The sequence below is a fragment of the Pseudochaenichthys georgianus genome, chromosome 5 (genome assembly GCF_902827115.2).
Source record: "Pseudochaenichthys georgianus chromosome 5, fPseGeo1.2, whole genome shotgun sequence".
NCBI classification, from domain to species: Eukaryota; Metazoa; Chordata; class Actinopteri; order Perciformes; family Channichthyidae; genus Pseudochaenichthys; species Pseudochaenichthys georgianus.
Genome location: NC_047507.1, coordinates 1,777,874 through 1,849,962, shown reverse-complemented (window position 1 = coordinate 1,849,962; position 72,089 = coordinate 1,777,874). Strand labels below are relative to the sequence as shown.

The 72,089-nt window shown below is 41.4% G+C and overlaps 2 protein-coding genes across 4 annotated transcripts; both read left to right on the top strand.

The window, feature by feature from the left end:
* Positions 1 to 37,206: 37,206 nt before the first annotated feature.
* Positions 37,207 to 65,132, top strand: LOC117446475 (butyrophilin-like protein 10). 3 transcript variants are annotated; one of them, XM_034082660.2, is made up of 8 exons: positions 37,207 to 37,419; positions 42,177 to 42,512; positions 44,830 to 45,111; positions 47,231 to 47,506; positions 48,923 to 48,946; positions 50,264 to 50,365; positions 50,526 to 50,625; positions 65,063 to 65,132. In XM_034082660.2, exons 1-7 carry the CDS (start codon positions 37,332 to 37,334, stop codon positions 50,621 to 50,623), a joined length of 1,206 nt encoding a protein of 401 aa, XP_033938551.1. In that variant the 5' UTR covers positions 37,207 to 37,331; the 3' UTR covers positions 50,624 to 50,625; positions 65,063 to 65,132. The 3 variants fall into 3 exon arrangements, with proteins under 3 accessions (XP_033938551.1, XP_033938550.1, XP_033938552.1); XM_034082659.2 differs by lacking the exon at positions 65,063 to 65,132 and having other exon boundaries at positions 50,526 to 52,696; XM_034082661.2 differs by lacking the exons at positions 48,923 to 48,946; positions 65,063 to 65,132 and having other exon boundaries at positions 50,526 to 52,696.
* A 91-nt stretch (positions 65,133 to 65,223) lies between these two features.
* Positions 65,224 to 69,652, top strand: LOC117446474 (nuclear factor 7, brain-like). The gene is made up of 2 exons (XM_034082658.2): positions 65,224 to 65,309; positions 68,054 to 69,652. Exon 2 carries the CDS (start codon positions 68,071 to 68,073, stop codon positions 69,454 to 69,456), a length of 1,386 nt encoding a protein of 461 aa, XP_033938549.1. The 5' UTR covers positions 65,224 to 65,309; positions 68,054 to 68,070; the 3' UTR covers positions 69,457 to 69,652.
* The last annotated feature ends 2,437 nt before the right edge of the window (positions 69,653 to 72,089 follow it).

Genomic DNA, 72,089 nt, shown 5'->3' with positions numbered 1-72,089 from the left:
CTAAAACCAACAATGTACTCATTAGCTGTTAGCTGTTAGCCACTCACATGATCCAAAATTCTTAAAACTGAAGCGATTGGTTAACTGTGCCATGAGTCAGCAGTCAAGTTTAAGGCTGATTCAGTTCCCAAAATGTGCAGGATGAAAGATGTTAAGCGTAGGACGTCTGGATCTGAAGTTATCGGAGAAGAAGCCGAGCTAACGTTAGCTTTTAACTTGTAGCTACTCGGTCCAGTTTATAATAGAGAAACAGATTTTTTTTGTTTGTCAGATTTTAATAAGTTTGTTTTGGAGAGGAGGTGACTTATTACTTATAGGATAGTTCAGCCTCCAGTAAAATGGTCATACTTGTCAGGGTGTTAACTTAACAGAGACACAAGCTAAGCTAACGTTAGCGGCAGCTGTTCAGCATGCAGCGAGAAACTGATTTATAACCTCAAACTTGTTTATTTAGTATTGTGACCGGTTTATATCAGGGCATAAAAGAACATGCTTAATACATCCTGAACCAGGGACACTGAATACATCCTAAGCAGGAGAAGCCAAAGACTACAACTCCCATGATCCCACGCAAAAAAATATGATTGAAAGTTTAATATCGTACATTTAAGCCTTTTGTCTAAGACATTTATATTTAGTATATAAGTCTTAAGTGTAGTGTTGTCTCCAGCCTTTACTTCACTCTCCTTTTTAATATGTGCTAATCTTCCATTCTTCTTTCTCTTTTGACCTGTCTGCATTTTCTCATATTTCCTCTCTTTCTTCGCCCGCTGCCTGTCCATCAGGCTGATGTTGAGGCGATGACATACAGGAAGAGGATTGTGGTGAGCAGAGCAGGTTTTTGGACAGTAGGCTCCTTTATCCCACTGTAATACACAAAGAGAGCCACAGAGACAGGGGCCCCTCGACCACACTGTGAGGGATGTGAGGCCCCCGGTGTAATAATACTGCTCCCGTTCACTCACGCTCACATGTGTTTTCCCCGTGACGACTCTGAAACTTAATTCCCATTCTCTTTCATCAAACAGAGAATTAAGCTTTTTATTTACGTTTACACTCAACTTAATCCTGACCTTCCGCCTCTTATCCAAACTCCAGCTGCAGGAGGACTCAAGATGATTTCCTCTAACTGTTTATTATCAGTAAAATAACATTTTCATCAATTGGCATTATGAAAAGCAGCCCAAAAACAACCAAAAAACGAAGGCCTTGAAATGTGGTTCATACATTAATTCTCAGAAGTGAACGAAGCACTCAGACTTCCTATTTCAGTAAAATAAGCAATACTACAATGTAAAAGTACTCTGTTACAGGTAAAAGCCCTGCATTTAAAATACACAAAAGTTCAAAATACAAGCTTCAAAATGTACTTAAAGTATCAAAAGTAAAAGTACTCATCAAGGACATTTATGCTATGTCTCTAAACATCGCTGCACTCAAAGTATCTGGCTATTTCAAACCATCAATCCTCTGCTAAATCTAAATGCCAAATATATTCATTAAATTGACAATATACAGAAATACAAATCGAGTTGTATTGTTTACAGTGTTTAGGCAAAATGCTACTTGATACAAACTGTGAGATGTTGTAGACAGAATGTAAAGTAAGAGTAGATAACCTGATCACACAATGAATGGATGGGCATCTGAACAGCTGTTACAGAAACATTAGAAATGTCAGAAATGTTTAATTAATTGGAAATCCATATTAAAACAAAGCGTGACAAACCTGCAAAGACACAGATTTCAACCCTTAATTTACACCACACTTAAGTTTGTGGATGTTAAGTAGGTGGAAGAGTTTGGTTAACAAATAAACACTATTTTTAACTATTATATAGCGTAAAGAATGGTTCAAACAAACACTGATTGAATGCTGAAAATTACAGATTCTCACTTTGAGGCCTGATGCAAAGTGGAGGAAAACAGTGAAATGCCCTTATGCTACGGAGGCTTTAAAGTCATTGAACTCTTTCTGTAACGGCGTGGAGGAGGTGGAGGGCTCGCCTGAAGAATGAAGGTGTGTTCCTGCAGATGAGAGCCTAAGAATGGGCCCTTTCATACAGAGCCTCATTCATCAGAAGGGATGAAGGATGGAGGGAAAACGTGGCGGCGTCAGTGTTTTGGGCACGTGAATCTCTCACGTGAAGTTTCTGCCACATGATAGAGATTAGGAGCCCAAAGGTCTGGTGTTTTCTCCCCGTCTCCTTCCTCCTCCTCTCTCACACATGTTTGTGTTGCTAATGACGAGGAAGAGGAGGAGGAGGCGGAGGAGAGGAAGGGAGGATGAGAGACACATACCGTTCAGTTCCCAGCAGAATATCAGAGGGAAACCGGAGGCCTGTCGGGGAAGTTCTGATATTTAGGGTTTTATGAAATGTACTCTTTAGGAAAAGGTGAGATTTCAGATGAAATGCAACTCCGATGGCGATTACGTTTGGGTGTCTGGGGTTGACAGGAAGTAGATCTGCAAGGGATTACAATAAAGTACCTCTTAGTACACTTACAATGTGGTTGATCTGCATCTCTGTTGCTAGCTTCCTCTGCTTCATAAATCTCAGCTAAAAACTCACCTCTTTCCACTGGCTTGTAATACCAGTTGAACATAACATTTTGACATTTGTGTTATTATATATTTCTAGTTATTGTGCTTTTATCTTGTTTTTACTTATTGTTTTATTATCTTACTCCTATTGTGTTATTGTATATTGTATGTGTGACCTGTACAGCACTTTGGTCAACTGAGGTGGTTTAAAATGTGCCATATAAATAAAGATTGAGATTGATTGGTTTTGCGTCGAAAGGTCAGAGTTAGGGTCAACGTTGACAGCTCACAGCCACACAGCATTTGTACCGTGTTTATATGAATACAACTGTCGTCATGATGCACGCATGAGGAGTACAAGTTTGTCTATCACCAATGTTGTGTACGTTTAAAGAAGGGTTTTGTTTTCACGAGTTAGCTGGTTTGTCTCTTATTTTCATAATGCTGTGATGGATTGATGTTAGCACTTTTTTAACCAGTGCCCTTTGGAAACAATTTGGGGTTTTACAAGGACACTTTGGCTAGGGGTCGAACCGTTGACCTTAGGATTGGTGGACAACACACCATAGTATGTCCACACACACACACACACACACACACACACACACACACACACACACACACACACCACACACACACACACACACACACACACACACACACAAACACACACACCATGTATACATCACTTCAGGGGACATTACATCGACTTATATGCATTTCCTGGAGACTTACCCTAACCTTAACCATAACCAACACATGCCCTTACCTTTACCCTAACCCTAACCCTAATCCTAAACCTAACCAAGTCTTCACCCTAAAATTAATGATCCCCCTTATGGGGACCTCCATTTTGTCCCCATAAGGGAGGCGAGTCCCCACACGTGACTATGTAAACAGTTTTAGGTCCCCACAAGGATAATAATGCTAGGCCACACACACACACACACACACACACACACACAACACACACACACACACACACACACACACACACACACACACACACACACACACACACACACACACACACACACACACACACACACACACACACACACACACACACATACATACATATACACAATGCCAGTGTAAAGACAGTCCTATGAAGGTTACTCGCCAAGCAAATACATCTTTAAGTTTCACCCTTTTTCTTTAAAAAGTAACACACACACACACACACACACACACACACACACACACACACACACACGGATACACAGGATTGTTGCCAAGTTCGTCTCAGGTCATTAACTTCATGTCTGTCTGCGGTTCTCAGTATTTACTAAAGAGTAAAGTGAACACTGTCATGTCAACAGAAACATCTTCTAATGAAGCAGCGTCACTACATCTACCTGATGCTATCCTGTGTGATGAGTTGTATCTACTCTGAAAATGGAGAAAGGACTTCCTCACACACACTCTCTGAGCTGATGAGAAACCATGTGAAGAATGAGAAGTATGCGAGGGATGAAGAGAGAAAATGAAACTTGGCTTTTCTATCGAGCACATGGGAGGTCTTGTCATGCTTGTGTGATTATCTCCCGCTTCACTTGTGTGGAACAAAAGAGCTTTTTGGTTGCACAAACTAATGAATCACAAGTTAACTTCCAAAAGATCAAAGGAACAGTAGGAACAACGTGTACAACAGAGGGGCGGTGTGTCGGGTTTATTGGTTTGTTGAGTTTCTCTGCGGCCAGACACTTTAATTAATTGGATTCATATAAAAAAGGATAAGGGACTTAAGGGGACAAAGGGACAAAATGTGAGGCAGGCGTGGCCAAGTTCAGCTGATGTCTTCCTTTCTTCATTGTTGTCAGCAGTCTATAGTTATCAAATCTAGTTTCTTAATAAAATAATACCCTCTTACTTTGTGATCCCCTGTCCTTACCTTGGTGCCACCATGAAGTCAAACATTTCCATTTCTCAAAGACTTTGATATTCAATCAAATACCTGCAAGACTGAATTACTAATTAGACACAAATAAAAGATAGCAGCTGCCGCTAACAGTAGCTTAGCTTGTTTTTCCGTTAACTTAACACCCTGACATGTAGGAAGATTTTACTGGAGGCTGAAATATCCTCAGAAGTTGCCTCATTTTGTAAACAAACACACCCCCTATAAAAACCTGTAAGAAAAACCTGAATGTATCAGTTTCACATTAGAAATCAGAGCTTATCCAGTGGACTGAAGGGCTACGAGCTAAAGGCTAACGCTAGCTCAGCTTGTTTCTCATTTAAAGGTCTCCTATCATGCAAAATGCACTTTTTGACGTCTTTTCTACATGAACATGTGTCCCCGGTGTGTCAGGGAACTCACGCAGCATCAGAAAACAAAACCCTCTCTCTTTTCCTCCGTACCCAAATCTCTAAAAACGGGGCTACAACGGAGCTGATCCAGATGTGCTGATCCCTATCAGAAGGTCGCTATCAGAGACAATGACCGACTGTTTTGGACGTAATATGGTCGGTGTTTACATTAGCATCGCTAACACTCAGAGCTAACTAGGGTTGGGTACCGAGAACCGGTTCCGGTTCGGAACCGGTTCCAACATTTCGATTCCAACGGTATCATTTAGAAATGTGAATTTCGGTTCCGCTTTTCGATTCCTGAGGAACTGTTTCTCGCAGCTCTCCGTAGCCTGCTGCATGACTGCAGCGGGGCGGGAAATGTAGCGTTGTATCTACATTTCCTACAGTGTAACCTGAGACCAGGGCCGGCCCGTCGCACTGGCATTATAAATGTTCGCCTAGGGCGCCAGATCTGTGGCGGCGCTGCGCTGACAGCTCTGGGAGAAAAAATAAATGTTTTGACCGTTGGGGCTCATCCTAATTTTCGACCTTGATGTAACAACATTCATAATTAAGTAAATGTAACACCCTTTTCACCCCGGCTACACTTTTCATTTGCCCTGTACGATGGGCGCTGCAAGGGATGAAAATGGGGGATGTTGGCTTATCTGGCAACCGCAGCTCACAGCCAAAGTGCGCGTGAGCGAGGGAGAAAGGGAGGGTGCACTGGAACCGGCGCTGTTGTTATTAGCATCTGGTGCAAGCTGCTCTTACAGAAGAAGAAGATGTTTCTTCAATGATGTGGAGGGAGAGTCCTCTCCAGTCTGACTGAGAGGCTGATAACTACAGCTCAGTGAGGTAAAGGACTCTGAGTGTTTAGATAGTTCACTTTAGTCTAAGTTATCTCAGTGGGTCTCAAACGTTTTGATCACAATTATGTAAACACATATTTCCAAGGCTCTCCTTTATAATTATTGGGATAAAACAGGTTTGAAATCATTCCAATGTATACTATAGGACAGTAAACCAGACATATCGTTTTAAACTGGAGAGATAAAAAGATATGCATAAATAAAATAGTAAAATAAGATATGAATGAACAACAAAAATAAAATGCATTACATGTAGGCTATTTGTTATTTAATTATTAAAATGTAAACTGATCTTTTTCATATGGGTGTTTAGAGTTGTACCCCCTAGATCTAGTCTCTAGTAATTCTGCGTGTGCACCAGATTGAAGCATTTTACTTCAAAATGTTCAAACATTTCTTCCCGGTATGCCTGAGAGGCAGATATGCTTGTTTTTTCTCAACAAGAACTGTTTTTAAAAGTTGGACTGTTGCAGCTTCAGTGGTTCTCAGGTTAAAGTTACATAGCAGTGAATATAAACAGACTGATTAATGTGAATATTACTTTAAACTAACCTGTGTAAAAGTTTCTCAAATAAATGTAATTTTTTTGGTGGAAGAAGCATGTATCATTTTTTTACCCTGCCCCTCAAAGAATCGGAATCGAGAACCGTTAAGAACCGGAATCGAAAAGTAGAATCGGAATCGGAATCGGAATCGTGGAAATTCAAACGATACCCAACCCTAGAGCTAACCTGTGCTGGAAAGCATGTGTGTGAAGAAGCAGGAAGTAGAAAGGAACTCACCTTGTGGTATAACCGGCAAGAGAGAAAGCCTTTGAGCTCCAGACTGTTTCAGAGAGGATCCTTGATGATCCATGATATGGCGTTTCATCACGGCAGCATTTAGTTTAGACGGTAGCTGCCGGGTCCCGCATGAGCTCAGACCCCTCCTAAAGCTTTATACCCAAAATCAGCACTTTTGAACAGGAAGTGAAATAGAGGGGATATGAGGCATGGCTAGAATGGTGTGATATGTTTGGTATTTTGAGCAAAACACTAATAGACATGTTTTTTTATATATATTTGTGTATTGCCTAAAAATAGCATGATAGGTCCACTTTAACATAAGATCCTGAGGCGGAATTATCCACAAAAGTCACCTCCTCTCTAACACAAAAGGACTTGATGAATTAATATTGTAAAAACACTGAATAAAGATGTTTCATGTTAAAAAAATCTGAGTTTTCCCAGTGGAGAACTTGACCAAGGGGCTGAAAGCTAAAGGCTAACGTTAGCACAACTTAAAATACAGACGTCCCAGGACTAAATTCTTCCTGTTAAACTATAGCAGTAAAACGGACCAATATTTAAAAAGCCTATGGTAAGAATGTGGCTTAAAAACTGGATTATACTGTAAATATACAACGAAAGTAGTAGTTTTTAGACCCATCAGTGAGTAAATGCTAAATATTATACCTTTACAGAAAGAAGAATAACAGACAAAAGTTGTTTCCAAAGAAAAATGGCAGATAAAGTTGAGTGGAAACAACACATGAGACTTTCTTTCGAGCCGTAGATGATTTTCTTCTCCACTAACGTCTTCTTTAGTTGACAGCTGTTGGTCTGCTGGTGGTGACAGCAGCTCTCAGCGAGGACTCCTCCTGTCAAAGAGCTGGGTGAAATATGAGCAGAATGCTAATTGTCAGAAGCTAACAGAGCATGGGAAATATGGGAGGGAATGCTAATGATGGATAATGGAGATAAAAACCCAGGTGGTAAAGGTTGTTTGTGTCCGGGAACAAAGCGGGATTCCGGGAAGTCGATGGAAGGATTGTGTTATCATAGAGTAGCTGCTTTTTCTCAGAAGTGATTCTGTGTCTTTAACTTCTTCTTTACCTGCAGCTGCTCTCAGATCACCTGTCTTTGTGAACACGTGTACGGTAAAGATAGGCTGAATGTTTTAGAAGACAACTATATTGTAAAGGTTAAGGGACCAGTTATTCTTTCTTTTTTGGTCGTTCTTTTTTGGGAAATTTGCAGAAAGCAGGATGGCAAATGATGAGGTCCTACTTTTCTCTTTTAGCGTTGTTTTTGGTCTGTACAATTTCTTCAATGTAATCCTCTAGTTTCTAACTGTCTTTGTCGATTATTTGGCGCTGAGCAGGTGTACAGTGTGTTGTTTTAATGGAGGTAAATACGTCTTAATATTTGTTGTGTTGATAGATTGTCAATCTGTGTGTGGATGTTTCATTCGTGCATGTAAAATACTTTCCGCAATGCAAAAACGATTTGTAAACTCAAAAGACAATGTGCAAATACAAAACTGATTTGCACACGTTTCCCTTTCCTGTAGTGTGTTCTATAGGTTTTAGTGCATGTAAATGGTCTGCAACGACTAAAATGCCTGTGTTCCCTCCAGAAGGAGTTTCTCTCACACACCTGAACCTGAGCATGATATGTCGTCTTTAATGCTAAATGTTTGGTGATTATCAACGCACCTACAGCAACAAGCAACAGTAACCAGGGGTGTGTGGGTGTGTGTGTGTGTGTGTGTTGTGTGTGTGGTGTGTGTGTGTGTGTGTGTGTGTGTGTGTGTTGTGTGTGTGTTGTGTGTGTGTGTGTGTGTGTGTGTGTGTGTGTGTGTGTGTGTGTGTGTGTGTGTGTGTGTGTGTCATGTCCTCCCTCTTTCAGACACGTTGTCCATCCGGCCTGTTCCATCCAACATACAAACAAACCTGCAGTCCAGTCCTGACAAGAACACATACAGATGGACATTCCTCCTGTTCACTGCCACATGGGGGATATCTGAGTGTGTGTGTGTGTGTGTGTGTGTGTGTGTGTGTGTGTGTGTGCTGTGTGTGTGTGTGGTGTGTGTGTGTGTGTGTGTGTGTGTGTGTGTGTGTGTGTGTGTGTGTGTGTTGTGTGTGTGTGTGTTGTGTGTGTGTGTGCGCGCGTGTGGATGTTCTCTGTTTTATAATGAAAGGGTTTCCAACTACTTTCTGACCCATTTTGTTGTGGTATGTGTGTGTTTGGTCTAACAGCTGCATCAGCGGATGCTAAGTGGTAACTAATTATATTTACAAAATGATGTACCCCCCCCTGTATTAATTTGACATGTCACTAGTTGTCATAAATTAAAGATATTTGAATACAAAACACACTGAAATATTATGAAATATGTAGTATGTGTGGGTGTGTGTGTGTGTGTGTGTGGTGTGTGTGTGTGTGTGTGTGTGTGTGTGTTGTGTGTGTGTGTGTGTGTGTGTGTGTGTGTGTGGTGTGTGTGTGTGTGTGTGTGTGTGTGTGTGTGTGTGTGTGTGTGTGTGTGGCACATTGGAGGAAGTTCCTCTCAGAGAATCAGGGGTCACATGTCGAGCAGGAAGACTTTACGAGGCTCTGCATGAAACGCTTCGTATGTCGGTGCGACAAAGTGTTTTACGATCTAACAGCGAAAATAATCCATCAACATTGTGTAGTCAAACACGCTTCAAACAGCCTTCATTCTGAAAATCACCCAAAGCGTATGACTGAGTCCACAGGTTTCTGCCATCGTTATGTAATATTTCAGTTTCAGGTTTATGATGTTACTTAGTGCATCAGAGAGCATTAAGTAACATCTGTGTTCAGAAACTCCAGCTGTAAGGATTTACGGCTGCGTGCGCTACCTAAATAATTATTGTGGCGTTTGTGAGGTGAAAATTCACCAAATTTGGTGGTGTCAAGTATAGGGCTTGGACATTTTTTAAATATCTTATATCACAATTATTTTGTACTTAATATTGTAGTAGGTTTAATTCATGTGGCCATATTTAATGTTTTATATGGCACGTTATTAAAGAATGCCATACATTGCCGAGGTAGTCAAATGTATTTCCAATTGCAGTTCATTTGTACCCCATTCGAGGACCACATTTTATATTTCCATGTGTTGAAATGGAAATGGTCATTAGGAAATATCCAATCGTGGAAAAGGTCCAAAAAAGATATATATTAAGTACAATTTTGGTGTAATAAGTCATTACACGGGTAAATCTTGTTCATCACTTTAAAATGGAGTTCTTTCACTTCTGGTAGAACAGGGTTGAACCGAAGCAGGAAAAGACAACAGGTTTTTAATCAATAACATGACACATACAAGGTACACTTCCTGTGATTGATTTAGAGGAAAACGCACCCAGAAAGTATGGAGGAAACTGAAAGTACCCCAGTTTGATGGACTTTCTTCTGCTCTGTAAATCCGCTGCACACAGCCGGATGTTTTCTCTGCAGAAGTACCGGTTTAGTTTTTCTATCATGTCGTCTGGCGCACAGATGTTTCTCAGGAGAGGCTTTGTATTATTTTAATATGAAACCGTGTGCTGGTCAGGTTGGGTTTGCATAACATGATGACGTATTGTATGGGTGCATTTAATTAAAGATGTGTATCTCATTCTGGATAGATTTCTGTTTTCAAATGGTATAACGTTTTATTTACTTTGATTATGGGAGACCTATGAGACACATGGAGGAGTCTCCACTGCCCGTCACTCCACCCCCCGGTCAACGCCTTTGAGGATACTCCGTTCACCCTTTCACCCTCGCCCACCCTCCTGGAGATTCGTTGAACACATGAAGGAGATATAGAGGGTTGGCACCGATTGCTGTATAGATTTCAAAGACCAAACTAAGGCGATACGCAGGGTTGGCAGCATGTCCTTAACACCCGCTCCTCAACGACGCCCACCAAAATCACCGCAGAGACGCGCACCATATCCCCCGTCTTCATCACCGTGCCTACGTCAACCACCTCCCCCCCCTGGCAGCATGTCCTTTACCCCCGCACCATCTCCCCCGTCTCCATCACCGTGCCTACATCAACCACCTCCCCTCCCTTCAAGAAAGCATCTGCAGTCTCCGAAGCCTGATAAGAATGTGTGTGTACAAAATGCAGCAAACTCTGATATGTGCTGGGTCCAGGCTCAAGGCCGTATGGCACTCTCAACTCTTTCCAGGACATGCCGGGGCCCTGCCTGCCAGTAGCTTTGCCGATATCTGTGTTGATAGGTAATAGATTAAGAGCGGTGAATCATTTTAGACACAGGAAGCGCTCAAAAGTGTGTGTGAGTTTATCTAATTTAGCAGTGATTCCATGTCAGCCACAGCTTGTCACAAAAAACCTGACTGATAGTGTATTTCACAAACTTAAACTAGCTTTATTAAATGTCAGGTCTTTGGCAGGAAAAACATTTGTAATCAATGATTTTATCACTGAGCACAATCTCGATTTATGTTTTTAACAGAAACTTGGATTGAACAAAATAACAGTGCAGCTGTTCTTATCGAATCAACCCCTCCCAACTTTAGTTTTATGAGTCAGGAAAGAATGCATAAGAGAGGAGGTGGAGTTGCTATTCTGTTCAATGATTCCCTTCAATGCAGGAAGACATCGTATGGAAACTTTGATTCTTTTGAATATGTGGCCCTTCAGCTGAAACGCTCCTCTCGAGCTCTGTTCCTAAATATCTATAGACCACCCAAATACTGTGCAAGCTTTTTTGAGGACTTTACTGAACTGCTGTCTATAGTGTGTATTGACTTTGACCGTCTAGTCATTGTTGGTGATTTTAACATCCATGTTGACAACCCCCAGGACAGAGGGGCTAAAGAACTGTTTTGTGTTCTTGATAACTATGGACTGACTCAGCATGTGACGGAGCCCACGCACAATAAGGGGCACACTCTGGACTTAATTATCTCAAAGGGTCTGAATATCTCTGAGGTTGTGGTGACTGATGTTGCACTGTCTGACCATTCCTGTGTTTTCTTTGAGAGCTCTATTTCTGTTCACAAACATTTTCAAAAAGAGGTAACCACAAAGCGATATTTAACTGAAAATACTAGGGAAATGTTTACTCAGGCCCTGAAAACTGCGGTCATTAAACCGCTCTTAAAAAAGAATAATCTAGATGCTTCAGTAATGAACAATTACAGGCCCATATCAAACCTCCCATTTATAGGTAAAATCATTGAAAAAGTTGTTTTCAACAGTTGAGTAATTTCTTGCATTTAAATAACTGTTTCGATGTGTTCCAGTCAGGCTTTCGTCCAAACCACAGCACTGAGACTGCTCTTGTAAAGGTCTTTAATGACATCCACTTAAACACAGACAGTGGCAATAACTTCAGTGTTAGTATTATTAGATCTCAGTGCTGCGTTTGACACTGTTGACCACAGCATATTACTCGACCGACTAGAAAACTGGGTGGGACTTTCGGAAACAGTTCTAAATTGGTTTGAATCCTACTTAAAGGACAGAACCAACTTTGTTTATATAGGTAAATACACATCTGAGTTGATAAATATGACATGTGGGGTACCTCAAGGCTCCATCTTGGGGCCTCTTCTCTTTAACATCTACATGCTACCACTGGCTCAGATAATGAAGAACAACAAAATAAGTTTCCATAGCTATGCGGATGACACACACATTTACGTAACAATTTCACCAGGAGACTATGCTCCAATTCAAACACTGAGTAAGTGCATTGAACAAATAAATGACTGGATGTGTCAGAACTTTCTCCAATTAAACAAAGATAAAACTGAGGTAATGGTTTTTGGAGCCAAGGCAGAACGTTTAAAAGTTAGCGCTGAGCTTCAGTCTGCAATGTTCAAAACAACAGATAAAGCCAGAAATCTAGGTGTAGTCATGGACTCTGACCCTGAGTTTCAACAGTCACATTAAAACAGTTACTAAATCAGCCTACTATCACCTAAAGAACATATCTAGGATTGAAAGACTAATGTCACAGCAGGATCTGGAGAAACTTGTCCATGCTTTTATCTTCAGTAGACTGGACTACTGTCAATGGTGTCTTCACAGGTCTCACTAAAACATCTATTAGGAAGCTGCAGCTGATTCAGAACGCGCTGCTCGAGTCCTCACTAACACTAAGAAGTGGACCACATCACTCCTGTTCTGAAGTCTTACACTGGCTTCCTGTGTGTCAAAGAATAGATTTCTAAATACTGCTGCTGGTTGTATAAGCACTGAATGGTTTAGTCCCAAAATACATTTCTGACCTCCTGCTAAATTATGAACCATCCAGATCTCTCAGGTCTTCAGGGACTGGTCAGCTTTCTGTCCCCAGAGTCAGAACTAAACCTGGAGAAGCAGCGTTCAGTTATTATGCTCCAGATATCTGGAACAAAACTCCCAGAACCTGCAGGTCCGCTGCAACTCTGACTACTTTCCAAATCCAGGCTGAAGACTTTTCTTTTGTCGCTGCTTTTAATTGAACTTTCATATCTTAGACTGCACTGTAACTTTTATCCATGTATTTTTTTCTTTATTGTTTATTTTATTAGCTTTTCTTTTTAATGACTTATTTTTAAATGCCTTTTTTCTTAATGTCTTTCATTTTTGTAAAGCACTTTGAATTGCCTTGTGTTGAAAAGTGCTATATAAATAAACTTGCCTTGCCTTGCCTTGCCTTAATTTCCCCAGTATTTAGTGCCAAACACTCACCATGAGCTTTTAATCTGTCATCCTCCGCACTGTATATCCCCGTGTTATACAAATAATTGAGCGTGCGCTCCTATTTACAACATGCAGATTTCCCCCGTACAATGTCAATGTCATGCCAGAAACAATATTTCTGTTTGTCAAAAACTGTATAATAACTCATTAAATATAAAATTGGTGTCAATAAGCGTTGTTGTTTACGTCCACATCTTGTATAACGGGCGTCATGTTCTCGCCAGATTGATATAATTCTTATAAACAAGATCAGCGCCACAGTATCACCTCATCCTATATATTTCTAGAGACACCTCTGGATGTATTAAAAAAATGTATAAGCAATGATTTTTGTGAAAGCTTGGTCACTTGGAAAGAGTGAAAGAAGGGGTGTGACTCGACATACATTTGGTTGATCGATAGATATCATTAATAATTATTTACAAAAAGTCAGCGCACATCAAAATAAATTGATCCATTTCATTATAAAATGCATTGAATATATTTAAAATGTTGGCAAATCTTTGTGGTAGCATGTCAGACAAACAGACTCGGCCCAAGCCTCTCAACAAATGTTATTTTATTTCCTAAAGTTACTACTAAAATAATAATTATAGTAAAGTTTAAATTTAAACCCAGAATACAGAAAAACGCAGCTGTTGACAGTATTCATGATGTCATCTGTTGTGGTTGTAAAACATTTGGAATATACCGACCAGAGGAAAAATAGGTATGTGAATCTCTCTGTGTGTGTGTGTGTGTGTGTGTGTGTGTGTGTGTGTGTGTGTGTGTGGTGTGTGTGTGTGTGTGCGTGCGTGTGTGTGTATGTGTGTGTGTGTGTGTGTGTGTGTGTGTGTGTGTGTGTGTGTGTGTGTGTGTGTGTGTGGTGTGTGTGTGTGTGTGTGTGTGTGTGTGGTTTGTTTGTGTGTGTGTCCTCTCAGGGGTCCTGTGGCAGTCAGTTCACAGGTCGCAGGAGGATGTGAAGGTCAGGAAGCTCCACTCCAGAGGCCTGTACTACAAAGCCGGATTTTCGCTTAGCGAGCTAACTTCAGGGAAAATTCTGGGTTTACGGTCCTACGACGCTGGTTCTCTTTCTTACCGGGGTAAATCTCCTGCCGCCACTGCGTCAGGCTGTTGTGTCCTTGGGCAACACACTTCACCCGGATTTGCTCCTGTGGGTATTGTCCACAGTACATGTATAATATCAATGTGTACTTGTAAAAGCGCCTCGATGACCTCGAGGCGTGAAGATGGACGGTGTGGTGCAGTTGCGCTGTGCAATGATCATCAGTACAAGGGGTGAAACCCGCCGCTGCTGCGTCTGTAAAGCCGTTGTGTCCCTTGGGAAAGACACTTCACCTGAACTTGCTCCTGTGGGTATTGTCCACAGTACATGACCATTGCCATGTATAAAAAATATGTGTGTAATGTGTATCTGTAAAGCGCTTTGAGCACTGGAAAAGCGCTATAATAAATGCAAGGAATTATTATTATTATTATCTCCATGGTAACTTATGCTGAACGGCTAGCCTAGTCCGGAGCAGGTTAGGTTTCCAGGATAAGAGATCAATCAGTGAAAGCACTGCCTGCTGACCAATCAGAGCTCCGTGTGCGGAGTTTAAAGCTATCAAGTCATATTATAGGAGAAAAAACTGTACAGAAAAACTGCCGTTGCAGGAAAGAACGGCCGGCAAAAAATCAACTGACTGTGTGAAACTTGAACATTGATGGTTTGGAAAGTGACGCTGTACCTTAATAATATAAAGGCTTGTATTTGCGTGCATTTCCTGTTCTGAAGGGGCGCTGTACTGAGAGTGGAGGTGTCCTGAGATTAGCGCCTGCATGGACCTGTCAGCTCCGGAGAGCGCAAAATGCGTATATGAAGCGTTACTTCATGATGCAAGAAATCATACAAGCTTGTAAATGAATGTTGACTTGAGGAGATTCCCATTAGATCACCATGTACCAAGGCTGGTCTCATAAAGGCAAAACAAAACCTGTCTCTTTATTAAACACACATTGTCTTCAGCAGCAGCTTTAAAAGCTTCAACAGGGTGTAGTCATTATAACAATGGTTGCTTTCAGTCAGCCTGGATAGGGCCACACGATGACCGGTGGTCGATGTCAGACCCAAGCTTCTACGAACCGGGGGAGATCGAGTCCATACCATGGGGGAGTTATCAACCAGACAACTGGCCATTGACCTAATGCATACTTTGTATCATGGAACATGCTATAATTATGATTGTAATGAATATTAAACACATTTAAAATCACATTTTAAGCTTCTGAAATGCAATGCATTGGTCTATATCCAAACTAGCTGTTCCCAACCTTTGTTCTTTGTGACTTTTACAACAACCTGTGAATCCTTGTCATGATTCAGATGTCTAGGATTTTGTTAGCATTTCCACTAAAGATATTTCCCTTTTAACACAAGTTCTCACATGGTTTCATTTAAAAAGATAATGTAAAAGGAAATTGGTAATACATCATTTTTTGCAAACTTGTTTTAGAATTGTAGGTACGTTTTACATCTTATACATCTGTGCTAAACAGAATAATAATAATATGGAATCAATATAATTTGAATGAAGCTTTAACCTGTAACAGAGTATATTCACATCGTTGCCCTCCTGATTTTACTAAAATATCTGAATATTCCACCACTGATACGACTAAAGTTTCTTTCCAACATTCATGTGTTGAAAAACCCCAGAACTACAAAATGACAAAGTACAATATGTGGGATTTAAATGTAATCTTTTACATTATAAAGGCATCAATACCACCAGAGATGAGTGATTGATGTCAGGCTGCATGTTGTGGTGCCTCTACTCAGCGTCTCGGTGGTCCATTTTCAGGGCCGAATGCTAAATGTGTCCATTGACAGCGTAATGACATGGACTGAGGCCCGAGCTACTGCAGAGAACACCACATAGACCTACACCAGACCTGGCCAGTGTGAGAAACCTGACAGAGAACCAGCAGATTGTGAGCTGTTACCTGGAGGGGATAAGCATTGGATCGGCCTTTACAGAGACTCCTGGAAGTGGTCCGATGGAAGCAACTCCTCCTTCAAGAACTGGAAAGAAAAATACCTACATAGGTCTCAAAGTTTGTGTGGCTGCAGCTTTCGACAACTCTGGAAAATGGGAGGACTTGGACTGTGGAGTGAGAAACCATTCATTGCTACGGACGAGAGTAACATTCACAGCTACGTCAAAGCAAGTGATGAGTCTGTTGAAAAAGAAGCACCATAAACGTTGTGACTGATAATTTTGTTTGTGTTTTAGCTGTGCCTGTTTCAATGCAAGTGATAAAGGTGAGGGTGGAGAAACCAAACGGTGTGGATCTGAACGACCCCGCTTTTCTGGCTGCGATGTTGGTGGAGGTAAATCATGTTTTCTACTTTGATGTAAAAACATCAATCACAGAAAGGAAATTCACATGACATGAGAACAAGAGACGAAAGAGGTAGGAAACAAATAATATCTATTAAAGAATAATTAATTAACAAAAAAATGTAGTAATGAATTTCAATACGAATGAAATGGACCAATGAACATGAATGAAATTCTATACCAATTATACATTCAATACTTTGGCCACAAATAACAGGACCCAAGCATTTGTAAGAAGACGTGTAAATATGTGCAGAAGTAAAGAGCAGAAACTTAGCCACATGCCACCAAATGCATTAGGAAATGAACGAACTATTCCATAACCTGAGGTAAGCCTTTACACTGGAAGCAATAAGGGGGAAAACTACCATTTCAGATGAACTAAAGATAAATCATCCGTTTTATGGATAATGAGTTTTTGTGTCTCGGGCGAAAAAGAACCTAAGGGCCCTAGTCAAATGTATTTCCAATTGCAGTTCATTTGTACCCCATTCGAGGACCACATTTTATATTTCCATGTGTTGAAATGGAAATGGTCATTAGGAAATATCCAATCGTGGAAAAGGTCCAAAAAAGATATATATTAAGTACAATTTTGGTGTAATAAGTCATTACACGGGTAAATCTTGTTCATCACTTTAAAATGGAGTTCTTTCACTTCTGGTAGAACAGGGTTGAACCGAAGCAGGAAAAGACAACAGGTTTTTAATCAATAACATGACACATACAAGGTACACTTCCTGTGATTGATTTAGAGGAAAACGCACCCAGAAAGTATGGAGGAAACTGAAAGTACCCCAGTTTGATGGACTTTCTTCTGCTCGTAAATCCGCTGCACACAGCCGGATGTTTTCTCTGCAGAAGTACCGGTTTAGTTTTCTATCATGTCGTCTGGCGCACAGATGTTTCTCAGGAGAGGCTTTGTATTATTTTAATATGAAACCGTGTGCTGGTCAGGTTGGGTTTGCATAACATGATGACGTATTGTATGGGTGCATTTAATTAAAGATGTGTATCTCATTCTGGATAGATTTGTTTTCAAATGGTATAACGTTTTATTTACTTTGATTATGGGAGACCTATGAGACACATGGAGGAGTCTCCACTGCCCGTCACTCCACCCCCCGGTCAACGCCTTTGAGGATACTCCGTTCACCCTTTCACCCTCGCCCACCCTCCTGGAGATCGTTGAACACATGAAGGAGATATAGAGGGTTGGCACCGATTGCTGTATAGATTTCAAAGACCAAACTAAGGCGATACGCAGGGTTGGCAGCATGTCCTTAACACCCGCTCCTCAACGACGCCCACCAAAATCACCGCAGAGACGCGCACCATATCCCCCGTCTTCATCACCGTGCCTACGTCAACCACCTCCCCCCCCTGGCAGCATGTCCTTTACCCCCGCACCATCTCCCCCGTCTCCATCACCGTGCCTACATCAACCACCTCCCCTCCCTTCAAGAAAGCATCTGCAGTCTCCGAAGCCTGATAAGAATGTGTGTGTACAAAATGCAGCAAACTCTGATATGTGCTGGGTCCAGGCTCAAGGCCGTATGGCACTCTCAACTCTTTCCAGGACATGCCGGGGCCCTGCCTGCCAGTAGCTTTGCCGATATCTGTGTTGATAGGTAATAGATTAAGAGCGGTGAATCATTTTAGACACAGGAAGCGCTCAAAAGTGTGTGTGAGTTTATCTAATTTAGCAGTGATTCCATGTCAGCCACAGCTTGTCACAAAAAACCTGACTGATAGTGTATTTCACAAACTTAAACTAGCTTTATTAAATGTCAGGTCTTTGGCAGGAAAAACATTTGTAATCAATGATTTTATCACTGAGCACAATCTCGATTTTATGTTTTTAACAGAAACTTGGATTGAACAAAATAACAGTGCAGCTGTTCTTATCGAATCAACCCCTCCCAACTTTAGTTTTATGAGTCAGGAAAGAATGCATAAGAGAGGAGGTGGAGTTGCTATTCTGTTCAATGATTCCCTTCAATGCAGGAAGACATCGTATGGAAACTTTGATTCTTTTGAATATGTGGCCCTTCAGCTGAAACGCTCCTCTCGAGCTCTGTTCCTAAATATCTATAGACCACCCAAATACTGTGCAAGCTTTTTTGAGGACTTTACTGAACTGCTGTCTATAGTGTGTATTGACTTTGACCGTCTAGTCATTGTTGGTGATTTTAACATCCATGTTGACAACCCCCAGGACAGAGGGGCTAAAGAACTGTTTTGTGTTCTTGATAACTATGGACTGACTCAGCATGTGACGGAGCCCACGCACAATAAGGGGCACACTGGACTTAATTATCTCAAAGGGTCTGAATATCTCTGAGGTTGTGGTGACTGATGTCTGTCTGACCATTCCTGTGTTTTCTTTGAGAGCTCTATTTCTGTTCACAAACATTTTCAAAAAGAGGTAACCACAAAGCGATATTTAACTGAAAATACTAGGGAAATGTTTACTCAGGCCCTGAAAACTGCGGTCATTAAACCGCTCTTAAAAAAGAATAATCTAGATGCTTCAGTAATGAACAATTACAGGCCCATATCAAACCTCCCATTTATAGGTAAAATCATTGAAAAAGTTGTTTTTCAACAGTTGAGTAATTTCTTGCATTTAAATAACTGTTTCGATGTGTTCCAGTCAGGCTTTCGTCCAAACCACAGCACTGAGACTGCTCTTGTAAAGGTCTTTAATGACATCCACTTAAACACAGACAGTGGCAGAACTTCAGTGTTAGTATTATTAGATCTCAGTGCTGCGTTTGACACTGTTGACCACAGCATATTACTCGACCGACTAGAAAACTGGGTGGGACTTTCGGAAACAGTTTTAAATTGGTTTGAATCCTACTTAAAGGACAGAACCAACTTTGTTTATATAGGTAAATACACATCTGAGTTGACAAATATGACATGTGGGGTACCTCAAGGCTCCATCTTGGGGCCTCTTCTCTTTAACATCTACATGCTACCACTGGCTCAGATAATGAAGAACAACAAAATAAGTTTCCATAGCTATGCGGATGACACACACATTTACGTAACAATTTCACCAGGAGACTATGCTCCAATTCAAACACTGAGTAAGTGCATTGAACAAATCAATGACTGGATGTGTCAGAACTTTCTCCAATTAAACAAAGATAAAACTGAGGTAATGGTTTTTGGAGCCAAGGCAGAACGTTTAAAAGTTAGCGCTGAGCTTCAGTCTGCAATGTTCAAAACAACAGATAAAGCCAGAAATCTAGGTGTAGTCATGGACTCTGACCTGAGTTTCAACAGTCACATTAAAACAGTTACTAAATCAGCCTACTATCACCTAAAGAACATATCTAGGATTGAAAGACTAATGTCACAGCAGGATCTGGAGAAACTTGTCCATGCTTTTATCTTCAGTAGACTGGACTACTGCAATGGTGTCTTCACAGGTCTCACTAAAACATCTATTAGGAAGCTGCAGCTGATTCAGAACGCCGCTGCTCGAGTCCTCACTAACACTAAGAAAGTGGACCACATCACTCCTGTTCTGAAGTCTTTACACTGGCTTCCTGTGTGTCAAAGAATAGATTTCTAAATACTGCTGCTGGTTTATAAAGCACTGAATGGTTTAGTCCCAAAATACATTTCTGACCTCCTGCTAAATTATGAACCATCCAGATCTCTCAGGTCTTCAGGGACTGGTCAGCTTTCTGTCCCCAGAGTCAGAACTAAACCTGGAGAAGCAGCGTTCAGTTATTATGCTCCAGATATCTGGAACAAACTCCCAGAACCTGCAGGTCCGCTGCAACTCTGACTACTTTCAAATCCAGGCTGAAGACTTTTCTTTTTGTCGCTGCTTTTAATTGAACTATTCATATCTTAGACTGCACTGTAACTTTTATCCATGTATTTTTTCTTTTATTGTTTATTTTATTAGCTTTTCTTTTTAATGACTTATTTTAAATGCCTTTTTCTTAATGTCTTTCATTTTTTGTAAAGCACTTTGAATTGCCTTGTGTTGAAAAGTGCTATATAAATAAACTTGCCTTGCCTTGCCTTGCCTTAATGTCCCCAGATTTAGTGCCAAAACACTCACCATGAAGCTTTAATCTGTCATCCTCCGCACTGTTATATCCACGTGTTATACAAATAATTGAGCGTGCGCTCCTATTTACCAACATGCAGATTTCCCCCGTACAATGTTAATGTCATGCCAGAAAACAATATTTCTGTTTGTCAAAAACTGTATAATAACTCATTAAATATAAAATTGGTGTCAAATAGAGCGTTGTTGTTTACGTCCACATCTTGTATACGGGCGTCATGTTCTCGCCAGAATTGATATATCTTATAAACAAGATCAGCGCCACAGTATCACCTCATCCTATATATTTCTAGAGACACCTCTGGATGTATTAAAAAAATGTATAAGCAATGATTTTTGTGAAAGCTTGGTCACTTGGAAAGAGTGAAAGAAGGGGTGTGACTCGACATACATTTGGTTGATCGATAGATATCATTAATAATTATTTACAAAAAGTCAGCGCACATCAAAATAAATTGATCCATTTCATTATAAAATGCATTGAATATATTTAAAATGTTGGCAAATCTTTGTGGTAGCATGTCAGACAAACAGACTCGGCCCAAGCCTCTCAACAAATGTTATTTTATTTCCTAAAGTTACTACTAAAATAATAATTATAGTAAAGTTTAAATTTAAACCCAGAATACAGAAAAACGCAGCTGTTGACAGTATTCATGATGTCATCTGTTGTGGTTGTAAAACATTTGGAATATACCGACCAGAGGAAAATAGGTATGTGAATCTCTCTGTGTGTGTGTGTGTGTGTGTGTGTGTGTGTGTGTGTGTGGTGTGTGTGTGTGTGTGTGTGTGTGCGTGCGTGTGTGTGTATGTGTGTGTGTGTGTGTGTGTGTGTGTGTGTGTGTGTGTGTGTGTGTGTGTGTGTGTGTGTGTGTGTGTGTGTGTGTGTGTGTGTGTGTGTGTGTTTGTGTGTGTGTCCTCTCAGGGGTCCTGTGGCAGTCAGTTCACAGGTCGCAGGAGGATGTGAAGGTCAGGAAGCTCCACTCCAGAGGCCTGTACTACAAAGCCGGATTTTCGCTTAGCGAGCTAACTTCAGGGAAAATTCTGGGTTTACGGTCCTACGACGCTGGTTCTCTTCTTACCGGGGTAAATCTCCTGCCGCCACTGCGTCAGGCTGTTGTGTCCTTGGGCAACACACTTCACCCGGATTTGCTCCTGTGGGTATTGTCCACAGTACATGTATAATATCAATGTGTACTTGTAAAAGCGCCTCGATGACCTCGAGGCGTGAAGATGGACGGTGTGGTGCAGTGCGCTGTGCAATGATCATCAGATCAAGGGGTGAAACCCGCCGCTGCTGCGTCTGTAAAGCCGTTGTGTCCTTGGGAAAGACACTTCACCTGAACTTGCTCCTGTGGGTATTGTCCACAGTACATGACCATTGCATGTATAAAAAATATGTGTGTAATGTGTATCTGTAAAGCGCTTTGAGCACTGGAAAAGCGCTATAATAAATGCAAGGAATTATTATTATTATTATCTCCATGGTAACTTATGCTGAATGGCTAGCCTAGTCCGGAGCAGGTTAGGTTCCAGGATAAGAGATCAACTCAGTGAAAGCACTGCCTGCTGACCAATCAGAGCTCCGTGTGCGGAGTTTAAAGCTATCAAGTCATATTATAGGAGAAAAACTGTACAGAAAAACTGCCGTTGCAGGAAAGACGGCCGGCAAAAATCAACTGACTGTGTGAACTTGAACATTGATGGTTTGGAAAGTGACGCTGTACCTTAATAATATAAAGGCTTGTATTTGCGTGCATTTCCTGTTCTGAAAGTGGCGCTGTACTGAGAGTGGAGGTGTCCTGAGATTAGCGCCTGCATGGACCTGTCAGCTCCGGAGAGCGCAAAATGCGTATATGAAGCGTTACTTCATGAATGCAAGAAATCATACAAGGCTGTAAATGAATGTTGACTTGAGGAGATTCCCATTAGATCACCATGTACCAAGGCTGGTCTCATAAAGGCAAAACAAAACCTGTCTCTTTATTAAACATACACATTTTCTTGAGTAGCAGCTTTAAAAGCTTGAACAGGGCGTAATAATTTATAACAATGTATTGCTTTCAGTCAGCCTGGATAGCGCTGCACGATGACCGGGACACCTGGAAGTGGTCGATGTCAGACCCAAGCTTCTACGAACCGGGGAGATCGAGTTCAGACAATGGGGGAATAATCAACCAGACAACTGGCCATTGACCTAATGCATACTTTGTATCATGGAACATGCTATAATTATGATTGTAATGAATATTAAACACATTTAAAATCACATTTTAAGCTTCTGAAATGCAATGCATTGGTCTATATCCAACTAGCTGTTCCCAACCTTTGTTCTTTGTGACTTTTACAACAACCTGTGAATCCTTGTCATGATTCAGATGTCTAGGATTTGTTAGCATTTCCACTAAAGATATTTCCCTTTTAACACAAGTTCTCACATGGTTTCATTTAAAAGATAATGTAAAAGGAAATTGTAATACATCATTTTTTGCAAACTTGTTTTAGAATTGTAGGTACGTTTTACATCTTATACATCTGTGCTAAACAGAATAATAATAATATGGAATCAATATAATTTGAATGAAGCTTTAACCTGTAACAGAGTATATTCACATCGTTGCCCTCCTGATTTTACTAAAATATCTGAATATTCCACCACTGATACGACTAAAGTTTCTTTCCAACATTCATGTGTTGAAAAACCCCAGAACTACAAAATGACAAAGTACAAATATGTGGGATTTAAATGTAATCTTTTACATTATAAAGGCATCAATACCACCAGAGATGAGTGATTGATGTCAGGCTGCATGTTGTGGTGCCTCTACTCAGCGTCTCGGTGGTCCATTTTCAGGGCCGAATGCTAAATGTGTCCTCATTGACAGCGTAATGACATGGACTGAGGCCCGGAGCTACTGCAGAGAACACCACATAGACCTACACCACACAGACCTGGCCAGTGTGAGAAACCTGACAGAGAACCAGCAGATTGTGGAGCTGTTACCTGGAGGGGATAAGCATTGGATCGGCCTTTACAGAGACTCCTGGAAGTGGTCCGATGGAAGCAACTCCTCCTTTAAGAACTGGAAAGAAAAATAACTACATAGGTCTCAAAGTTTGTGTGGCTGCAGCTTTCGACAACTCTGGAAAATGGGAGGACTTGGACTGTGGAGTGAAGAAACCATTCATTTGCTACGGACGAGAGTAAAATTCACAACTATGTCAAAGCAAGTGAGTCTGTTGAAAAATAAGCAACCATAAATGTTGTGACTCATACATTTTGTTTGTGTTTTTAGCTGTGCCTGTTTCAATGCAAGTGATAAAGGTGAGGGTGGAGAAACCAAACGGTGTGGATCTGAACGACCCCGCTTTTCTGGATGCGATGTTGGTGGAGGTAAATCATGTTTTCTACTTTTATGTAAAAACATCAATCACCAGAAAGGAAATTCACATGACATGAGAACAAGAGACAAAAGAGGTAGGAAACAAATAAATATCTATTAAAGAATAATGAATTAAACGGAAAAAAATGTAGTAACTGAATTTCAATACGAATGAAATGGACCAATGAACATGAATGAAATTCTATACCAATTATACATTCAATACTTTGGCCACAAATAACAGGACCCAAGCATCTTGTAAGAAGACGTGTAAATATGTGCAGAAGTAAATAGCAGAAACTTAGCCACATGCCACCAAATGCATTAGGAAAATGAACGAATACTATTCCATAACCTGAGGTAAGCCTTTACACTGGAAGCAATAAGGGGGAAAACTACCATTTCAGATGAACTAAAGATAAATCATCCGTTTTTATTGGATAATGAGTTTTTGTGTCTCGGGCGAAAAAGAACCTAAGGGCCCAGGGATTGGACGACAACGTCCAACTGGTCTGGAGGAAGCAGCCGGATGGACAAGTCTTCCACAAGGAGGAGGAGGAGGAGGAGGAGGAGGAGGAGGAGGAGGAGGAGGAGGAGGAGGAGGAGGAGGAGGAGGAGGAGGAGGAGGAGTCCTCATGCGACAGAATTCAGCTTGATAGACGACAGAGAATGTAATGCTTTTCCTTGTTACATGGTTATGACTTTAATATGTTTAGGGTTTTTGCTATTGAATGTATTTTCTTGGCCGGTGGGAGATAATAATAAAATGTTTGGCTTTTGTTGACTTTTGATCAAAATTAAATTACCAATACAAAAAAATTATCTTTAATGAAATTTCATACAAAAATGTATTTCTTTATTTGCATCCTAATTATTGTTTTTTTGTCTCATAATATCTTCAAATGAGTTATGTTGAAAACAGTAACAGGCCATGCATTTCACACATAGGCCTTCAGTAGTGTCTACCTGACCTAATCCACCTCCTAATAGCATTATTATGACGTCACGGCTATAGAAGCCATTAATATGATACATTAACGCAGTATAACAGGGCGCTGCGTCACAGACAGGTTTCTGATGTAGCGAGAATGAATGCCATTACTAAAGCAAGAGCACCAACACAATTCAACAAGCCTCCTTTCACTGCTGCGCCGCACATCATCTCGAGCAGAAGCAGCAATATTTACTTGATAAAATGACAAGAACATATCAACAATGTTAAATACAAGTCATTATTGCCAGTACTCACCAATACGTTTGATTATTTGTACCCAAAAACCATCCTCCTTTCTTTCTGTCTGAAGAGTTCAGTTACTGTGTTGTTCAGATTACCCGAGTGTTTCAGGTCCATTAATAAGTGCTGTTCTAACGCCATGGAGGCTGATGCTGGAAGTCGAGTCGGTGCAGTCGTATGAACAGAGTCCTGCGTCTGACACGGCTCAGTTCTCTTTATACATGAACCTTCCTAAGAACAATTCGACCTCAGCCACATCCATCATGGTGCACTTTGTGATGGAGGGTATGTCTTCTTGTTGGGGGAAATTTAGAAGATTTTTGGTTAGAGATGTTTGGGATTTACTGAGTTGATTTACACTCATGTGATTGGCTTAGAATGGAGGAGACATCTGATTGGCTATAGATAGAAAAAATTACAAGTACGAATCGGCTGACCGTCAGGGGAGTCTCAAAAAACCCACACACGAATGCTCAGCGATCCGTGCACAGAAAGCGGTTTATTTAACCGGATTTAAACGGAAAACTAATATGTCCATCCATCCATCTTCTCCCGCTTATCCGTGGTCGGGTCGCGGGGGTAGCAGTTCCAGCAGAGAGCCCCAAACTTTCTTTTCCCTGGCGACATCAACCAGCTCTGACTGGGGGTCCCAAGGCGCTCCCAGGCCAGCGAAGAGATATAATCCCTCCACCTGGTCCTAGGTCTACCCCTTGGTCTCTTCCCAGCTGGACGTGCCTGGAACACCTCCCTAGGGAGGCGCCCAGGTGGCATCCTAACTAGGTGCCCGAACCACCTCAACTGGCTTCTTTCGACGCGAAAAAAAAACTAATATGTGAGGATCAAAAATAAATATGTAAGACTTTTTTCTGTATTTGTATTTTATTTCCATGTATATGAAACGGAACACATTTGTGTGTGCATTGAAAAACACAAGTATGGATCCTTCTGTGTGCATGGGTGTATTATGAGACTGTCCTGAGCCCATAAAACAACATCAAGGACGAACACAAAGAACAGCATGCAGAAAACAGTTTGGTTTTCTGAACCCTCTTTTGCAGAGTCGCTTAGAAAGGTGTGACCTTCCAAAGGTACCGCACAATCTAACCTAATTTATTGAAAGTCTGCAAAAGAAAATGCACATTATTGCATTTTATCACCGCCTGCCATCATGCGATTATTAGGAGTTGTTCTTGTTGATCATAAGGCATCAAAAAACGTGTGTGTGTGTGTGTGTGTGTGTGTGTGTGTGTGTGTGTGTGTGTTTATATGTGTAAATAAACCTATTTCCTGACAGGAAGCATGCACCCACAGGGAGACAGTCCAGGGAGGTTGGTGGCGCACACATAAACACGCACGCACACGCACACGCACACACACACACTCACACACACACACACACACACACACACACACACGCACACACATGGACAACCCCTGTTAAAACACACTTGTAGCATCTCTCCCCAAGTGTGTCATCAGCATCTACTGGTTCTGCACTAAGAGAATGAAAATAAATGTGTTTTTTAAACTTTTTCCCTCTGGAGGGAACACTGGGATTTTAGTCTTTGCAGACCATTTACATGCACTAAAACCTTTATGACACACTACAGGAAAGGGTTGTCTGTTTGTCTGCAGGATTAGAGAGCAAAGCCTTTGCCTTGTTGGAAGGCTGCAGCTTGTGTGTGTGTGTGTGTGTGTGTGTGTGTGTGTGTGTGTGTGTGTGTGTGTGTGTGTGTGTGTGTGTGTGTGTGTGTGTGTGTGTGTGTGTGTGGTGTGTGTGTGTGTGTGTGTGTGTGTCTGTGTGTGTGTGTGTGTGTGTGTGTGTGTGTGTGTGTGTGTGTGTGTGTGTGTGTGTGTGTGTGTGTGTGTGTGTGTGAGTGAGTGTGTGTGTGTGTGTGTGTGTGTGTGTGTGTGTGTGTGTGTGTGTGTGTGTGTGTGTGTGTGTGTGTGTGTGTGTGTGTGTGTGTGAGTGTGTGTGTGTGCGCGCGTGCGTGCGTGCGTGCGTGCGCGCGTGCGTGCGTGCGTGCGTGCGTGCCTGAGGCCTGCCAGGAAGTGCCTGTGTGGAGGATACGACCTCCATACTTTACTGTGGAGCAGTGTGTGTGCACTCTGTGTATCACTGCTGGAAACGTCCTTGTGTTACTTGTATGTTGCTAAGTGCTCTGCAAATAACATAGAACTATTAATGATTTCCTTACGACCTAATGATTATCATGGTGGTTCCTCTACGAGGAACACACATACTGTATACACATGCTTCTTTTCATTTAAGGAATACTTCACCCATAACAATGTGTATGTTTGCACCATTTGTTACCTTGAAATCTAGGAGAATACTTTGCATGTCTTGCTTGCCTCCACGAGGAACGAAGAATCTAGAAAACGGTGAAAAGTGCCTCAAAGTTCTACCTAAGTTCAGGATTGAGTAAATACGCGGAGCTACTTTCCACCACTGACAAATCAAATTAATCTAAAACACAATATCCGAATACTATTTGTTGTTTGGCGTTGTTTAAATACTAGTATAAGGTGTAATGTCTGTCAAGAAAGTAGATTTGTTCACATCATGCAGGCCTCCTTGGTGCAGATTACACTGATGATTAAATATCTGATGTTGTAGTAGTGCTGAGTAAATAAATGTTTTGAAAGAGGTCTTTGACGTTCAGCCTGTTGGAGAGTTTGGTCTGCTTGGGGGCAAAACCTGCCGAGATTTAACACAAATATTTAAACTGGCTGAAGTGATTTATAAGGGATATTTAACGGTAGACACATTAAAGTACTCATCTAATTGATGTTTCACCACTGAAAAGTACTTTGTGTTTATGCAGAGGAATAAGTGATGTGAAATGACATAACTTAGTGAAGTAAATGTACTAACCTACTGAAGATAAAAAGACTAAAAGTAAAGCACTTACAAATAAGCAGCGTGGAAGAAGTACTCTGATACGAGTAAAAGTCCTTCATTTAAAAAGTGCGTAAAAGTATAAAATAATTAGCAGTAAATACATTAAAGTAACAGGAATACTTGTTATGCTGATTAATCAAAAATAAACACTTAAGTTATCAATAAATATATCAGTTCGACATAGAAAATCTCAGTTTCTCCCTGCGTGCTAACATTAGCCGCTAACGTTAGCTCTGCTCGTTTCTCTGATAACTTCGGAACCCGATGTTCTGGAGCTGTTTACCAAGAGCCACAGAGGTCTCATCCTCTCCAAACCAAACAGACCTGCTGAGTTAAACCTATACAAAAAAATAAAATAAAGCCGTTAGCAATCTGTGATTTTTCGTTTGGTGAGCACAGATAGGAGCTGCTGCTACGAGCTGAAGCCTAACGTAAGATCAGCTAGTATCTCTGATAAAATATGATCCAGGAGTTCATGAGGTGTTTACAATGAGTACAAAAGCACTCACGAAAGCAGTGATTCTCAAATGGGGGTACGCGGACCCCTAGGGGTACGTTGGGGTACTGCAGGGGGTACGTGAGATAAAAAAAAAGGTTAATTAAAAAAATACCATGCATGATTACAAAAATAATCTTAGTACAATAAGTTAAATAGAAAACACAATTGTATATGAAATATTCCTAGAACCACCATCATATAAACATGTCACATTTGTGTCTAAAATATGTCGTTATGTTCTTTTTTTTCATGCATAAAGATGAAAATATCTTTAGTTTGTTGTAATTCATGCATGAAGTTGATAAATCACACACTGATGGAAAATCACTATATTGGAATTATTTGTAGGCCTATAGGCTTTTTCTATCAAAAATGTTCGGGGTCGGTCAGGGGGTACTTGGCTGAGAAAATGTTTCAAAGGGGGTACATTACTAAAAAAAGTTTGAGAAGCACGGACCTAAGGTCTCCTCCGCTCCTCTGATATAAACTGGTGCGTCCCTGCACAATAAATTAGCTCAGCTTGTTTCTCTAATAACTTCCGATTAAGTCGTCCAATCATTCCAAATGTTCATCCGGTTTAAAATGTAGAGTTGAAAGCACTAATATTTAAATAGTACACACACACAGACACACACACACACACTGTAGGAGATGTAGATCACATGACCGCCCTGGTGTGTGTGTGTGTGTGTGTGTGTGTGTGTGTGTGTGTGTGTGTGTGTGTGTGTGTGTGTGTGTGTGTGTGTGTGCGTGCGTGTGTGTGTGTGAGTGTGTGTGTGTGTGTGTGTGTGTGTGTGTGTGCATGCGTGCGTGCGTGCGTGCGTGCGTGTGTGTGTGTGTGTGTGTGTGTGTGTGTGTGTGTGTGTGTGTGTGTGTGTGAAATCTAGAACATTAGGGGTAAACTCCTGAACCTCTGTAGCAAGGGATTTATTATATTTTCTACCTCAAATGTTTTTCTAATTTCTAACTTCTTTTTGGAGGAGAGTTTTCCTTCAAGCAATGGGGTAACATCTTACACCTGTAGACAGTGTGTAGTTCCTAGAGATGAACCTGGACTAATTTAGTTGTAAGGGTCAAAATCAAACTCCACATGAACTCCAGTTCATGATGCATTCAGGTGCTCCAATGATGGTCCATTTTCTGAGCTCAAATAGTCGTTCTTCTGCCTTTGTTGTGCTCATGAAGTCGTCATTTGAAAACTATGGACACTATTAAGAAGATGGGTTGAATACAACCTTTACTGTCATCTTCCATGTTTCTATAGGTTGTGAACAAGGCAAGTCGTGTACTACATTGTGTTGGAGTTGTTTCAGATTGTATGGGTTTTTATTACGTTGGAAACTACTTGTTCTTATTAAATTGATACCACCACGCCATGCCTTTGTCCTTAGGGCATGATACAACTTTCCAAAAGCATTCATGAAAATCAGGCTAGTAGTTTTAGCAGACGGACAGACAAATAGAGCTAGAAAAAGACAGATTTCAGACACAAATGACCCACTATAAAGTTCTGCAGCCAGCCTCCCTGCTGTGGTGTTATTTCTATATCACTTTATCTCATTACACAATAACGTATGGTCCAGTTGCGCTTGTTCCTGTTATGATGATCCACCGCCCCCCCCCCCCCCCCCCACCCTGCTGTGAGCGAGGCAGCGTGGAAATATTTCTGCATCGAAGGCTTCAATTAAAGCACGAGTTCAAAGACAGCTTGTATGAGAGGGTTAGTTTAGGATAAGAGGACCAGCAGGATCATGCACAGGTCACAGAAACACCCAGCTGTTTCCTCTGCAGAAAGGTTTGTTACCGATACATGCAAAACCTCAGAAGATGTGTTGAAATGTGAGCAAAAAAAGTCAAATGTACATTATTTTTGGCTGACATTTAAGATGTATTTATCCACAGTACAAAAACACCCATGCATATACAGATACAAACACATGCTTTTTTGGTCGGTTGGGACTTGAACCAACGACCCTTCAGTTCCCAAGCCATGTCCCTACAGACTGAGATGCTACTCGGGTATTGATAGAGAAAGCTACTCATGGAGAGCGATAACCCTCAGTATTAAAGGACAAAAGTGTGGTTTATTTTACACAAATAACAGATTGACATGTGTTTGTGATATTAAAAACACAAACGTATCTTCCATTGTTAAAGAATATACCAAATTACTTAAATAGATGACAAACAATTGTATACATGCAATGAATGCCAGGTATTCCCTATGTAAAAGCCTATCTCTGTAATACATGCATTTAAAAAACGTTCAGTATAAAATCCTCAGTGATTTATTTTTAAGGATAAGTTCAGCTGCTTATTGAGAGGAATCTGTCTCAGTGTAAAGGACAAAAAAGTATGTTTCATGAACCACATTAAAAGATTTACATGTGTTTATCATTTCAAGATCACAAATGCAGCGATTACTGTTCTCAAAGTTAATAAAAACATGCACTAAATACTGAAAATGTGCAAGTCAAATGCAGGGATAACAACATTTTATACATATTAATAGAAGAGAAGAGAATGTAAAATAAAATACTGTACAGTGGAAAAAAATACAAGAATGTGGACTTCAAACAGACGTGTGTAAGTACACTGAACAAAAATATAAACGCAACACTTTTGTTTTTGCTCCCATTTTTCATGAGGTGAACTCAAAGATCTAAAACATGTTCTATATACACAAAATAACCATTTCTCTCAAATATTGTTCACAAATCTGAAAAAATGTGTGATAGTGAGCACTTCTCCTTTGCCGAGATAATCCATCCCACCTCACAGGTGTGGCATATCAAGATGCTGATTAGACAGCATGATTATTGCACAGGTGTGCTTTAGGCTGGCCATAATAAAAGGCCACTCTGAAACGTGCAGTTTTGCTTTATTGGGGGGGTCTGGGGGGGTCCGAAAACCAGGCAGTATCTGGTGTGAGGGGTAGGGGTAGGGTTAGGGGTAGGGTAATGTTGTGAATCGAGTGGCCTGTGTTCGTCGTCCATTACATACGCCTGCCCATACCATAACCCCACCACCACCATGGGCCACTCCATTCACAACATTACCCTAACCCTAACCCTACCCCTAACCCTAATCCTAATCCTACCCCTCACACCAGATACTGCCTGGTTTTCGGACCCCCTCAGACCCCCCCAATAAAGCAAAACTGCACGTTTCAGAGTGGCCTTTTATTGTGGCCAGCCTAAGGCACACCTGTGCAATAATCATGCTGTCTAATCAGCATCTTGATATGCCACACCTGTGAGGTGGGATGGATTATCTCGGCAAAGGAGAAGTGCTCACTATCACACATTCTTTCAGATTTGTGAACAATATTTGAGAGAAATGGTTATTTTGTGAATGTAGAAAATGTTTTAGATCTTTGAGTTCATCTCATGAAAAATGGGAGCAAAAACAAAAGTGTTGCGTTTATATTTTTGTTCAGTGTAGTAGAGGTGGGATCTATTGCTATTTATGTCTCTTTGTGCCAAAATATTAGGGCTTCAACCCGAAGTTCTTTGAGTTAAAGGAGCCTCATTCCCGTTTGTCCCCAGAGTGTGTTTCAGTCCTCCTCCGTGTCCGGCTGTAACGGTCTCTGTGTTAATCGGAAGCATAATAATGGCGCCAGGAGCGACTGAGGGACCGTAAAGGAAATGAAAAAAAAATGCTGAAGGGCTGAGAGAGAGGTGGCATCTCCACTAATGAGAGCACAGTGACGGATGGGAAGTTACTTCTCTCACAGCGAGATTTGATCTGGTACCTTTGGTCAGAATAACACAAATGTGCTTTTCATGGTGAAAATGTTTCCGTCACGCTGCACAGGTTTCAATCAGAATGTATCGATTTTTTTAACCAAATGTGAATGATTGCTTGTTGCTTTTCACTAGCATTATCAAGTTATTCAAAGTTCAGTGAGGTAAGCAGCAGGGGGCGTCAATAACATTACAGAAGAAGAGGGCAACAACGTGACGTTATTAAAAGGGAGCCAACCAAGTTAGAAAGGAAAAATACTTTTAAATAAATATATAGTTCGTGGAAGTTTCACATTTTAGTGTTTGAACTGTTTCCACTCAGCTGTTTGAGTCTGTGCGGCATCTTCTTGAGGACATAATATAATAATATACTGACAAGCCATAACTGTTGCAGGACAATAACAAAATGAATGTCATTGTTATTACGAACTTTTATTTAAGCCTCAAAATCATCGTGCTTTCCCTCATTTGCAATAAGCTAAAAGAAGACAATATTTACTCAAATCCATGCTCACTAAGGTGAAGGAGCTAGTAATTGAAAATAATCTGAATACGAAAAGGATGTTGTTCAAGTCTTTATCTCATCGGTTGTATTGTGTTGCACTGTTGGAGGAGCCTGTGACCTGAGGTTTTCATCGACATAACTACACTGCCTTGAATCTATAGCTGCATAACCATTTAAGTATAATATTCTTAAACTTGTTGCAGATTGATGGTGTGCAAACTGGTGTTTTTTAGCTGCACAGCACTCGATATTCTTCTCGGTAAGTAATTTGAGACCAAAGTCAAATTCAACCTTTCTGAGGATCATGAAAATCTCCTGCATAGAAACGTCAGACTGTCGTTTGACCTGTGGAGCTGCTGCAAATCAGTTTCTCGCCTTTGCAAGAAAAGCATAAATGAAAGATTAAAGGACAACAGATAATAACTGGAGTCCGTTCTCTAAGTATTTAAATGTCTTGTGTCTCAGAGATTTAGCTAAAGCTTTTAAGCGTGGCAGGAAGAGTTAAGCTGGAGTTGCGAAAGAGGCCGAGGGCTTAGCAGTTCCTCTGTCTCAATAAATGGAGGAAAATATAACGTCTCTGGAGCTGAACACTGTTGGTTTTGGCTCCGCAGAGACTCTCCCTGCAGATATGAGCAGAAACTCTGGGAGAGCGAGTAGCTGACAATGCAGCGAGTGTCCCCGGCTGACCACTGGGACCAGAAGATGTTATTTTACCCATGAGTCAAACCATCGCACAGGAGCAGAACGTACAGAGGACGGACACATCGGCTCTAACTCAATCTTAAGATACAGCCAAAACCAACTGCTCATGTCTAAAGGTAGCCTATATAGTATGTAACTTGTGTACTTACTTTATCCAAAACATTGTGAAAATTGTGATTAAGTTACCTATCATAGAGTGGAGCAGGAATGGGTCCTAAAACACTGAAGTGAGTCAGCATTTTATCCCTTCCTGGTTCCCTCGTCTGGTGGTCAATGGTTTTTTGGATGAGTTATTGGTTGTTTGCCTGAAATAAGGTCTGTGGTTAGCACAAGCTGAAAAGATGTTAATGTTTGTTCTTCAACATAAAATATGTCAGTAAATACCCCACTGGCGGATGCTAATAAGTGTCTAAATGAGGCGACTAAGCGCCATCACGCCCAACATTAGCCGCGTTTCGCTTAGCGGCGGTGACGTGAAGTCATGTGACCGTGCTGTAGTACCTTTATAGCCCAGCATTAGCCACCTTTAGCTTAGCGGCGTTGACGTGAAGTCATGTGACCGTGCTGTAGTTCCTTTATAGCCAAACATTAGCCTCCTTTAGCTTAGCGGTGGTGACGTGAAGTCATGTGACCGTGCTGTAGTTCCTTTACAGCCCAACATTAGCCGCCATTAGCTTAGCGGTGGTGACGTGAAGTCATGTTACCGTGCTGTAGTTTCTATACATCCTAACCTTAGCTTTTTACTTAAAAAAACATAAAGTGGTGTTAATATCTTGAGATTATCCTGCTGAAATAAATGTGTAAGTATCATAAATGTTTGTTTGATATTTTCATGTACGTATGGTTTTGTATATATTTATAAATGCGGCTTAGTGGATTGGTATGATGCCAAACCAAGTAGTGTTGTGTTTATAATGCAAAGACAATAAAACATCTGATCTTACCACTGAAAATCAATAGATGGGTCATTTTTATAAAAGTAAATGGGAGATCATGACATTTATTTGCAGGGATTCTCTTGCACTCTCTGGCTTTCCCTGGACCTCTGCTCATATTCCTCTCTATCAATTTACTTTTAAAAGTTTGAATTGTAAAGATTCAAAGTCAATCACTTGGTCAATTTTGTTCAATTATCAACAGTGTGGCGCCCTCTGCTGTCCTAACATTTCACTTTTTTTATATTATAAAGAATATTTTAAACCTGAAGTATTGCATGGAGGCTAGTATGTTGTTTACGTACTCATCTTATTCGCCCCCTCTGTAAAAGTGTCCTTCCAGGCCTGTTTAATAATAAACATAGACTTTACATAATGTCTGTATTTGTTTTAATCTTTTTTGTTCACCAATGCAATTCTCTCTCTGATTTTCATTGTCTGAATATCACCTGAAAATCTGTCTCATGATTGTACAGGATGTAGGAGCCCATTCACCCTGTAGCCTACCAACCTGCAGTGAAGCTGAAATTAAAGGTCTAGTTTGGATGTTTTTAGGGTTTGTCTGAGGTTCTTCTCCACTAGATGCATTTTGGAGAAACAGACCAGCAGGAAGCTACACAGTTCACTACTCTGGCCGTATTTTGGAAAACTTAGGCAAGGCAAGTTTATTTATATAGCACTTTTCAACACAAGGCAATTCAAAGTGCTTTACAAAAATGAAAGACATTAAGAAAATGGCATTTAAAATCAGCCATTAAAAAGAAAAGCTAATAAAATAAACATTAAAAGACTTAGACAACGTGTAGAGCATTTTAAGATATTTTCACTGCTTTACCTTTCAGCCTTTCTGAGGTAAGATGAACTAGCTTTTTCTGTGATTGTTTCACTTTTTGTTTTCACAAATTCCTCGTATGTGTTAACCTACCTGGTAATAAACCTGTTTCTGATTCTGATTATTTTCAAAAGCAGATCCAGGACATTGCAACACATCACTTTCTGTCAATATTACGCAGAAATGAAACACAGGTGTGGCAAAGACGACTTTTTGTTCATTTGCAGAACAAGTTCCAACGGCATGTTGTGTGTAATTTAATTTCTTAAGGTGTGAATCCAAAGTGTATCAGCTACACTGAACAATAAACTGCTGTTACTGGGATGATTAAACAGCTTGTGTCTGTATGCTCATGTGTGTTTGCACTGCAGGGTTTCTTTGCTGTAATTTAAACTGTATTATTACAGATTCTTTTCACGATTTTTTTGACCTTTTAGATCTTAAAGGGCCCATGTCATGCTTTTCTGGTTATCACCCGTCCCCTTGTGTTATGAAGGTTTTTCTGCATGTGAACGGTCTGCAGAGTCACACACCCTCAAAGTACACCCTGTAGCGAGTAAAACTCTAACACAGAAACGACCTGTCTATGCTGCCCCAGAACGCCTCGTTGGACATTTCTCTTTTTCCATTGTTTACTTCTTGGGTATAGTGACGTTACAGTGGCGGAGCTAGGGGGTGGCTACTTGGGGGCTCAAGCCCCGGATGTTTTCTAAAAAGCCCCGGATGTTTCACTTGAAAATGTCTCGGGAGTAATGTGCAGTATCGGAGTCCACCAGAGAGGCAGCCGCTGCGGGACATTAGCCTGCGTACTGCGTAGCCTTCCCTGTCCTGAAGTGATCCTTCATAGTGCATCCAACTCACAGGTTTATCATTGCTTTGAGAAAAAAGATTATTAATTTACCACTTTTAGAAGTGAAGATATAGTCAATTGTTCTGAGAATGTCATTTTCGAGCATGAGACCTGAAAAACAGGCTCGAGGCTCAACTGTCAGAGTAACCGTTGAACATCTTCTTTGGAAATAAACAGTTGTTGATTTTGGAGATGTTCTTGCTGCAGATGGCTGGTAGCCATTTGGCATCATTACTGTAGTGTGTGTGTCTGTGTGTGTGTGTGTGTGTGTGGTGTGTGTGTGTGTGTGTGTGTGTGTGTGTGTGTGTGTGTGTGTGTGTGTGTGTGTGTGTGTGTGTGTGTGTGTGTGTGTGTGTGTGTGTGTGTGTGTGTGTGTGTGTGTGTGTGTGTGTGTGTGTGTGTGTGTGTGTGTGTGTGTGTGTGTGTGTGTGTGTGTGTGTGTGTGTGTGTGTGTGTGTGTGTGGTGTGTGTGTGTGTGTGTTCATTGTTCATTGTTACCACTCTTGAAAAAAATGTTGGAGGAAGTCTTCTTCTTGGGAACTTCATCTTAAAATATGTGAGCAGTGCATGCTGGGAGATTTGCACCTTCCTCATCACGAAGTTACTGGGAATGTAACCAATGCAGTGAAATAATAAAGATCCAAATCACAAAATAACTTCTTAATTTAAGCTAAATCTGGTTTTATTGTGGAGAAAATGCACCGGAAGTGCTGCTGCTGACAAAGTAAGCTGCAGGTGAGTACAGGGGAAACAGTGCAGAGAATATGTGGTTGAATTGTAGTGTTTTCTATAGTACACATCTTCAGTGTTACAGTGCTTTTTGTATGTTGTCAGTCAGTCTGATACGTTTAGTTTTGCAGAATTCACCAAATAAAATGAGGATGGGGCTTTTATTCTGAAGGACTCGAAGCAGGAAGAGTGAGAGATTAGAGGAAGTGATTGGGATGGGCTGGTGTGTGTATGAGGAGTGTGTGTGTGTGTGTGTGAGGAGTGTTAGAGTGTGTGAAGTGTGTGCAGTGTGTGCAGTTTAACCCTCAGAGGACTCCAGCATGATGAAGCAGCTACCTCTTCTTCCTCTTCTTCCTCTTCTTCTTCTCTTCAGTCTCCTGACTGGAAACTCGTCTGCCTGTACAAAGGGTGAGAACACTTACACTCTCATTCACACAACATTACGTCATGTATGTAATTTAATTAAATCTAAAAGGCTGAGAAAAACATGCAGGAGTCTGGAATCAGAATATTATTATGCTGCTTTTTGTTGGTCAAAGGGAAATGTAGAACAATATCTAAAGTAATGCATCATCAGAAGAAAGCCTATAAGGAAAAGGAGTGCCCATTGCAACATAATTATAACCTGATCAATATAATAAATAAGATATCTAAAGGTTGCTTCTTATCAGTCTAAGCCATAATCATCATCTTATTTTAATAGGCCTTTATATTGCTAGTTCTCTCATAAAAACACCATTAAAGGTGGGGTAGGTACATTTAACCGGCTCGAGATACACTTGTTGTTATATTCCATGGAATGCTCTTAACATCCCGATAGCAATGAATATCTGAAGTGCTTTGACTAAAAATCCATAAAAAAATCATCATCTGTGGAAGCCGTGGCGCTGTAAAAAGCACGACCAATCATCTGACCCGGCTAAAGTAACTGGATGGCCTACCTGCCTGTCAGCCTTCCATCTGTGCACAAATGTACCTCGTGCCCTCATTGGTCATGTGCGCGTTCCTATGTGTTGGAGGAGGGGCTCTGTGAAGAAGTGGCAGATTTCTTCCGGCTGTGTATTTTCAAATTCTAGCGCACTCGAGCTGGTTTCTCCAAAATTACTTACCCTTTAAGGGATGTCTTTTATGGATCTTCATAAAATGAATAAAGTATTCAGGTGAGATTCAGTGCTCTTGTCCTCCAATAGGAATCAATGACTTAATAACTTCTGGTAAAATGAGAGAGAGGAAAGAAATCCTACATGATATCAGTAATTATTGCTATGAAGACAGAGGAAGAATAATTCTTCATCACAAAATATAAAACTATTGGGATCAATGTTGAACCTTGCATTCATCCATTGTGTGTGTGTGTGTGTGTGTGTGTGTGTGTGTGTGTGTGTGGTGTGTGTGTGTGTGTGTGTGTGTGTGTGTGTGTGTGTGTGTGTGTGTGTGTGTGTGTGTGTGTGTGTGTGTGTGTGTGTGTGTGTGTGTGTGTGTGTGTGTGTGTGTGTGTGTGTGTGTGTGTGTGTGTGTGTGTGTGTGTGTGTGTGTGTGTGTGTGCAACACGTTCTCACTCCCATCCCGTCACATATTGACGGACGGTCAGGGCCCCTCCCCGTCGCTATATTACGTACAGGGTACCCCTTGCCCGTCAGGCTTCTACGGGCAGGGCGTCCCATAGACCTTCATAGACCACGTGATCAACAACGATGGCCGACCTTCGTGTTATTCTCGGTGGAAAATGCCTATTTTAAGGTTCATTTGGCCATTAAAATGCGTTTTGATGTCATTTCATGAGAGTAATGAGTTTTTATTTCTGATTATTTGTGCAGTACATGTACATGATGTTTAGTTTGCTAGTTATGACGAAGATTACTTCATGAATGTGTACACATGGTTGCCAACGTTTTTTTGGTGGAAATGTGTTTTTTCACAGCAAAGTCACCCTCTGTACTTGGACTTATTGGGAGAATCTAAAGGCAAGAACATCCCAAATATTAATGTAGGTCTTTATTGTAGACCTTTAGTGTTGCCGTCTGTGAGGAAAACACATGGGGCTCAGAGCCTCGTATTTTTAAAATCTTTTTTTCCTTCTAATTTGTTATTCTTTTCAAAATAACACACTGTTATTTACTCACCAATAACACTCAATTATCCTTGCTTTTATTTATTGGTTTAATTCTATAATCTTGGGCTTTTTTGGTGTTCGTCAGGAACTGAATTTCAAAATAAAAATAACCGGAAACAGACGTAGGCATTTCGAGCGATTACCCAAGATCCTCAGCTACGCTGATTGGATGTTTTAGCCGCAAAGCATGCTGGGATTTGGTGTTTATATTATATGAAATCCGGAAAACATTTTTAAAAGAATAAAATAATACTTAATTCCGAGTGCTCTTGCTTTTCTCTTTAAAAGTCATCACATAACGGCATTGTAATACACGGTTCGGCTGCATTACATATTACAGATCTGCCGTAGTTCTTTATTTATAGAGCCCTGATGAGAAGACCTTTGGAAAAACTGAAGAAATGCCGCCGAAACGGAATACTTGACGTGGATCATAAATATATCAACAATTAAAAAATATCTTCAATTTCTCTTCACACAATACGTCTCCTTGCAGTATCAACACTGATTCGGCTGACTTTTACATTTGATATAATTCATAGATAGGTTATATTTACACCATAACGGTGCACAGCTGAGAGAAAAGGATATTACTGATTTGAATTTGATTGAATTTTTAATGTAAGAATGTAAATACTGAGTCTGAAAGAGTATAGCAATATGCTGTAAAATTATGTGAAAGCATGAATAAAACTAATAAAAAACATCTTCAGATGTTGTACATACACACTAATAATACAAAGTTATTATGGCTGTGTGTACCTTGTGTGCACCGCCTAGTGGTTAAAGCACGTTATTGAATTATTGTTTTTATGTGTTATATTTGATTAAAAAAATATTAAGAGTACATACTTTCATAGGGGGAAAGTAGAAGGTCTGTGATAGAAATATAGAATATAAAAAATCAAGAAGATACTATAAGTGATCTCTACAATAAAACAGTTTAGTGCAGGATGTACAAAGATATTAATAGGAGGAGGTGCAAAACAGAAAAACGAATTAACCTTTATATTAACATTAAATAACAGATTAAGGTCTTCTTTTAAATAAGAAAAAACGTTGGGGGTATCTATCTACAGATAAATATTAAGCCTGACAAAGTACTTAACGTCTAATATATTGCTTTCCTGCAATGTTAACTATGTTGAAGCACTTATTTTAACTGATATTATACACATTAATTATACTCTTATGTATGTAGATAGAATAAGAAATGTGCATAATATGACAGTTTAATGGTGGAGGTACACACATATTGATAGATGTCTTGTAATGCACTGTTGAGGAACCTGCGACCCAAGTTTTTTATTCATTGCATAACTACACCGTAGTTGTGTATGATATGTCAATAAACCTTTGAAAATCTTGAAAGGGATGTGTAAAATAGCCATAATATACAGTCTTTAATTAACTATTAGTAGAGAATAACGAGTAATTAATATACTTTATTACTCGTTTCCATTAATGTCAATTGCAGATACATGTTTAGTCTTCTCAAGCACCAACTATCAAATATCTCTCCTGATTGTTGGCACTTGACAATCACCTTCCCTGAATTTTACTCAGGTGTAACTAAAGTCTGATTTAAGGGTTGTTTATATTTCACATCATTAATCAGAATCTGCAAAGTAACTCAAATAAGTGCAGTGGAGTAAAAATACCAGGTTAACCTCGGAATTGTAGTGGAGTAGAATTACAAAGTATCAATGAGCTGTCATGTGGGTATATATTAATGCTATATATTGATGCTGCGCATTATGGACACAAGCGATTTTCACCCATTTATTAATTATATGTTTTACATTTGATAACACCAATGTGTTTAATACTGGCAACTTCTAATTGTGGGGAAAACGAAAACGTTCAGTAGAGACGTCCCATAGAACATTTTGCGAAACACAATAGTGTAGTGTGTAGTTCTGGGGGGGCTTTCGATTCCAGTTTTGGATAGTCTGGCGTGGTTTCGTTCCATTTCACACAGCTGTTTGACGCTCTGCGTAACCTTACGGGGACTGTAGTCCTAAACGATAGCTGGGGATTATGGGTAGTGTAGTGTCTTTGGCCATCCTAAACTCAGAAATGTTGACAATCGCAATGATACTCGAAATGGCCCTTATAGGCCTACGTCTGTTTCCAGTTATTTTTATTTTGAAATTCAGTTCCTGACGGACACCAAAACAGCCCGAGATTATGGAATAAAACCAATAAATAAAAGCAAGGATAATTGAGTGTTATTGGTGAGTAAATAACAGTGTGTTATTTTGAAAAGAATAACAAATTAGAAGGAAAAAAAGATTTAAAAAATACGAGGCTCTGAGCCCCATGTATTTTCCTCACAGACGGCAACACTAAAGGTCTACAATAAAGACCTAAATTAATATTTGGGATGTTCTTGCCTTTAGATTCTCCCAATAAGTCCAAGTACAGAGGGTGACTTTGCTGTGAAAAAACACAGTTCCACCAAAAAAACGTTAGCAACCATGTGTACACATTCATGAAGTAATCTTCGTCATAACTAGCAAACTAAACATCATGTACATGTACTGCACAAATAATCAGAAATAAAAACTCATTACTCGCATGAAATGACGTCAAAACGCATTTTAATGGCCAAATGAACCTTAAAATAGGCATTTTCCACCGAGAATAGAACGAAGGTCGGCCATCGTTGTTGATCACGTGGTCTATGAAGGTCTATGGGACGCCCTGCCCGTAGAAGCCTGACGGTCAAGGGGTACCCTGTACGTAATATAGCGACGGGGAGGGGCCCTGACCGTCCGTCAATATGTGACGGGATGGGAGTGAGAACGTGTTGCAGTGTGTGTGTGTGTGTGTGTGTGTGGTGTGTGTGTGTGTGTGTGTGTGTGTGTGTGTGTGTGTGTGTGTGTGTGTGTGTGTGTGTGTGTGTGTGTGTGTGTGTGTGTGTGTGTGTGTGGTGTGTGTGTGTGTGTGTGTGTGTGTGTGTGTGTGTGTGTGTGTGTGTGTGTGTGTGTGTGTGTGTGTGTGTGTGTGTGTGTGAACACACTGAGTAACACATGTCTCTATCTTCCAGCTGTCAGCAAAGTGATCTCCGCCGAAGGGACAGATGTTATTTTACCCTGCTCCCCCAGCATCAGAGTAAACCTCCAAAACAAGCTGTTTGACTGGAAGAAGGTCGGTCAGGGAGCAACTCAGCACGAAGTCTTCATGTGGGACTCTGCTGATCATTATGACCGTCACTCAGGTCAGAGTGAGCAGTTTAAAGGACGAGTCTCTCACTTTCAAAATGAACTGCAGCACGGAAACGCCTCCATCGTCATCAGAGAGACGAAGGTGATCGACAGTGGAAGTTACAGCTGCTTTTTTCCACGTCAGCCGAGTGAAAAATTCTGCATTGAGCTCGTTGTTGGTGAGTATTCTCATAACACAGAAAATAAGCCTTCTCATATACAGAAACTAATCTCATGCACAAGTCTCACAGCATTCATTCTCCTGTGAGACAATGTCCATCTGCTCTGTCCCTGTTAGATAAACACACTGTTGGATTACCATCAGCCATATCAGTGAAACATGTTCTCATGTTTCTGTCCAGCAGACCCTGTTTCTGTAAGGACTCACACACCTGCTAAATCTGAGATGGTGCTTCTTTTCAAGATTAAGATATATATTTGTTGTATAACGCGTTTCTGAGGACAGCTGATAATATCACACAATAATTCTAACACACTCCTGTTTTTTTGCCTTTCAGATCCCATCTTAACCTCTTGAGGCTTACCACAGTTGTGTACATGTGTGCCTCTTCATATGCTCCAATTTGAACCTCTTATTATTTCCAAGGTCACGAGGTACTGAAATATATCCATGGCCTCATTGTTAATGAATCTCCAAGCTTTCATGCAGTGTGTTCGTCCTCCTTGTAGCACTAACACAGGTATCGTGCTGTAGGACTTCATGGGAAAACTAAGACATTATTTGTTATTCTCCTTTTATTTCGTATTTTAAATACAATAAATCATTCATATTAAGAGCCATCAGGCTGATATTCACAGGATATCTACCTTAACTTCTCTTTAATGTCTGTACACAGTTTGAAGTTGATTGACAGGAGTGGCTTTGAGATATTTTAGAAAGTGCAGTACAGATCACCTCCAGCAGAGGACTCTATAGCTCTGTTAAACTTATTTAAAGTTACCAAACAATAATAACAAATATATTTTTAACTATGAAAAAAGGAACCTAAGTGTTAGATCTAACCTTAAATTCATGTTGTTAACATTTTAATAAATATTGACCTATTTATAATAATTAAATCCTGCCTCCATGAACATATAAGTAACGTTTCTCTGTTATCTGCGTCTCCTGCTGCCACAGACAGTCCAGCTTCCTTCACTTCCATATATGGTCAAGCAGGTAATTTAATTGGCTCCAAGCTCACCGTGTTTTCAGAATGCTGGCTTACCATTGGATGAAAGTAGCTGTCAATAAGAAACACATTGCGCGCACGTCAAGGAGCTCACCTGTGATTGGCTGATTGAGTTAAAGGGCTGTTAATGACGTCACTTTAGTTCGTAGAAAGATGCCGATTGGCTCATGTTGTTCGGGGGCGTTAACTGATTTCAGAGATACCGAACATCGTTGGTTAAATACTTTGTCAATACTTTAAATTGACAGAAGAAAAGTTGTTTTGAAAGTTTGACGAGCGGAGCTAAAACTAAACGAGGGAGACAAATTACTTTTATTTACCATATTCTTGACTGCCGCTTACACTGAAACAAGGTACATTTAATCAGTTGACTTTTCTTCTTTAAAACGAGACCGCTTTTGTCTATACATGTGCGTTGTTGGAGCTTTAAACACATTTGAACCACGACTAGATTGAATAGCCGGTAAGTAGCTAACGGTGTACTGCCGTAAAGTAAAACGCGACCGTTTAACTGTCCTTAACTCTGTAATTACGCAGTTAAATTCGTTGAAAAGATGAACATTTTAGCTTTCAAACAAGGTGTCATTTGTTTGTTATAACGTCTAAAGTCATATGACATTATCTAGTTTATTTATTTATTCTTTTTTACACGTACATCTCGGGTCGTCTGCAACCTCCGCGCTTTATAACGTTAACTGTCAGAACCATCCCAGGTGAGTCTGGATTTTTACGACATCGCTCTCTACCTCTAAGCTCTGATATTCAAAATCACTTTACTCCTCCCTGTGTTGGCAAATGGACATTATTCCTCTGTGTTTAAAGCACCTGTAGGTTTTATGTGTTTTAATGTTTACACTATTTATGTGAGGGCTGTTTACTACTGTCATAATATTGTTGTAGTCATTTTATATAAATCAGCCTCAATACCTATGTATAATTATTGTTAGGGATCAATGTTGGTAATTTAAGAAAGATACATTAATAATGTCATGGGTCTCAAAGACGGGTCACACAAAAATGAAGCAAAAAATAATGATTATCTAAAAGTCTTCAGAGTCATCATACAAGTCACCGAAAGTTATTTTAATGAAGATAAGGTACCAAATGTTAAAATTACAATAGTTTGAAATATGTTCAGCCTATTCTAAACAAAGCTCATGTGTGTTGTGATGGGTTGTTGCACATTTCAACCTTTCCATCTGAAATACACGGATACACCATCAGAGGGGATGCACACAAATAATGTTAGTATTTCTAAATCTCTAATGCTCTTTACAAGTTATGGTTTATGCTGTGTTCGCAGGTGCATCTCCAGAACCCTACGTTACAATTCTTGATCAAACAAAGGACTGGTCTCTGCTTCAGTGTTTGGTCCGAGGATCTTTTCCAGCACCTAAAGTGGAGTGGAGGGACAGTTCTGGAAACATCCTTTCTGCTGAGGAGCCTCAGGTCTCTAAAACAGGAGACCGCTACAGCGTGGCCCTCAACACTACTGTCACCAAGACAGACCGTTACCAGTGTGTAGCTACACAGGAGGAGATCAAGCATCAGAGTAGACCTGCACACATCTACGTGCTTCTAAATGGTGAGATATCATTGAAATTGCTTATGTGTTATTTGTTTGTGTAAACATGTTTAATGTGTGTCATACTAAACTAATGAAATACACTTTTAGGAGCATGTACATTAACTCTGAATATACACTAATAGGGTATGTGCTGTACGATGTGCAGTACTCTGATGGTTAGCTTCACGCTTGTTGCTCCAGTGTTTCAGATCGATTGGTCACTGAAAGTGGAGCTTAGCACCTTTACTCCTGAAGGATGCTCATTTCCTGAAAATCACTAATATCTCAAATGTACAGATGTGTTTCTGATTCTGATCATATGTAATACTAGTAATGACTGACTGAGCCACTGAGTCCCTTATTCACAGATGAATAAACTCTATAGGCTTCATAAACTAAACTTCATGTTGTACAGGTGAACCTCATAAAGTGACCACTGAATGCATCACTGACTGAACTCTGATCACACAACGGGAGCTCGTGCTTTTTAAACCCTATCTGTGTAAAACGTTCGTGTATTCAGAGTCAGAGTCTAATCACAAGCTCTGGATCCAAGCAATGAGTTAATAAACGACCTGCAGGTTCCTCGGAGGTAAACACTGAATCAGGAGAAATGTGGAATCGCAACCCCTGACTATATTTTGGGAATTCCTTTCTAATGAATATAGTTTTATTCCAAGGAGAAGCTACTGTGGTTTCCCCTCAGGCTTCATATTTAAATGCATGTCTGGAGGTCTAACAAAGCAGACTGGAAACAAGTGGATTCAGAGGACGTTTAATGCAGGAAACCCAAAGTCCTCAACATTCCCATCAGATGTAAAACTCACAGTACGTTCCATAATGTCCAGGTGTGTGTTCCAGTGTGCGCTGAGAGTAACTGCCTCTGCTCTCAGAGGGGATTCATGCAGACTGAGAAGTACATGATCACCTCAACCTGGAATATCAGACAGACGTATATGACTTATCAACTCAGCGGTCTGACATGGAGGAAGGTGAACACAATGTCTACCTGCCATACACAACATGTTTCATCTCATGGTAAACAGTTATAACATAATACATGTAAAAAGTGAAAGAACGTCTTCTCTGTAAATGTGCTTCTGTCCTGAGTCAGAATAATGTTTGCAGATTTCCTAAAGCTCTAATCTTTAACAGAGTATATGAACATAAGTCATGTGTTAATGTGTTAAAGGTGGGGTAGGTAAGTTTGAGAAACCGGCTCGAGATCGCTAGAATTTGAAAATACACAACCGGAGAAAATCTGCCACTTCCTCACAGAGCCCCTCCTCCAACACACACGAACGCGCACATGACCAATGAGGGCACGAGATCAGTTTGTGCCCCGATGGAAGGCTGACAGGCAGGTAGGCCATCCAGTCAATAGATTTGATGGCCTGCCTGATTGGTTGTACTTTTTACAGTATTACGGCTTCTACAGATGACATTTTTTAATGGATTTGTTGTCAAAGCACTTCAGATATTCATTGCTATCGGGATGTTGAGAGCATTCCATGGAATATAACAAAAAGTGTATCTCGAGCCGGTTTCTCAAACTTACCTACCCCACCTTTAATGTGTACTAGGTAGTTTGTATGATTCCTATCTCCTGAAGACCTGCAGGATGGAGTCAGAACAAACGTCCTTACAGGGACATTAACGTTTATCGTATCTTAAATCTGCGTTCATGAAACACGGTAAACAGCTCTGTGCTGACTTTGTGTTTCTGTTGTTGAGCGCTGCGATCAAACTTTAAATTATTTCAGCTTTGACCTTGTTTAACGCTGACCCTTCAATGCTCATCCAATCAGAACAGCTGTGCTAAGAGGCACAAGCTATCAGAGGAGGAACCTCAGAAACTGGACTGAACTGTTTTCACTAAAAGGCTCTGCGAACAACCTGCAATTAGAAAAGAGCAAATCATGTGAATGCAGATTAATAGTTACCAAAGTTTAAGAAGAATTGTTTGAAATGTCAGATGATGATGGGATGGGAAACTGAGTCTTTTATTGTCAGGACTTCTTCTTGATTTAATCTTAAACACGATCTAACAACCATTTCCAAGAAAAGAGACGAGCAAACAGCATCTAAATCTTTCATTTATAAAGCTGAATATCATCTGTTTCTTTGATGTTCCCAGGTGCAGCTTCAAAACCCTCGGTCACAATTCTTGAAGAAACAAAGGACCGGGCGCTGCTTCAGTGTGAGGTTAATGGCGCTTTCCCTAAGCCTCTCCTCCAGTGGACGGACAGTTCTGGAAACATCATCCATGCTGCAGAGCCTCAGGTCTCAGAGAGAGGAGGCAGCTACGACGTGATCCTCCAGACTACTGTCACCAAGACAGACAACTACAGCTGTGTGGCTTCACAGGAGGAGATCAAGAGTAAACCTGCACACATCTACGTGCATCTCAGTGGTGAGATTCTCCCTACATTATTCTCTCTTTGTGATTTAATATGTTTTAAATGTGTCTTCAGTCTGAACACAGAGTGAAGTTCCTCCCAGCTCCAGACGTTGTGATGAAGACCTCTGCAGGAGTTAACATGGTTTCAATCTGAGTGGAAAGTTTGATCTGAAACTCTGATCCTCCTCTTCATGAAGAGATGAGAGGAAGGCTGAGATACTGAACACACACACACACACACACACACACACACACACACACACACACACACACCCCTCCAACAGCTCCACTCTCAGATGAAATGGAGACAAACAGGAACTCTGAGTTCAGTCTGAATTCAGCTTTCTTAGAAACATGTTAGTCACTGATCACTGAGACGTTCTGCTGAGAGGAAACATGTTAGTCACTGATCTCTGAGACGTTCTGCTGAGAGGAAACATGTTAGTCACTGATCACTGAGACGTTCTGCTGAGAGGAAACATGTTAGTCATTGATCTCTGAGACGTTCTGCAGCTGAGAGGAAACATGTTAGTCACTGATCACTGAGACGTTCTGCTCAGAGGAAACATGTTAGTCACTGATCACTGAGACGTTCTGCTCAGAGGAAACATGTTAGTCACTGATCACTGAGACGTTCTGCAGCTCAGAGGAAACATGTTAGTCACTGATCACTGAGACGTTCTGCTCAGAGGAAACATGTTAGTCACTGATCACTGAGACGTTCTGCTGAGAGGAAACATGTTAGTCACTGATCACTGAGACGTTCTGCTGCTCAGAGGAAACATGTTAGTCACTGATCACTGAGACGTTCTGCTGCTCAGAGGAAACATGTTAGTCACTGATCACTGAGACGTTCTGCTGAGAGGAAACATGTTAGTCACTGATCACTGAGACGTTCTGCTGAGAGGAAACATGTTAGTCACTGATCACTGAGACGTTCTGCTCAGAGGAAACATGTTAGTCACTGATCACTGAGACGTTCTGCTCAGAGGAAACATGTTAGTCACTGATCACTGAGACGTTCTGCAGCTCAGAGGAAACATGTTAGTCACTGATCACTGAGACGTTCAGCTGAGAGGAAACATGTTAGTCACTGATCTCTGAGACGTTCTGCTCAGAGGAAACATGTTAGTCACTGATCACTGAGACGTTCTGCTGAGAGGAAACATGTTAGTCACTGATCACTGAGACGTTCTGCAGCTCAGAGGAAACATGTTAGTCACTGATCACTGAGACGTTCTGCAGCTCAGAGGAAACATGTCAGTCAGGAGTCAGATCCAACTCCACCAGGATCTCATCAGGCTCTCACCAGCTATCAGGCTCAGATGGTTGGAGGAAACATTACCAATAAATGATGTGTACTTTGTTTCCAGTGTTCCCTCTCTTATTGTTCCCACTCACTCTGACATGCTTTCTTTTGTGTTTTAGGAGAAGAACCAGAGAGGAGCTCAGTTTAGTCCTGATTTTAACTAATCTAATATTTAACTTTAAGCTCACAAAACTATAACTGTGTTAGACTGTATTCTTTGTGAATGTGTGTAGAGCCCTGAGTCTTCCCCTCAGTGTGTCCTCGTGTCCTCAGAGCAGAACCTGTACATGTTCTATAGAGTTTTATGAATGAGTGAAAGCAGCCGTGTCAAACTCAAGTTCATCTCGGGCCACATCAGCGTTATGGTTGCACTCAAAGGGCCGGTTGTAACTTTAAGACTATATAAAAATACTTATATAAATATGTATTATATTATATGTATTATATTACATTATTGCCTCTGCATTGGATTATTATGGGATAGAGTAATAACTTCATAATTAACTACGTCTGAAAGCAGAAGTCTAGGCAGGGCAATAATTGGAAGTCTCTTCAGTGAGAATGTCACAAAATGATTTTTTATTTTTAAAGCCAAATTCTGTGCAAAATTCATATTTGAGATGCATTGTGGGACATGTAGTTTATGGGCCACGTGCTTCTGTAAATCGGCCTGTGACCGTATAATAAACGTATTATATTCTTCCAGAGCTCTTGTGGGGCCACAGAAAATGAAGTCGCGGGCTGGATTTGGCCCCCGGGCCTTGAGTTTGACACCCCTGAGTGAAAGTGTGCTTGTGTTTGGAGGCTCTGCTGCATAAACCCAGAGTGAGTTCCCCTCTGTGGAAACATCAGGATGTGAATCTGCTCTTCCCTGAGCTGCAGCCAGGGAGGAGGAGGTTCTGAGGTTCAGGAGGAGCAGCAGAGCCTCTGTGGAAACTCTCTAAGTACACTTTAGTCATGAGAGAATAAACTAGCATCACATGTTCTGAGATGATCCCATGTCTGAATGTGTCAGATCAGAGGGACTTCGTCTCTCAGATAGATGCAGTCAGACACTGAATCTATTGCCCTCTGACGTGTAAAGGGTTCAAGTGCTTTATCGTCATATTCACAACAGCTACAGCGTAGTTTTGTAGTGATGATCGGTCTACCTACAGTGCCCCGTACAACATACTTACTACATGCAAAGAATTAAAATGGTGTCAAAAGCAACATTTTGTAAATGATGTTTACATGTAATATATAGTTAGAAGAGATAGAAATAGGATGTAAACAGATGTATGTGTTGTAAACATCAGTAAGTAAATGCACGCCACAGAGCTCAGGAGTTTCACAGCCTTCTGTCCGGAGGCTTCTGTCCAGAGTTTAAAGGAGCAGCTCAGCTTTAGTTGTTCAGACCGTGAGCCTCGATCTAATGTGAACTCTATCCACTCACTTTCTGATTTACTTTTTGTCTTCAGATTCAGGGTCCCCCATTGGATGGATTGTTCTCTCTGCAGTTCTCGGCATTATGTTAGTTGTTGCTGGTGTCGTTGTTTACATCAAACTAAATCGTCTTAACAGTGAGTTTGAATCAAGTTTTGTTTCAACATATCCAACAGATTCTTTGTATTTCTTTATGTTGAATCTTGTCAGTAGTTTTATTTTCTCCATCATGAAGTATTCTGCTGGATGCAGTCAGGTGGGATCTTCCTGAATATCGTTGTGTTTTCCTTTCTGCAGATGAGATGGAGAAGCTTAAAAAGACTGAAGAGCGGTCAAACCCGCCTCCTGCAGATTCTGCAGCAGGTCCAATGATTCCAGATCATACCGTAGCATGAAGGTAACCAGCCTCACCTGTGCTGAAGAGTGTGTCACACCGTACTGCGGGACATGTGAGGACGTTTTCTCTGCTCCTGGTTTATTTCAGAGCTGGGTTTAGGTTCTGATGAGTTTGAGGTTAACAGGAGGACTTGGTTCATTCTTTAAAGAGAACATTAAATGAAGAGTTTGTGTTGAACTCTGATATTTGGAGTTCTGCTTTAACAAAGAAACCCTCAACAATTGTGTATTTAATTATTGTTTTGCACCTTACCTTTGCCCTTCAACGTGAATTGATTAATTATAGTTCACACAGGCTTTTCATTATACCGTGTTTTAATGAATAGGATGAAGCTCAAAGGAAACTGATGGAAATGTTGAGATGGCAAAGCAGGATTTCAGTAATAATAAAAGTAAATAAATTGGACCAAGTTAAAAAGGGAAATTTGATTACAGTCATTTCATTTATAAAAATGCTTTTTAACGGATGAACTGAGAAGAGAGAATTTAGTAATAGTTTGTGTTAAATGTTGATATTTTGTGTCTACTTAGAAATAAACACACTTGAAATGCCTTGACCTCCTTGAACCTTCACTGTGTTGCACTTAATTGTTGCACGTCCAACATGAAGCTACAGGGAAACTGATGGACATGTGAGAAATGATGAGATCGAAAAGCTGGATATTAGTAATAAAAAACAAATAATCAAATGTACAACAATTGAAATGGACCATGTCATGAAGAGGATTAAGTAATTTAAGGGTGGGGTAGGTAAGTTTGAGAAACCGGCTCGAGATACACTTTTTGTTATATTCCATGGAATGCTCTCAACGTCCCGATAGCAATGAATATCTGAAGAGCTTTGACAACAAATCCATAAAAAACATCATCTGTGGAAGCCGTGGCGCTGTAAAAAGCACGACCAATCATCTGAGCCGGCTAAAGTAACTGGATGGCCTACCTGCCTGTCAGCCTTCCATCGGGGCACACACTTACCTCGTGCCCTCATTGGTCATGTGCGCGTTAGTGTGTGTTGGGGGAGGGGCTCTGTCAGGAAGTAGCAGGTTTCTTCCGGCTGTGTATTTTCAAATTCTAGCGATCTCGAGCCGGTTTCTCCAAAATTACCTACCCCACCTTTAATGTCATTAATATAATCTAAAAATGAAAAACCTTCAGTAAATTATTGTTTATTAATTGCATAAAATCATGTAATCCTGTATCGAGCAACTTTATGCTTCTGATCCTCAGCTGTGAAACACCTGCATGCTGTCAGTTAGTCCTCAGCTTCTGTCCTTCAGAGAGTGAACAGATGAATGAGGACATTTTAACAGCTCCATAGTTGTAGTCCTTTAACAGCTCCATAGTTGTAGTCCTTTAACAGCTCCATAGTTGTAGTCCTTTAACAGCTCCATACTTGTAGTCCTCTAACAGCTCCATACTTGTAGTCCTCTAACAGCTCCATAGTTGTAGTCCTTTATCAGTTCCATAGTTGTAGTCCTCTAACAGCTCCATAGTTGTAGTCCTTTAACAGCTCCATAGTTGTAGTCCTTTAACAGCTCCATAGTTGTAGTCCTTTAACAGCTCCATAGTTGTAGTCCTTTAACAGCTCCATACTTGTAGTCCTCCTAACAGCTCCATACTTGTAGTCCTCTAACAGCTCCATAGTTGTAGTCCTTTGACAGCTCCATAGTTGTAGTCCTCTAACAGCTCCATAGTTGTAGTCCTTTAACAGATGCTCTCCTGCTGCTTGTAGTTCTTAAAGGATGTAGAGACGGCATGAACAGAAACTCTCTCTGATCTGAAGCTGCTGCCTCGCTGTAAAGAAATGTACTCTGAAGCTGGAATATAATGTGACTTCTTTTATATTTTTGTATTTTACATAGTTTGTTACGAACTTGTTGTTTGTGATGTTGTTAAAGTGCTAATCCAAAGTATATCATCTGAATGATGACCTGCTGTTGCTGTGAGGCTTGAACTGTTTTTATCTGAAAGCTCCTTTATGATGTTCTCTGATGCTCTGCAGGGTTTCTATGCTGTCATTTAAACTGTACCATTTATATCCAAATGTTTGAATAAAACATGAAACAAGCCAATCTGTGAGTTGGGACTGATATTTAATTATATATTCTCATATTTGTTGCATAAATGCACTTTAATGAACGTTTTTATACTCGTTTTACTTATCATTTGTGAGCATTTTACGACTTTATTAAATAAGTTGGTAGAGAGACCAAACACTTGAAGAGGTGATAAAACAGATACAGCATAATAAATAATAATAAAGGGTATTTGTATTTATATAGCACTTAAGATACAAGAGACTAAGCTCAAAGAGCTCACAGAAACACATTAAAACAAATAATGAATACAGTTGTAAGAAAGATGATGAATGTGTAGACTCAGTGAAAGTAGATAGTACATAATACATTAAGAGAGATATCATTGAGAATTACTCAAACTAAAAAGTGACATTATTTATTAGGCATTCGTTTTTATGATTCAGCTTTTCCCCTCACATGACTTCACTTATTTGTTTTACAACAGTTTAAGATATATTAGTACAGGGTTTTATCCTGATTTCACATTAACATCAGTACACTTTGTAAATGTAGTGTACATGTTTCTTTATGTTATCAGCGGTAGATTGGCTGCTCCTCTGTTACTCTGTTCTTATTCAACAGGCTGAAGTCACCGTAAGGAAGGAGTTAGAACCAGTTTTAATCTTCCTTATTTACTTAGAGCGCCACGTCGCCACTGAGGGACCCCCAGTCTACGCCAGGGCTCAGCGGTTGAACCCTTCCAAACTTGTTGTAGCAAAGGCGGAGTTCTCAACCATGGAACGCCTGGGTATCATCCGCCGGTCTGACAGTCCTTGGGCGTCTCCTCTGCACATCGTCCCCAAGCCTAATGGTGGTTGGCGCCCGTGTGGGGACTACCGCCGCCTCAATGACACCACGACACACGACCGCTACCCGGTGCCGCACATTCAGGACTTTTAGGCGCACCTGGCGGGAAGGCTCATGTTTTCTAAGGTGGACCTGGTGCGGGAATACCACCAGGTGCCCATGCATCCCCAGGGCCCAGGAGTTCAACACTTTTAATCCCCATCTGGTCGGATCAGATTTGGATTTTGGGGAGTTCAAAACCAAAAAACAGGATTAGGATCACTTTGATATCCGATCAGATCAGGAAATCCAATCCAAGCTTTAATCTGGATCAAATCTTCAAAACGGGTAGTTCAAACCGACAACACAGGATTGGGATCAGTTTGATCCCAAAAAACTGGATTATCCTGATCCCACCAGAGGGGTGGATTTCCAGTGGATTACCAGAGCAACATGTACTGTACCATTATTTTAAAATATGTTTCAATTTAAATTAGATGGCAAAGTTTGTTAACTGAAATAATACACAATTTTTAGCCTTCATGGGAAATACCATGTATTTTTTCCATTTTTGCTCACGTTTGTGCTGGCCTATTTTGTTTTCAACCAAATGTCGATGACATAAATGTTTATGCTCATAAAAGTATCACAGCAAAGATTATCAATCACAAATGTAATTTAGATTAAAGTAAAAATATCTTCAACAAAAAAAAAGTCCATCATCTGTCATCACCTTTCAAATAAAAAAATATAATTAGACATTAAAGATGTCTCTGCAATGTGGTCTCTTGTCTTCCTTGTAGTAGCTTTCATATCCACTAGATGGCGCTCGGTAGGATTAAAGCACTGATATTCAGGATCGTGTAGTCTGGATCAGGGTGATCCTATCCTGAATTGCTTTGAACTCCAGGGACAACATTTGGCCGACTTGTCTGATCCAGGATCACAAAAAATGGGATTTCAAAATCTGATCGGATCTGATTGAGATTAAAAGTTTTGAACTCCTGGGCCCTGGACATTCCCAAAACGGCGGAGATAATGCCATTTGGGTTTTTTGAGTTCCTGCGGATGCCTTTTGGGCTCAAGAACGCCGCTCAAACATTCCAGCGCCTGATGGATTTGGTGCTGCAGGACTTACCGTTTGTGTTCGTCTACCTGGACGACATACTCGTCGCCAGCACTTCTGAGGAGGAACACCTGTCCCACCCCCGGGCACTTTTCACGAGGCTCTGCCAACACGGGTTGATATCAACCCTGCAAAGTGTCTGTTCGGGCTGTCTGACATTGACTTCCTTGGGCACCGCGTCAGCAAGGGCGGGACAGCACCCCTGTCGGCGAAGGTTGATGCTGTCGCAGCGTTTCCTCGCCCGCACACGGCCCGGTCGCTCCGTGAGTTCCTAGGGATGGTGATCTTCTACCACCGTTTCATCGCCCGGGCCGCCCACATTATAGGGCCGCTGTATGAGGCCGCTGTATGAGGCATTGAAAGGTAAGGCCCCCATCCAGGAGATCGACTGGACAGCGGAGGCAGAGGTTGCCTTGAAGGAGGTCAAGACCGCGCTGGCTCAGGCTGTTGGCGCTTCCGTCACCCACGGCCCCCATCTCCATTACCATAGACGCATCAGACTATGCCGTCGGTGCGGTGCATGAGCAGTGGGTGGAGGGCGACTGGCAATCACTCACCTTTTCCATCCGCCAGCTGACGCCCAGGGAACGCAGGTACAGCGCTTTTGACCGGGAGGTCTCAGGCTGGCCGTTTGGCACTTCCGATTTTTGCTGGAAGACTGTGAATTTACGGTGTTCGTTGACCACAAGCTGCTCACGTTTCGCCATGTCCAAGGTGGCGGAGCCTTGGTCTCCTCGCTAGCAATGACAGCTTTCGTACATCTCGGAGTTCACCACGGACATCCAGCACGTGGCTGGCAAGTCAAACCTGGTCACAGATTGCCTCTCCAGGGTCGTCATCGGGGCCATCCAGTTAGGCCTCGACTATACCCGCATGGCAGCGGACCAGGTCACAGACCCCAGCGTCCAGGCCCTGAAGGGGGCTGACGTGGGGCTGCGCCTGGAGGATGTGGTTTTCGGTGATGCGGGCGTTACTCTCCTGTGTGATTTCTCCACGGGCCAGCCGTGTCCAGTCGCTCCCAGCAGCTGGAGGCGCTCCATGTTCGAGGCGGTGCACAACCTGTCTCACCACGGCGGGAAACCTTCGGTGTGGATGGTGGCCCGCGAAGTTCGTCTGGCGGGGGCTGCAGCATCTGATATTTAAGAAGTGTGTTACATTTGAAATGGCAGAAAGTCTTGTTGCAATTTCCAGATATTAAAAGAGGTCCCTTGAGTTTCTCTGGTAATTATCAATAATAGCAGTTAAGTGAATACTGTTCAAACAATACTTGTGTTTGTGTTTTATATTGATTTCTCTGTTTTATCCTTTCATAAAGGTGAGGACTAAAATGGCTATACACAAGGGCTGTTTAGAGTAAACAGGGTTGTATTGCCCTGTGGGGGAGGTGTAGGCATGCATGACAGGGTGCTAGGTGGGGGAAGAGTATATTCTGCTTAAGATCTCTAGCATGTCATGTTTCAGGGAAGTCTACATATCTTGAATAGTATATGTGTGGGTTTAATTACTTTGTATTCTGTGTAACCAGAAGTTGGAGATATGAGAGATGAAATATTTGTGTTATCTTAAATATCCTTTAAGACACATCTGAGGTCTCTGGAATGTGGGGTGTGTGTTGTGTGTGTGTGTGTGTGTGTGTGTGTGTGTGTGTGTGTGTGTGTGTGTGTGTGTGTGTGTGTGTGTGTGTGTGTGTGTGTGTGTGTGTGTGTGTGTGTGTGTGTGTGTGTGTGTGTGTGTGTGTGTGTGTGTGTGTGTGTGTGTGTGTGTGTGTGTGTGTGTGTGTGTGTGTGTGTGTGTGTGTGTGTGTGTGTGTGTGTGTGTGTGTGTGGAGGCTGAGTAAACTCCACCCCTTCCTGTTTCTGTTGGTATGAAAGCCTATTCAGCTTTTTGTTCTGCCTCTCTCTTCTCGCGCCGCCCGGACCGGAAGGTCGTGGCAGCCCGTGAACAAGGGCCAGGAGTAGGCATACTCCTGACATTACGCATATGATATGATATGGCTTTGTATGGTAATGTCTTGATTGTATTGCATTGTTATATTACCATTAAAATAGATTATTGTTTTAACGGATACTTATATGTTCTGGATTCCTTCCTGTATGATAACCAGCTTGTTAGGGACGCGCGGAGATTTGGAAAGCGGACCAGTTGTCCCTCAAAATCTCTATCAGGGCTCAAAAAGGACGTGCGTGGCTTACCAGCGTGCTAAGGTGCACTGCCACACGAATGCCCCCCTGGAGCGATTACTGGTGCCTAAGAGGAGGTTTGACCACGTCAACATCGATCTGGTTGGTCCATTACCCTCCTCCCAGGGTTTTTCCTACCTCCTAACAATGCTGGACAGGACGACCCGTTGGCCGGAGGCCGTCCCACTCACGTCGACAGCAGCGGCAGACATAGCCCGGGCCTTCATTGCGACATGTGTGTGTCGTTTCGGCATTTCCTCAGACCGTGGTTCACAGTTCACGTCTGAGCTCTGGAACGCTGTGGCCGGAGGTTTGGGGGTTAAGCTCCACCGGATAACCGCTTATCACCCCCAGGCCAACGGCCTCTGCAAGTATTTCCATTGCTCCATGAAGGCGGCCCTCAGGGCCGGCCTGACGGACAGTAATTGGGTGATGCTGGGCCTGAGGACCGCGCCTAAGGAGGATCTACATTGCTCCACGGCTGAGATGGTCTACGGTCAGCTGCTGAGGGTTCCAGGGGATTTCCTCCCGAACGCATCGGCCCCCTGGTCGACGACGGCCCAGCAATCTTTCCTGCAGGACGTCGCTAAGGCCTTTGCTCCGATCCCCACTGCTCAGCACGGCACTCAGGTGTCCCGGGTTGCCATGGGGCTTTGCTCGGCGGAGCACCTGTTAATCCGACACGACGCTCACAGAGGCCCCCTGCAGCCCCCCATACGACGGGCCTTTCCCGGTCTTGGAACACGGGGGCAAGCACCTGGTGGTCGACCTGGGTGGCAAGGTCGAGCACCTCTCGGTGGGCCGGGTTAAGGCTATTAATATCTATACCGGTTTTTAATTTCACTCCTCTTTTAGCTGACATTTAGTAAATGCAGGTACATTTTTAGCAGCTATTCATACTAAATCAGTTGTCCCTCCCCCTGGTGGCAGGACCAACAGATCCATCTCTAGACTTTGCAGCCCTGTCCCCCCCATAAGTGTTATATTTTCACAGCTCAGTGTCAGTAAATATTGTGCAGTTAGTATTGGACTACAAGATAGATGCAAGCCTGCACATGTAGAGTTATTTAAAGCATACATGAGTGGGTTGGGTTCTGGAGGTGTGGTCATAGCCGTGGGAAAATGTTTCAAATGGGGGGTTCTGTGGGGATGGCACCAGGGCCGGTTCTGACCAATTTGCTGCCCGACAAGATTTTAGCTGGCAATGAAAAACCTCTATGACCAATACACTACAAACAGAGAAACATATTGCCATGGTGGACAGCTTATATAAAAAGGCTTCAAATGTATTTAGTATTGCATGAACATGTTCTAATTGGGGGTGGACGTCACATCTTCTAGGGAGGTCCGGGGGAGCCCCCCCCCCCCCGCGAAGATTTTTAACATTTTAAAGTAAAATGCTTCAATCTGGTGCACTTTGAGCGCCCAATTACTAGAGACTGATCTCGGAGGAACAACTCTAAACACCCATATGAAAAAGATCGGTTTGCATTTTATTAATCAAATAAGTACATGTGAACATAACCTATAGCCAATAACAAATACATGTAGGCTAACTTATTTTATTTTTGTGGTTCATTTATATCTTATTTTACCATTTAATATTTATTTATGCATTTTTTTAAATCTCCAGTTTTAAACAATATGTTTTGTTACTGTGTATACAACACGCAATACTGTTTTTATTTATCCTAATAATTATAAAGGTGTGCCTTGGAAATATTTGTTTACATCAATTGTGATCAAAACGTTTGAGAGTCCTTTACCTCACTGAGCCTCTCAGTCTGACAGGAGAGAGCTCTCCCTCCACATTATTGTAGTAACAGCTTCTTATATCCGTTAGCGCAGCAGAAGCTAACAACAATCCCTGCCGGTACCGGTGCACCCCCTCTCTCTGTCTATCTATCTATCTCTCTCTCTCTCACTTTGGCTGTGAGCTGCGGGCGCCTGATAAGCCAACATCCCCCACTTCCATCACTTACAGCGCCCATCGTACAAGGCAAATGGAAAATGTAACCGGGGTGAAAAGGGTGTTATCTTTACGAATGTTGTTACATCAAGGCTGAAATTCTTTTTTGGTATTATATTTGTATTTAATCTTGTGGAAGTGCATATCCCCAGTTCTCCACCAGGGGGTGCTGCAGCACCCTCAGCACCCCTACTTCCCACGGCCCTGGGTGTGGTGACAGCAATTGTGCTTGGTTGGCTTGGCCTGGGCCTGGTGGTGGGGCCCAATGTGATATATTTTCATGGGGCCCAAAATCCCTGGCGTGTATGACCAGAGGGCAAGACCTATAACACATGTACTACCCAATAGCATTGTGAGGCTGAACAAAAGGACCTTTTGACTATGTCAATAAACAAAACATTTACTGACTTTTTTAGGATAGCTTAAAGTAATGTTGTAAAATTACAACTGGGGGCCTTACAGGGTTAAGGGCTATTGTTTATTGTTATTTACTTTAAGATGTTTATTATTATCATTTAATTTAAAAACTCTTATTTAAATGATGTGTGTGTCTCTGTGTTCCTGATGATACACTGAGAGAATGAGCTCATAGTGCTGCTGATCACCATAAGCTAAACAGTCTGTATATTGCATTACATTTGTAGAATGTAAGCTTTGTTGATACTTTGCCTGCGGGAATACGAAAAAAATAGTTAGATATACTGAATATTATTTTATCTATTCCACCACTTAATCCCAAATAATGTAGAGGTGTGTTGTAGGTGCCTTAAATAACACCTTATTTTCTAGTGAGATGTATTTTTATGCTCATATAATAGTGATTTCAATGCCACCCCAAAATGATCACTGGTTCCATCCTGGCCACCCCACTGAAAATGTCCTGGCTCCGCCACTGCCTGAAAGGACAGCTAAATGCACAGCAGCCCTTTTTCAGAGATGGGTCTGTCTGCAGACCGCACCAAGGAGGCGTTTCCTATAGGGGCGTTTCCTATAGGGGCGTTTCCTAACTTTTTTTATCTAGCTGCTTTTATAAATCCTCGCAGAAGAAGTCATTGTTCTAGTGATGGGAATTCCGGCTCTTCTTGCTGAGCCGGATCATTTGGCTCACCAAGAAGAGCCGGCTCTTTCGGCTCCCAAAGGGCTCTTCAGTTTACCACATATTATACCTTTTAATTAAATCAAATGTAGCCCTGTTTTGACTAATGATTTATATGTGTACACATATATCACTTAAATTATTCAAGACATCCTTTGTACTAAAGTATTCAAAAGTAAAAATTACATGTTTAATATAAATTATTTGCTGTGGCCAATTGTTTTCATTGCATTTACAGACCCGTGTAACTCTCTGATACCACCCAATTAATGCATTGACTTGCTTGTAGAACCACGCTACACAAAACAGATGGCAACACATATAAAAACTATTTAAAAAAAGGGGCTACTGTATCAACCTATATAAAATATATAAATATAGTTTTTCTCCCTGCAGGAGAGGGGAGCGTGCTTTGAGATCAACTCAGCGGTCCAGACATAGACATCATAGCTACGGCGACATATATTCAGTTGCCAGTTACTTTTGGCATTAGGGCAGGGATATCTTTCAAGGTTTGACATAATGAATTGTGCTACTTTTAAAGCAAGCAACGATGTTTTCAAATCTGTAATCAAAAAGCTCCTCAAAAACACTATAGAAGCAGTTCCTGACTACTTTTCTTAGCGGATGCATGTCAATTTAAATCAATACAAAAAACTATTTTTTAAATCAATAAAATCTTTTTCTAAATCCATAAAAGCATTTCAATTATTATTGGGAGTCATGTCGTTACTTTGTTGAGAATGTGGCCATGTGTAATAAGCGGGATAATGTCCACATTGCACATTGCATAATGTGCCTTCATGCCGATCTAGATCCCTCCGCAAAAACAAAACAAAAAACGTCTCGTTCGCGGGCGAGAGCCGGCTCCCGTCGTTCACTATAGGAAACGCCCCTATAGGAAACGCCTCCTTGCTGCGGTCTGCAGACAGACTCTATTGCTTTTTTACCAGGCCCAACAACACACTCTCACTCCCTAAGCGTCCAATAGCGACGTTTGGTCAGTGTCCGTGGCGTCCAATTGTGACGCTCCTAGGCTCCTTCAGCGTCATAAAGGGACGCAAATAGCTTTCAACTGATTGCAATGTATTCCCATCTGCGTCGGGATTTGACGCTCATGGAAGCACGGCATTCGTTTATGCCGGCTGCCCTTAAAGGCAATGTGAGCATCCATTCCCATTGGATAACGGAGAATTTTACACCCGGAAGTACACTCCTCTTACTGTCGATTGATTTCACAGTGATATCTGCACTACTCATCGACTAAAAAACACCAGATTATCCTTGTTAATTACACAACATTGATTGGTTTAAATTGTGTGCAATGCTTTTGTATTATTCCCCTTCGATTCGGAGAAACAAATATGTTTTCTGAGTAAAGGATGGCAGAAGACACTACACTACCCAGAATCCCCAGCTATCGTTTGGCCTACACCATGTGCTCTGTTTGACAAACCCCGTTTTTTTCACCATTCATTCCGATGGCTGGCGTCTATGTCACGTGATCTTCAAATTTCTCCCTGCAGAAAAAGAAAACATGGCCGAAATTCGTTTTATTCTCGGTAGAAAATGCCTATTTTAAAGTTAGTTTGGCCATTAAAATGCGTTTTGATGTCATTTGATGCGAGAAATATGAGTTGTTATTTCAGATTATGTGTGCAGTGGATGTACATGATCTTTAGTTTGCTAGTTATTACGAAGATTACTTCAGGAAATCGCGACGTTTTCATTATTACCAAGGTGGTTGCTAGGGACGCTGCTATCGATATTATTTGTGTTATGTTGTTGCTGTTTAATGGTGTTATCTTTATTGCTACCCCCTTCCCCGTCAATGTATAGTGTTGGTCCACAGCCTAAACATATTAGTTTAACAAAATCCGCATCTAAAGATAGCCTACGTTATTTCCCCCCTGTGCAATTCCAGTCTCACATCTCACAGCACATCGTCATTAACAAATACCGGAAACAGACCGAAAACATTTTTAAAAAATAATAATAATACCTTATTCCGAGTGTGCTTGCTTTTCTCTTTGAAAGTCATCACATAACGGCATTGTAATACACGGTTCGGCTGCATTACATATTACATATCTGCCGTAGTTCTGTATTTATAGAGCCCTGATGAGAAGACAAACATGAGGAACTGAAAACGTGACGTGGATCATAAATATATCAGCCATTAAACAACATCTTACATTTCTTTTCACACAATACGTCTCCTTGCAGTATCAACACTAATTCGGCTCACTTTTATATTTGATCCAATTGGTAGATAGGCTGTATTTACACCATAAAGGTGCACAGCTGATATAAAGGGACACCTGGTGGTTAAAGCATGTTATTGAATCAATATTTTTATTATTAGATATTAATAGGATCCCTATAAAGTATATTCATTACTCGTTATTCTCTACTAATAGTTAATTAAAGACTGTATGTAATTACTATTTTGCACATCCCTTTCAAGATTTCAAGATGTTCTAAGGTTTATTGACATATCATATAGGCCTACACAACTGTGGTGTAGTTCTGCACTGAATGAAAAACTTGGGTTGCAGGTTCCTCAATAGTGCATTACAAGACATCTATCAATATTTGTGCATACCTCCAGCAATGTTAACTATGTTGAAGCACTTATTTTAACTGATATTATACATAATGTATTATACTCTTATAAGATGTATGTAGATATTTAATCTCCGGCCTTGTCAGGTATTGAACAATCAATAAATAAAGAACACAGAATTGTTGAATATAAAACACAGAATTTATGTGATTATACTAAATGATTTTCAAATAAACACAACTGCATATTTAACTGTTACACATGCTGATGTAACGCAAATGTTCCAACTTGGGATCAATAAAGTATATCTCTGATCGATGGCTACTGCCATATTTGCAAAATGTGCCTCTGAACCTTGACAAGTGCATGTTTCAGGCTCATCAATTAATGTAATGTAATGTTATCACAGGGGTCACACACATAAGACCAGCTGTTAAATAAAGCTCTTCTGACCTTAGCTGGCATGTGGGTATATATAGTAATACTGCCCATAATGGGCACAAGCAATTTTCACCCATTTATTAATTATATGTTTTAAATGTGAGTGTTTCCTGTCCCCTAAACCTCCAGGGATGTACACAGTTTAATACTGGCAACTTCTTATTATGGGAAATACGAAAACGTCTTTTAAAACTACAACTCCCAGTAGAGACGTGCCATAGAGAACATGTTGCGAAACAGAATAGCCAGCATGTGTAGTTCTGGGGACGGGGTGGGGGAGGGGGGGACGCGGTGCACCCGTTCAAATCCAGTTTTGGACAGTCTGCCGTGGTTCCATCCCATTTCAAGTGCTGTTCGAGAATCGGCTTAACCCTCGGAGCATACTCTCCAATCACAGAGCTTGAGGACTATCACGGGGTTTGTCAAGAGCACATGGTGTAGTCCAAACGATAGCTGGGGATTCTGGGTAGTGTAGTGTCTTCTGCCATCCTTTACTCCTGGGAATGGACGCTCACATTACCTTTAAGGGCAGCCGACATAAACGAATGCCGTGCTTCCATGAGCGTCAAATCCCGACGCAGATGGGAATACATTGCAATCAGTTGAAAGCTATTTGCGTCTCTTTATGACGCTGAAGGAGCCTAGGAGCGTCACAATTGGACGCCACGGACACTGACCAAACGTCGCTATTGGACGCTTAGGGAGTGAGAGTGTGTTGGGCCCAACAACAAGAGCAAGGCTGCTACCAGAGCATCTTATCGTGTCAGTCACGTTCTTGAGAAACACATGAAGTCTTTCAAAGATGGCGAAGTTGTGAAAGAAGCATTCCTGGAGGCTGCCGACGCGCTTTTGGGGGACAGTAAAAATAACAGAAGCATTTCAACAGGTTTTTGATATAATAAAAACTCAAGTTAGATACCGTTATTAATCAGCTGTAAGTTTTAGTTTGTTTGAACTTATTCATTATAATTATTGTACAAAATGGTATAAGAATGCAAACATTAAGATCTGTTCTGTTTAAATTGATTATAGTCTATTATCAATTCAGGTTAAGAAACTAGTGTTGCTTGCATCCTATTTTAAAGGCATTTATTTTTATACTCGACTAAAATGCAACAAAAAAGGGTTTGATTCTATTAATGTTGTCTTTTTTATTACACTGTTGCAGCAGATTCCTGAGTAGCTTCAGATCTGAGTTGTCTTATTAGTAAGCCTAATTTATACTTTTGTAGCAACACTATTTTTATATAATGGCAAAGAAAGGGTTCAGAGTATTTTCTTTGTCCTGTGTCACATGTGGCAGCACTGTTCAATGTATCTTGAAAACATTACCCACTGTAGTGACGTGTGGATAAACTCCAACTCTGTATCAACAACACTGTTGTGCAACTTCAGTTAAATACTTGTATGTGTGTAGATTAGAAAGAGGTAAGATAAAGGATCTGCAGTATTTTATGAAGTATTAATCGTACAAAGGTCAGTTTTATACAAGTAGAAGTGTGTACTTACCTGGGAGTAGGCTGTCAGTAATGGCTACGCCTCTCTATTTGGACTGGTAGACCTCGGCAGACTGGCAACTTTAAAAGTAGCTCTCTCATGTATTTATATTTGTACATTTATGAACATTGATCTGAAATGTGAATTTTTTGAAACCTCATACACTTTACTGTGACCTTTCTAGTTGGATGCAAACTGCATTTCATTGTACTCTGTGCAATGACAATAACGTTTGATCTAATGTAGCTGGAGAGGTGCCAGTTTGCCTTGTCGGCACCAAACCCAACTATCCCTATCTGACACCTCTCCATTAGTGCATGTGTGTAGGTCCTGTTTGTGCACGCATGTATTTCTGCCAATAATTAAAGTAAATAATAACTAAACATAATTTGTGGCACGTATAATGTCTATAGCATAACGATAGCTAATTCTCTAAATGAATGGTTGTCTTTTCGTGACTGATTATGTTTTAGTATGAATAACATAATTATGACATCTGCCATTGTGATGAAGTCCAGGATCATTTGTTGATGACAGGTTCTTAGAGATAAATGGGTTCAATGTTTTAAACTGATGCCATATACTTGACAGATATTTGAGTTTGGTTTGTGAAACCTTCACACTATGGGAGCCTACTTCACCTCTTTAACAACATCTTAGTTAATATTCTAACTCACTGCACTATAACCTTTATTCCAGCAATGAATCCGCACTTTGGACTGAGACACTCCCTGAGTCACACGAGAGGAGACAGAGTTCAGCAGAGGAGGCGTGACAGAGCTCCTCCCTCACCTGACTCACTGCAGAGAGACAGACGGACTGAAAAACAGACGATCAGATTCGCCTTCAGACCAAACTAACAACTACTTCTGAGTTCAGCTACAGGAGAGAAAAGTGGAAACTACAACACTGCTGCTTCAACCTGCGGACCCTCCACCCCCTGAAGGTGAGTCTGACTCCAAACAATACTCAAATGGCGCTTTTCCACTGCAGGACCTAGCACGGCTTAGCACGGTTTAGTTTGGCCTTGGTAGGCCATGCTGACTTTAAAGGTCCCACGTCATGGCCATTTCTACTGCTCATTATTCCATCGTTGAGGTCTACTAGAATAGATTTATGTAGATTTAATGTTCCAAACTCACATTGGTTTCTCACAGCATCTCTGTGTCGTATGTGTATTCACTCTCTGTCCTAAACGGCTTGTTGGAGCTCCTGCCCCCCCCCCCCCCCTGTGAGCCCAGTGTGCTCTGATTGGTCAGCTCGCCCACTCTGTTCTGATGAGGCCACCACCGTTACAGCTGGACATCAGTGATTATGTGTTACCATGGCGTTTGTTAGCAACCAGGAAATGACACCAGTAATGACAAACAGATGGGAATGCTGCGTGGGGTCTGGGGGCCGTGTTGGCGGGACGTTGCGGGGCTCGCTGCTCCGCCCTCTGAGGCTCGAGGAGCGGACAGTGTGAGCTGGATTACTGGTGTCGTTTCCTGGTTGCTGCGTGGGGTCTGCGAGACACAGCGAGACACAGCTAAACTCAGCCTGAGCACACACACACACACACACACACACACACACACACACACACACACACACACACACACACACACACACACACACAGTTCACGAAACACTCACAGCCTGAAAAAAGACTAGGCAGTCAGTGTATGTGCCGGCGAAACTCCGCGCAGTAGCACGGCTGAGAAAAGACAAGGCTGAGTGAGTGTTTCTCCGCGATCCCAACTCGTCTATTACCAACGTTCAGGGAGCTCTATGCTCGTCGCTAAAGGTCCCCCCACTGCATTTGATAGTGTTGCAAGGGATCCTGGTGTGTGAGGAGCTCCACGGATTGGTCCATTTGGATATGGTGACGTCACTGTACCCAGAAGGAAAACAATTGTAAAAGAAAGTGTTAGAGTTTACTCGCTACAGGGTGCACTTTGAGGGTTTGTGACTGCAGACCGTTCACATGCAGAAAGAGCTACATAACACAAGGGGACGGGTGATAACCGGAAAGCATGACATGGGACCTTGAAGCTGCGTTTCCATTAAAGCTAGTAACTGGGGTAGTTAACGACGCAGTGTAGGCGGGGCGATCGGCTGTTCGGCGGGCGGAGCGACGCTGCGTAAAACTGCCGTGACGTTATCTTCAATGCGACACAAAACACAAAACACCAGAACAATGGAGGATATGGAAGCGATCGTTTACTTGGTTCTTGGTATGTGGCTTTGTATCACAGCAAGGAGGTGTCGTGTTGTCCTTTTGTATCTTGCTTTATTATAGACAACTCAGGAGACAGCGAGTATGGTTGACTGTGCTTTATTCGCGCTCTGTGCTACATCATAACTGGTGTCGCTCATATAACATTCCGGGTATTCACAACTCCGGACCAAAGACTATGTCACAACATTACAGGAGGCAAACTTTGTTTCGGAAAAGGCTGCGTATAGCAAGACGAGATACAGAAGAAAGTAAGAGGAGAGTTTGGGCAATCATACACAACATGTACAGTATATACATGTGTTTGTCAAATGATTTAAACAATTTTTTTAGATAGGGACACAACGCTTTCAAGCAAAGAACAGAGCGTTAGCAAAAACCTACCATCCTGCAGCCGTTGCCGAGTCCAGGCGTCGTTTCGCGTTGCGACGTCGAGCTCCCGCGGTGTTTTTTCATCCGCAACGAGATGGAGTAACGTCTGTACCTCGTTGTCACGATCCTAATGTTTTGTCATGTTTTTAGTTTTGTATGTCTTGTTATGGGTGTTGTTTTGTGGTTCTGTTCTCCCTGTTTCTTGTCTGGTCCTTCTCCCTGTGTTTTCCTCCCTGTCGTTAGTTTCCCTGGTGTGTCTAATCGTCTGATTGTGTTCACCTGTTGCCCTTGTGTTGCTCCCTCCTTTACCCAGTCTAATCGTCTGATTGTGTTCACCTGTTGCCCTTGTGTTGCTCCCTCCTTTACCCAGCTATTTCTTGTTCCTTGATTGCCCCTCCCTGTATTTAGTCTTGTCTCTTCCTGTGTTCCCCTGTCGGTTCATTGTTTGTTTGTCCTCCCTTCACGTCACGCTTCTTGTTTTTCTCTCCGGTCTTCCTCCATGTTTTTCACGGTCAGTTTTTGTGTTATTGTTTTCCTGAGCTACCGTTTTGGTCTATGCCATGTTTTGTTCATGGCTTTAAATAAAGCTCGCTTTTTATTTCTAGACCTTTTTCAGTTTTTGTAGTCTGCATTTGGGTCCTACCTTTTCCACAATTTCCCGAATCCTAACACTCGTCCAACGACCACGGAGTGTTTTTGTTGTTGCTGCCATTTCTTTATGGATTTGTTGACGGTAGCTTGTCTGTTTTAAAAATGGTTCTTAGGCGACGCTTGGGGACTGTCTCGCGCAACGATTTTGACGATTCTCTGACCAATCAGCAGTCGGGAGTGTTTGCGTCCCTAGTTTAGCATATTCATCTCGGTTGTTGGCTCGGTAGGGACCTCGATTTTGGAGGGCCAGAAAAAAAGTGAAAAAGTACCCGTGAGCCGGAAATACCCCAAGTGGAAAAGCAAAAAAAAGCGGGCCGGGCCAAACTAAACCGTGCTAAACCGTGCCAGGTCCTGCAGTGGAAAAGTGCCAAAAGTGAATTTCAGTGAAGTCAGTAGGGGAGGGGGAGGGGAGCCGTGACTGACTGTACTTCCTGTCTGCTGTGTTTCAGCTTCACTCAGAGACAACATGGCTTCCAGGTTAGAGGAAGATCTCTGCTGTCCGGTCTGTCAGGACGTCTTTAGAGATCCTGTCATCCTGTCCTGTAGCCACAGCTTCTGTAAAGCCTGTCTGAAGAACTGGTGGGATGGGAAAGAAGAAAAGGATTGTCCAGTTTGTCGGAGAAAATCTTCATATGAATTCATTATTAACTTTGCTTTAAAGAACCTGTGTGAGACCTTCTTACTGGAGAGAGGTCAGAGATCTTCAGAGGCTCTCTGCAGTCTGCACTCTGAGAAACTCAAACTCTTCTGTCTGGACCATCAGCAGCCAGTGTGTGTCGTCTGCAGAGATTCAGAGAAACACACCAACCACAGATTCAGACCCATGGATGAAGCTGCTCAGGATCTCCGAGAGGAGCTCCAGAAAGCTCTGCAGCCCTTTCAGGAGAAACTGAAGCTCTTTGAAGAAGTTAAAGTGAAGTGTGATCAAACAGCAGGACACCTGAAGGTCCAGGCTCTACACACAGAGACGCAGATTAAGGAGCAGTTCAAGAAGCTTCACCAGTTTCTAGAAGAGGAAGAGGAGGCCAGGATGGCTGCACTGAGGGAGGAAGAGGAGCAGAAGAGGAGGATGATGGAGGAGAAGATGGAGGCTGTGAGCAGAGAGATAGCAGCTCTTTCACACACAGTCAGAGCCACAGAGGAGGAGCTGAGAGCTGAAGACGTCTCCTTCCTGCACAACTACAAGGCTGCAGTGGAGAGGCTGCAGCGCCCCCTGCTGGAGGATCCACAGCTGCCCTCAGGAGCTCTGATAGACCAGGCCAAACACCTGGGCAACCTCAGCTTCAACATCTGGAGCAAGATGAAGGACATGGTGTCCTACTCTCCTCTCATCCTGGACCCAAACACTGCTCATCCATTACTCATCCTGTCTAAAGATCTGACCAGAGTGAGAGCAGGAGGACACAAACAGGAACTTCCTGATAATCCAGAGAGGTTTGATAAACACCTCTTTGTCCTGGGCTCTGAGGGCTTTAACTCAGGGACTCACAGCTGGGATGTCCAGGTTACAGACAGTACAGGCTGGTTACTGGGTGTGTTAGCAGAGTCTGTCCCGAGGAAGAGAGTCATGGAGTCTGGATTATGGGGAATATGGTTCAATGAAGGTGAATACTCAGCAGAGTCACCACCAGATCCACCCATTCCTCTCAGCCTGAAGAAGGAGCTCCAGAGGGTCAGAGTGAGTCTGGACTGGAACGGAGGAAAGTTGTCGTTCTCTGACCCTGACACCAACACACACATACACACCTTCACACACACTTTCACTGAGAAGATGTTTCCATACATTCTCAGTCGGGAGGAAGTGCAGATATTACCGCTGAACGTGTGTGTGACAGTGGATCAGAGCAGGTAGAGATAAACAGGATCATTATATCTGTGATGTTCGTCTCTGAAAGGGATCGTTCACTGACCTCTGAACCCGTCCTCCTGCTGTCTCTTTATTCTAAACATGTTTTTATTGTTGTTGTTATTGAGTTTGATAATCTGCTTGTTGATCATACTGTCAACCTTTATTAAATTGAAACACGTGCATTTATCTGACACTTGTATCCAAGTAACATCGTGTTCATCATTCATTTACTTTTGCCATCTCTGCTTCCAGTTAATGCAATAATCCAATTCAAGACACTGGTGCTGGCCTTGGTTAAACTCCAGCTCGTGCACTTCGCTCGGCATCAGCCAATAAGATTGCTGCTCCCTCACTAGTGATGGGAATTACGGCTCTTTGAAGGGAGCCGGATCTTATGGCTCCGTTCCTTTCCGAGAGCCGTTGAAAAGAGCAGTTTTTTTAAGGGGGCGGGGCTACTAGGTTTATCTGCGAAATAATCACCAGGATAATGATTGACTGTATTGCCAGAAATCTACTTTTACTCACAGAAAAATGTATAACTTGCTACATCTCTCAGCCAGACGAACTACTACTCAAGTAGCATGCCATCCTCTATGGAACATTTGCATTCAGGAAAGCAAGTTCACGCAAAGGCGAGTGGATTTATGGCAGGCAGTGAACCAACGATAAAAAGAACGTCTCTCACCAAGTACGACTCGATTCCCTTCGTTTGTACCAAAGAGCCGTTCAAAAGAATCGGACCGTTCGCGAACTTCACATCACTAACCCTCACTGTGAGTGGGACCCAGGTAACCCCCAACAACATACCTGTTTGCTATCCTGGCTCCTAGCAGAATCAGGTTTATTACCAGGTAGGTTGGCACGTACAAGGAATTTGACTTGGTGTCGTGGTGCATAGCCTACATACAAAATAACTATTTTATGAAAAATATAGTAAAATTAAAAAAAACTGTATTTACATTAAAATGGAATGGAACAAAAATATGTGCAGTAATAATGAAAGGCCAGATATTGTGTACATTGTGTGCATTAATGTGATGAGAGAGTCCGTGTTGTGGCTGAGGGAAAGTGTCAGTGGGAAAGAATGGTGGAACGAGCTCCTCATTGACATCAGGACAGCAGGAACTCTGCATATCTTCCCTCACAAACTGAAAACGGTTTCCATTGTATCTTGGCAATTCAATTCTTGCATAAAAAAAATCACTTTAAAGAGTTATTTTAGGCTTGGGGTGTTAAACTCAATTTCCTAACCTGATAATAAACCTGATTCTGATTGGCCATGTCATCATCCTAACATTTAGATAACAGGTTTTCTTTACATCTAAAGTAAATGACATTACATTATGAATCAATAACAGATGAAAAGAAAGCAATGTTTCAGAAACTTAACATAATATAATAATAATAATAATAATAATAATAATAATAACTTTATTTGTATAGCACCTTTCATACAGGGGATTGCAGTTCAAAGTGCTTTATATCAGTAAGAAATAAGACATAAAATCAGTGTAAAACAAGCAGCAAGAGCAAAGCATAAAATGGGATAAAATAATTAAAAATAAAAATATGGGGAATGAAACATAGAGAAATAGTGCAATGTCAATCACAGAGAATAGTGCAGTATAATAGTGTAAAGTCAGTCAAATGCTTTGGTAAAGAGAGGTTTTAAGCTGCCTTTTAAAAACGTATTGGCTTCCCTAATATTGTTGGGTAACGTGTTCCACAGTTTTGGGGCGTAGTTTACAAAGGCTGCTTCACCGATCTTCTTATGGCTCTTTCTGGTGACCTCTAATAGACCTGCATCTGATGATCGCAGTGTTCTGGCGGCTGTGTAGTTTATTAGAGAGTCAGCAATGTAGCTGGGTCCTTGTCCATTTAGAGCTTTGTATATGAGGAGAAGCACCTTCAAATCAATTCTAAAAGTTACAGGAAGCCAGTGTAGAGTAGCTAAAACGGGACTAACGTGTTCCCCTCCTTTTGGTATTCGTCAGTAGTCTAGCTGCAGAGTTTTGAATGAGCTGGAGTCTTCCAATGGCTTTCCTTGGGGAGACCAGTGAATAGTGCATTGCAGTAGTCTAATAGATATAAAAGCATGAATTAGCTTCTCTGCATCATGTGATTTATGAATGGTCTTACCTTCGCTATGTTTCTGAGATGAAAGAAAGCTATTTTGGTCACTTTGTTTAAATGGGCGTTGAAGTTCAAATCTGAGTCCAGGGTGACACCGAGACTTGTCACCTCCGGTTTAATCCAAGTGGTTAAACTTCCTAGATTATTTGTTAGCATCTCTCTTTTTGATTTGGGGCCGACAAGTAGGACTTCAGTTTTGTCCTCATTCAATTTAAGATAATAAGCCAATAACAAATACATGTAGGCTAACTTATTTTATTTTTGTGGTTCATCTATATCTTATTTTACCATTTAATATTTATTTATGCATTTTTTTAAATCTCTCCAGTTTTAAACAATATGTTTTGTTACTGTGTATACAACACGCAATACTGTTTTTATTTATCCTAATAATTATAAAGCCTTGGAAATATTTGTTTACATCAATTGTGATCAAAACGTTTGAGAGTCCTGCCTCTCAGTCTGACAGGAGAGAGCTCTCCCTCCACATTATTGTAGAAACA

What these genes read in the sequence shown, in the direction of transcription:
- LOC117446475 (XM_034082660.2), top strand. Translation starts at nt 37,332, where the DNA reads ATGATGAAGCAGCTACCTCTTCTTCCTCTTCTTCCTCTTCTTCTTCTC. An exon ending in CTCGTCTGCCTGTACAAAGG is followed by an intron (nt 37,420 to 42,176) that starts GTGAGAACACTT and finishes TCTATCTTCCAG; the next exon opens with CTGTCAGCAAAGTGATCTCC. An exon ending in AGAACCAGAGAGGAGCTCAG is followed by an intron (nt 48,947 to 50,263) that starts TTTAGTCCTGAT and finishes TTTTGTCTTCAG; the next exon opens with ATTCAGGGTCCCCCATTGGA.
- LOC117446474 (XM_034082658.2), top strand. Translation starts at nt 68,071, where the DNA reads ATGGCTTCCAGGTTAGAGGAAGATCTCTGCTGTCCGGTCTGTCAGGAC.